This window comes from Ochotona curzoniae, unplaced genomic scaffold, assembly GCF_017591425.1.
Source record: "Ochotona curzoniae isolate NIBS_2020 unplaced genomic scaffold, NIBS_Ocur_1.0 contig_3190, whole genome shotgun sequence".
In the NCBI taxonomy this organism is placed as follows: domain Eukaryota; kingdom Metazoa; phylum Chordata; class Mammalia; order Lagomorpha; family Ochotonidae; genus Ochotona; species Ochotona curzoniae.
The window spans coordinates 7,531,468-7,603,556 of record NW_024465751.1 but is presented as its reverse complement, the minus strand read 5'-3'; positions in this window follow the sequence as shown (position 1 = coordinate 7,603,556).

The following is a 72,089-nucleotide window of genomic DNA, read 5'->3' as shown; positions in this document are numbered from 1 at the left end:
ATGTTTTCTGGTAATAGGATGTTTTTGTGCTATTGCCCTTTCCCAAATCTGTGCTTTCCCTTTAAGAGACAGTACCCGTGTTCCTTCAAAAGTCCTACCACCTGCAGAGTCTGTGGACAATAATTAAACACACCCTGTGCAAATATACCTTAGAGGGGTGCTGCATCTGTGCAAGCTGGCTAGCTATGGGAAATACTACCAAATATTAAGATTGAAACTATAGTCATCAGTTAAAAGTGAAATATTGGTGCTTGAATGAATATGTGTGTGTGTGTGTGTGTGTGTGTGTGTGTGTGTGTGTTTGAGAGATAATGTGAGAGTGAGAGAATTGGGAGAGAGAAAGCATTAGGGGGAGAGAGAGAACTGACAAAAACTGAACAGTAGTAAAAGGCAAAACCCAGCTGGATACCCTGCTTTGGCATTTGGAGATATCTAATACACAAGGTATACAATAATTTGTTAGAAGTTAGAACATGAGACATTGGAAAAACCCCACCGGGTGTTACGTTCATAGTGTGGAATTACTGTGCTCATCACAGAGGACTCTGGTATTTGATGGACCCTGCAACGAATCTGGCCTGGGATCATTGTGGACCCTCTTCAGCTGTGGATAAGCACAGCTGTGTCCTCATTCTTGTCATTATTTGAGGCTGCCGGATCTGTACATTATGACTAGTAGTCAATTCATGCTGTGTGAATGTGGCGTTTCTTTTCTGGAATCCGTGAGCTCCCATACTTGGGTGGCATTTAAATAGAATACTCCTTATCAACAGATGCTATTGATATCATGTAATTGCTGCCTTGTGTGTAGTTGGTGCTATAAAAACATACTTACTGGATGCAGAAGCAAATGGAGTTAGATTGGACAGCTTAAATTTTGTCAAGCCAGTCCTCTGAGTCTAAACTTGGTGAACCTTTTGCATCGTTTTAGATGTGCTGAACACCGCAGAGGTGCTCACCAAGGCTGCTTCCTGCTCCTGGACACTTGGCAGACATTTCTCTGCTTTCCCTGAGTGTGGGGAGATCTCTCTTCTGTTTTCATGACCCCTATAAAGTCAATATTAAAATAAATATTGAAGATGTTGGCACAATGAGATATAAAGGCTTGGATCTCTGAGTTACTTCTTGGAATTCAGCTGCCCATTTGCACTGAGCTGAGGTGTCTGCATCAAATATAACCTTTTGTATTGTTAATGCCATTTGGATTTGAAATTGTTGCTTTAGTTAGTTCTGTCTTGAAGAATTTATCTTAAATGACTTAATAAGATAGTAGTCATTGATTTTAAGGAAATAATTCCTTAAACCGAAAAAAAAAGTTTCTGTAGAGCAATGAAAATGTATGAACTATGGACACATACACATTGTTACAAGCGTAAACATGGGATAAAACTTTTGCAGCAAAGCAAAATGCAATGAAGTGTTGACTTGGGAGAGAGCAGAAAAAGGGATGGTTGCAGGAAAGGTAATAGAGAAACGACTCTTGGCAATGTCTGGTTACTTAAAGCTGGTTGGAGGTGCAATGGAATTGATTTAATATTCTTTTTGAACTACATATTTATATACCACTTTGCATATATGAAAATAGTGTAAGAGGGTCCCATCCAAGGCATACTTAGCTTACCAATTCAATCATACATGGATACTGGATATTGAATTATGTATAACCTCACACCACATACACAATTATAGTTTGCATAAATATACTTGATTATTTGTTGTATATTGCTGCATCATACCACAAATTTACAGATTCATTATTGCAGAAAATTATACACACAAAACCTGAAGGTGGGAAATTTAAAGATTTTCAAAGATCGCTTAATCAAAGGCAGAAGTTTCTTTATTTGCTGACAACAAAAACTCACACTTTCTGTGCAACAAAGTGAATTTTATTAGCAGCATGTTCCTCAACCAGGTCTCCAGATTCCTGTGGGGTCACAAGCTGCTTTTAGAATTTTGAAATAGAGTTACTGTTCATTTTCCTGAAGAAGAGGCATGGTATACCATCAGGCTGTTTTATTTTTGTGGCCTAGGATTAAACAACTCAGGCTGGTTACAGCACTTGAGTATTTCATGCTGATTAGATGTGCTGGTTAGCAATTTATCTGTCTTTGATTAATTAAACATAGGAAAACCCAATTTGTCACCGGTCTCAGCTTGGGAGACAAAATTTATCAAAGCATGAGGCTCATGGGAAGAAATTAATAAAAGAAATCTCTGCTGGCGAAAGGGTTTAGGAGCAGTGTCCTGTGTTAATGCAAGCCCTAATTCATTTTGTATTAATTCATTAACTCATTCATTCAACCAATATTTACTGAGTGTCAACTCTATGCCAGACAGTTCTGCACACTGCATATAGAACCAGTATGGGAATGCCTCTATATAGAAATTGTCAGTACTGATGACCAATAGATGAGGACCAGTTATATCCCAGTTGTCCCACCTCTCTATTGCCACCCTTCAAAATTCCAAGAAAATAACAAATAGCCTTCTCATCTGTGTATCTGCAATGAGAAAGCTAGAGGAGTGGGGACACTTGTCCTTTATGCTGAAAGATCTGACATGGCCTTCTCCATCCGGTCAGTAACTCCCAGGCTTGCTTGATGGAGGGGATGAAGTTACACTTGAGAGGTGGGTAAGTCTGAAAAAGCAACTAATGTCTCCAATTTTATGTTGTGAAGAAACAAAAGATGGAGTTTAAGGAAAAACTTATTTTGATAAAAACATTTTGAAATATATGCATGGATTTCTCATAATACACATCTTCCAGGAAATTTTGAAGACATCTTGTATCATGTCTTTGCATTGGCTGTGTCTACTTCGTAGTTTAACTGGAAATGGCAAATGTGGAAGGAAGAAAGAGGCTTGTAATTACCCAGAGTGGGCATGGATTAAAACAGGATGTGTGGTCTACCACAATAGCCTAATTGCTAAAATCCTTGCTTTGCATGTGCCAGGATCTCATATAAGTGCCAGCTAGTGTTCTGGCTGCTTCACTTCGATCCAGATGCCTGCTTGTGTCCTGAGAAAGCAGTAGAGGATGGTCCAAATCTTGAGACCCTGCACCTGCATGGGAGACCTGGAAGAAGTTTCTGCTTCCTGACTTCACATTGGCTCAGCTCTGGAGGTTGTGGCCGCCTAAGGAGTGAATCAGCAGATGGAAGATCTTTCAGTCTCTTTCCCGTCCCTCTATAAAATCTAACTTCCCACTAAAAATTAAAAACATATAGAACAAATGCATAGATAAATAAGACATAGGATGAGAATCTACTCCTCTGCAGTGTTCTTCAGAACAGGCTTATGCCTCAGATTTCTGCACCTGTTGGACACACCCAGAAGCTGAGAGGAAGATTTTCTGGAACCGAAGTGTGGATTAAAAGTTGTAGCTACTAGCAAAGCTGACAGCATCTGTGTACTTTTAAAAATATCTGCTAGGCTTCCCTCTGCGTGACATTTGGGAGGAATAGCCATCTTTCATATCGTAATTAATCCATGCCCAAGTGAGCATTGGAATGTTACATTGCTCCTAATTATCATAACCAATTAGTTGAATTCAGAGTAAAAAATCTTCAGGGCAAAAACCACCAGTTCCCGCTGTTATAAGGAGTTATTGAATTATAATAACATGTGATGATTGCTTCATAATCCACAGACTAAGAGAAGAGAAAACGCTTCTAGCCATGCAGTGTGTCCCTCATTTCCTGGGGTAAAGCAGAGGACATTGACATTGGTGGTTGTCCTTTGGTTGGAAAGAGAACCGCAGGAATAAAATGCCTTGGGCTGTGGAGAGTCCAGCTCACTGGATCACCAGTCTATCATCTTGCAGGTAGAAGTGGAAGGTGAAAATGTCTACAGGATGATGAGGTCTGTTGTAGATCTTACTTCCAGGCGTGCAGAGATGCCTTTGAGAACTACAGGCCAACATGGAGAATTCAAGCCCTGTACGACTAGAAAGCAACAATGTGTCCATTTTCTAGATGAGCAAACTCAAGACTCAGATGAAGAAAAACACCAAAAGTCATAACAACTATTAAGGCTCAGAGAGTCAAACGCAGACTCTTGCATTTCTAACATAGTAGTCTTCCTTGTTATGTGTTCTTAGTTCACAGGAAAGTCTGGGTTAGCACTCCATAAATCTATAGTTTCCTTCTAAAATAGTCTGTGGATGGGCAGGAACATGACCATACCACATGGTTCAATGATGGGGACCAGTAGCTAAATGTGGGGCTGGGCAAGCTGGGAACAAAGAAGCTCCGAGTTGGACATCACTCTGCCTTCAGGACTGAGGCCAAGGGTGGAAAGAGTGTATGACCTGAAACCAAGGGTCTGTGCCTATTTTTATGACCTGTAGTCTTAGAGAAGAGACTAACCAGGGAAAATTACAGGAGAAGGCAGGAGAAAAGACCGCGGAAAGCAGGACTTTATCCTGACTCCCTTTTCAAACCTTTAAATTTGAATCAGAGCTAATCATTGGGAAAATAAGAGACTCCAGAAAGTGTGGTCTGCAGGAATCAGGGCCAAGGAAGGGCAAGTAAGGAATAAAGCATGTCCTTTTCCAAGTGCCTTTTAATGAGTTAACATTGATGTAGTTGTGCTATTGGCACATTTATGAACATGAGTGGGATAGCTGTAGAATCACAAAATGAAAGAATTATTAGATTGGGGTAACAACAATGATTAGCACATGCCTGAAGTGCCACAGACAGAATGACTCATTCAAACATGCAGACCTTTGCTATCAAATATACCTACATTCCATAAGGCTATGCTACAGATGTATTGAAGGAGAATACTGATAATTAAACATGGAAAGCTTGTTTTCCTCAATCTCTTCAGGAAGACATGTGCAGGAGGGATTAAGAAAAGGAAAGCAAGATTTCTCTAATCCAGGTGGTCTGCAATATATTCAACCTGTGATTTCAAAGAGAGTAATAAGTTTGTCAGGAAGCATTTATCCACTCATTGACTCTTTTTTCAAGATTTTTTTACATTTTTTATTATTATAATTTTAATATACAGTTCCATATTCCCTTATCCCCTCCCCAGTTCACCCCCCCCACCTAGTTTCTCTATATCATTACCAATATATAGTTCTTCATACTCAGTCATATGTCCATCATTGCAGTCATGGACAATGGCAGAGAGTCCAGAATCCTATTGTCAAGATATAGTACAGTTTCATTGTAAGTCCATCTTTGTCTGGAAGCAGAAATGCATGTCACACTGCATTCTCACATCTGGATGTTAGTCTCCATTTCACAGCTACTATACATCCCCTTAAATGAAAAATTCATTATATAAAATCAACAATAGAAAGAAAAATCAAAATTTACAATGCCATGAAGTTAAATGACATGTTACTAGGTATGACAGTCTACATTACACAGCTACTGTACATCCCCTTAAATGAAAAGGCATGATACAAAATCAACAATAGAAAAAACAATAGAAATTTATAATGCCATGAAGTTAAATGACATGTTACTAGATATGACAGTCTCCATTACACAGCTAATATACATTCCCTTAAATGAAGAGCCACAAAACAAAATCAATATCAGGGAGAAAAAAGAAATTAACAACACTAGAAAGTTAAATAACATGCTATTAAATGACTAACATGTAGCTGAAGAAATGAAAATCAAGAACCTTCTTGAAGAAAATGATGCCACTGAATGATCTATGAGTCATTGCATGATTTAATCAGAAGAAAGTGTTTTGAAGAGATGAAACTAACAGAAAACAACAAAACCCATGTGATATAGTTTCCGCTGATCTTTGTTGAAGTGTGTCTCCTCCAGACAATAAACAGATGGGTTTTGATTTTGAAACCTGTCTACTAATCTATGACATTTGATTGAACTTAAGCCATTTACATTCAGTTTAATATGTATGGGTGGTACTTTGATCCTGTCATTTTAGGAATGGGTTGTTCATTGGTTTAGTCTTCTCTTATCATTTTACTGGGATGTTCTTCATATTTGCCTTTGGTTTTGGTAGACGCTGTTCCTCTTCTCTGTCAAGAGAACATCTTGAAGTAATCATTTGTAGGGCAGGTTGGGAAGAGGTAAATTGTTTTAACTTTTCTTTACTGTGGAAGAATTTTACTGCATTTTCAAAGGAAAGCTTTGCTGGATATGTTATCCTAGGCCGACAATTTTTTCTTTTAGAATCAGGAATATGTCACTCCATTCTCTTCTTGCCTGTAGAGTTTCCTGTGAGAGATCTCCTGTGAGTTTAATTGGCATTCCTTTTTATGTCAACTGATTTTTTTTTCAAGTGCACATTTAAGGATCTTTTCCTTATGTTCAATTGAAAAGAGCTTGATGATCATGTGTCTTGGTGAAGATTGCTTTTGATCAAGACTGTTGGGAGTTCTGTGCCCCTCCTCCTGGATCTTGTTTCCCAATTCTTTCTCTAGATCAGGGAAATTTTCCTTGGTTATTTCCTTAAATACATTTGCAAACTCAGCTTCTTTTTCTGCACCTTCTGGGACTCCCATAACTCTTATATTTGGCCTCTTAATAGTGTCTTTCAATTCTTGAATGCTTTTTTTGACCTGATCCAGCTCTGCTTCCAGCTTTTTGTTTGCTTCCCCCTGGTGACAGGAAATATCTTCCAGTTCTGAGATTCTTTCTTCTGCTTTATTCATTCTATTTTGGAGACTCTCCACTGTACTTGTAATTTGCTCTACTGTGTTCTTAATTTCTGATATATCAGCCTTGATTTGCTTTATTTCTTCCTTAAAATCTTTGAGCTATTGCAGGAGCTTCTCATTTTTGATCAGAATATTTAAAATGAGCCTTGTGGATTCTGTGTCCCCCATTTTCTCAATGTCTTCCTCAGTTAACGCTGAGGTTAGCATAGGGTTTTGCTCCTTTGAAGGAGAGTGCTCAGTAATATTCATTGTGCCTTTGTCTCTTCTTTTGCTCTTGGTCATTATACTTCTGGTTAGCAGAGTCTTCTCCTTGGCTTAGGTGTCTAAGCTGTGTCACCCACAGGTCTGCAATGCGATTTTACTTATTGCAGTTGGTACTCAACTTTTTGCTTGCAGCCACTTGTGCCACAACCTCCAGTGAGTTCCAGGTCTGGGTTCTTATTTCAGATTTCTACCGTGGTTCCCACAGCCCCAGCTCTTGGCTCACCACTCTAAACCTGCAGTGATACTGTGCTAAAGCTGCATCATGGTCTCTGCAACCTTTCTCCCTCTTCTGGTTGGAGCAGGTCCCAGGATTAGAGAGACACCAGGTGTCCTATCTAGTTAGGTGGTTGGTGGCTCTGATCTTGTTGGAACCTGTTGGACATTAGGTCTGGGTGTCACACAGACCTATTTTGAGTGGTACGATGCCACAGTCGGTATTATTTTCCTGTGGGACCAGTGCAATCCATGTGACTCTTCAAGTTCTTGCGAGCTCAGCACATGCACAGTTCACTGTTGTCCCCTGCAGTCCCAAAGCTATTGCCACAGTGCACAAAATGGCGCCTGACGTGCTACCACTACAGTTCTTAATCTGCTGGCCATCAATTCTGAGGGCTACCCAGCCCTGCCCGGGATGGAACCCGTAGAATGCCATGGCGTTGCAGTTCACCAAGTCAGAAATGAGCTCACGCCCAGCTCAGCACATGCTTAGTCCTTCCCTTGCCTTTGCCTGCTTACGCAAAATGGTGCTTAATTCAGCTCTAGGTGGCTGACTGGGCTATGAAATCCACCCTGTTCTCACACTGCCCTTCTGATATCTGCTGCTCTGTCTCTGCTCCTGGTCCAATCAAACGGACTAGCAGGATGGACAGTTCTTTGTCTGGGTTTACCTCCCAAGCTCCCAGTGAAAGTCCCTTCCCACCTGGTTGCTGGTGGAGTTCTGGCTGCTGGTGGAGTTCAGATCGCCATTACTGAATGCTGCTGGGATATCGTTCACTGCAACACCACACTGCTGTGCCCGCTGCTTTCCTGTGTCTGTCTGTCTCCAGGTACCCCTCTGCTACTATTCTGTCCTTTCCTATTTCCTGAAATATGTCCTCTCTGCTTCATCCTGATTAAATGTTTCTCCATTTAAATGTGTCCTTACCCTATTCTGCCATCTTGATTCTCACTCATTGACTCTTATTGATTGCATAAGAAGGACAGACAAGTTGTGCACATCACTTAAGTATCTCAGACATGGACTCTTCCCCGTCACTGGCAACTGCACCTGTCCTGTGGAACTGGCTAATCCACAACAATAATCCTAGATTCTGAGTCCTGACGGCCTGCAGAGATTTCTCCTCAGCTACTGCAAGGTTTTTCCGAGAGTACAGTGGAACAGAACTGGTTCAGCATGCTTGCACATTTACTGAACATCAAGGGTTACATCATACATGAGCTGGGCAAACGTGAACATATAATTGCTAGCTGTTTCCTGATGATCAGAGGCCTTTCCACTGTGGCATGACACTTCTGAAGCTTTTACAGTCAAGTTTCTGAATATTCACAGCCACCTTTGGTATTCACCCTGCAATGTGGAATAGCCTGGCTGGTTTCAAGTGCAGTAAACAAGTCAGTGCATACATTCCATTTATTGTTTTCAAGTCTAATTATATACATTTTTATTTTTTTGTTGTTATTGTAAAACATAGGCAAATTTGCTTCTATGTTTATTAAATTGTAGATGGTAGCAGTTCTCACATAATAATCCATAAGACACCTCACAGGCACCCAACTTTTCCTGCTGCTGATAAATATAGTACTTTTCTGTTCTTGTCCCTGGTATTCATAAGGATATTTCAGAGTGCAAATGAAAACCAAAAAATCCTCACAATGCAGCAAAAATATCAGTCAATAACCAAAGCACAGGTGATTGGTGGAAGCATGGAGCAAAACTGACATCAAGTGTCAACTCCATTCTTGTTTTGTCATCAAATGAATTTTGCTGTCCAACTTGCATGCAGCAACAATGCCGTTGACCAGAATTCCAGAGGTTCCTGTGTTTCAAAATTGCAGGTGATAGGTTGCGATCCTATCTCCACTGACAGATGAAGAGAACTGAAAACAGAATTGTTAGGATTGTCAAATTTTAACATTTGCAAGAATTTCTTTCTCCAGTTGAGAAGAAATCTACTTTGGAACTTTATTTTCTTAAACAGTTTGGGCCAGGTGTTCATGTTTTGTGTTTCCATTTATTCAATATTAAATGGAAGTAACACTTGTCATTTTGAGAATTTCAAGAAGATTGAATCACGCAATGTGTTTCATCATATAGTCTAGTTATGAACAGAAGTAGCACCGTCTTTTCCTGGAAAGTAGTGTTTGTTCTTTCCCATCCAACAATTAATGATAGGTTTCTTTTTTTTTTTTTTAAGATTTATTTTTATTATTTTTTATTGGAAAGGCGGATATACAGAGAGGAGAGACAGAGAGGAAGATCTTCCATCCGATGATTCACTCCCCAAGTGAGCCGCAACGGGCCGATACTATGCCGATCCGAAGCCAGGAGCCTCTTCCGGGTCTCCCACGCGGGTGCAGGGTCCCAAAGCTTTGGGCCGTCCTCAACTGCTTTCCCAGGCCACAGGCAGGGAGCTGGAAGGGAAGCGGGACTGCCGGGATTAGAACCGGCGCCCATATGGGATCCCGGGCGTGCAAGGCGAGGACTTAACCACTTGCGCCACCGCGCCGGGCCCAATGATAGGTTTCTAAATAAAGAGGTGGGTAGCTGACTGGACTTTAAAAACCTTACATCAGAAATAAGTATTAAATATGCATATTTGCTAAAGAACCCAATTGTTGGAAGGTCATTTTTTTTTTAAAGCAAAATCCCTAGTTTTGATTCCTAAATGCCAAAAACCCCAATAAACATGTGTGGCATATATTTTTTTCCATTGGTAGTACATGTTAGGATGTAGGATAGTGTAAGAAAGATTTCTCAATTTGTGATGACTACCACAAAGGAATATCTCAAGAGCAACAGAGAATGGAAATGGTGGCTATTCCCAAGGGGACCTTGATAGCGCTAAAGGCTCATGGTTGCATCTGTTGGTTTTGGGAATGGAGAATTAAATTGAGACTCCGGTCAGTTTCAGAGACTTGAGAACAACTAGGCATGTATGAATGTATGAAACCCTGTGACAAATACAGGAGGAACACATATAGGAGAATGTCATGCTAGGAGAAGCATTGTAACTTACACAGAAACAGAGTACCATATGGAAGAGGGTCTTTCGACTTCACTCGATAAACAAGCTGAGGAAATCATTCAGCTGCACTCAAGTACTCCCTTTTCTGAAGGAGTAAGGGCAGCTCAAGGATTAAGGCACAATCCCAGAGGAACAGACCTGAGTTCGTGGGATGCAACTTGTGATCTCAGAAGCAAGGACTGCACTTCCCAGAAAATTATGGACAGGTCTTGGAACCTAACGGAAATTTCCTGGTTGATTTCTAGATCGCTTCACTTTCAATTTTCCCTTCCAATTTGTCAACAATAGTAGTAGTTTGGGAAATAATAACTTCTTTCTCAAGTTTCATGGGTTTAAGCTTTGTATACATTGCATCTCAAGATGTATTATAGTCAGAGATTTATCTTTTCTAATGGAAATAATTTAAATTTTGATATGTTTGGCTTTGGAGCTGACTTGATCTACATGAGGTTTTGAATTGTGAGATGTTGCTGTAGTGCACTCTCTTCTGGAGGACCTTGAGACTGAGGGCATGTATTCCCCTGGGATTGGCATGAATCCCTGAGGGCAAAAGGTAGAGTGTGTGGGCCAAGCAACGGCTGCCAAAGTCTGTTCACATCCCAATTCCCAGAACTTGGTAGATAAATGCTGCAGATGTGACTCAATTAAAAAATTGAGCTAAAGAGATTATCCTGGACTGTCACCGTGGGCCCAATCAATTCAGATGAAGTCTTAAGAGCCAAGACCGTTTTCTGATTTGAATTATAAAGAGGCATGTGGCAATGGGAGTAGGATCAGAGAGGTGTGATGTGGTTGCCTCTGAACACAGACAGAGAGGTCAAAAGCCAAAGGACAAAGACAACTTCTAGAAGCTGTAAAACACAAGAAAACAAAGCCTCCTTTAGGTCCCTCTGAAACGAATGCAGCTCCCCTGATGACTTCTCGTATTTCGTCTTTGGGTTTCTGACTTTCAGAAGTGTGAGATAATAAGTTTGTGCTGTTAAAAGTCACTGAACCTGTAATAATTGCTTGTAACAACTATTTTAAAATACAAAATTAATCAGAACATATTGTGATATTATTTATGGGAAACCTACTCCCTAGAAAGCAGGTGAAAGCTATCACCAAAGAGTCCACTCATAGACATGTTCCAGCATCAGTGATTGATGTAATCAACTAGCCACTGACCTAGACACATGTGTAAAACGTAAATGGGAAGCCAATAGTCAGCAGGATGTTATCTGTTAAAGCCACACCCTTTCTTCACACTAGTTTGAGAAGCTTGTTGTTTCTATGCTTCTGGGACTGGAATCTCAAGACTAGTTGCAGTCAGAGTCCTTAGATGACACTGTCTGTCATCATTGCCTTTGTGGAGCTCAGAGATTTGCATGTATGTGGCACAGCCCCATGTGCACCATTAGATTCTGAAATGTTGTTCTAGGTCTGAGTGAATTAACTTAGTGATCTTGTGCAGGTCATGTACTACTTCCTCATCTCCTGGCTTTCACTTTCTTTAAAACAAAACAAAACAAAAAAAATCCTTGTATCTCGTTCTCTTCCTATTGATACTTCCACCTCTATCCCTTTGCTACTCTTATATCTTCTCCATGTGCCCCCTCCTAGCTCTTGGAAATGTTGAAGGAAGAATTGGAATTAGAAACTGTGAAAGATTGAACTTTCTATTGAAAGGATGTCTATTTAGCGTAGAGCATCTAGAAAGCATTTTGTGAGGAGCACCATGAAATATTGGCATATTTAATTCTGGTATATGCAATTGGAACAGTTTTACTTCCAGATAATATGACAATCTGTGTGCAATTTAAGATCACAAACCTTGGGTACACACATCCATGAAAAGAACAAGCTGTTGGCCTAAACATGGCCAGCTGTTTCAGAGTTTTTCTGGTAATATTTGTCTGCTGCTTGTTCACTTATTTTTTTCATTTGCCAGCTTTTTAGGTAGCAGATGTCCAAAATTTAAGATAGATGTGTCTGAGAACAAAAACTTGAAATGGAAAACATGTGATTTTAAGCCATTCAAATCCTCATCTGGGAAATAATTAGAAAAAAATCATTATTTGCTGTTATGGCAAAATATCTCAGTCAAGCTCTCAAAGTTCTAATATTTGGTAGTTCTGTTGGTGAACATTCATTAAGTGAATGTGTAATGAGATTCTGAGGCGGGAGAGGCCAGTTTCTTTTCTCCTTATATTGCTGGACGTACTTAAACTGCTATATTGTCTCTTCACTATTTAATATTAGCTAACGCTTAGAGAAGCCCTGTTTCAGATCCGAGTAAGTTCTGAGTAGCTTCTGTGATACTGTTGTTATTATTGTCTGTGTCTTAAAGTCACAAAGGCTAGAATTCAAACCTGGGCCCTAATTCTACAGCCTGATCTTGGAGCTTTAAAGCAATGCTCTACTTCCTAACCATAAAGCCAGCTTCCACTTTTTCTAATTCCCAATGTCAAGAGTGGAATCCAGTCTCCTATCCCTCACCCTTAACACGAGGTGTCCTTGCCTATCTTTTATCAAAAGGAATTCACTAAATTAAGGGAGGGGCACAACTGTCCCTGAAGGATCTAATCACAGTCACCTGTCCCTCTGCACACAGGAATGTTGATGGTCAGCGTTATTCAGAAGACTTCATCTTGGGAAATTCTGAGAGATAATGTCACTGTTACATTCATGTGACTTGTGGATCAACTGGACCCCACTTGACCACCATAAATTCCTTAAAGAGCAGGATGTCACTGTCCAATCAGAGGGAGGTCACAAGCTTCATCAACCAACCAGGAGCTTGCAAACCAACTGATCACACATCTCTCAGCCCAAATTCCAGTGTATAAGAAACCTCAGGCATGGTTTAACATATGCAAACAAGAAAATGTAATACACCACATGAACAAATTGAAAAACAAAACCATATGATTATCTCAATAGATGCAGAGAAGCCATTTCATAAAATCTAAAGCCACTTCACGATAAAAACCCTGAACAAAATAGTCATAGAAGGAGCATTCTACAACACAACCAAAGAAATTTATGAAAAATCCAATGCTAACATCGCAGGAGATGGGGAAAAACTGGATGGTTTTCCACTAACATCTGGAACTAGACAAGGAAGTCCACTCTCACCACTGCTATTCAATATGTTATTGGAAAGCCTTGCTAGAGCTATTAGGCAAGAAAAAAATTAGGCAATTCAAATTGGATATGAACCACTAAAATCATCCCTGTTGGCAGATGATATGATTCTCTACATAGGAGAACCAAAAGACTCAACCAAGAGACTATTAGAATTCATAAGAGAATTTGGTACAGTAGTAGGACACAAAATTAATGAACATAAACTGATGACGCTAGCATACATAAATAACTCCATGTTTGAGAAAGAAAGTGTAAGTACAGTTTCCTTCAAAATAGTGGAGAGGAATCTTAAATACTTCGGAATTAACGAACGATGTGGAAGACTTCTATGATGAAAATTATAAAACATTAAAAAAGAATTGAAGATATTAGAAGATGGAGGAAGTTACTATGTTCCTGCATCAGCAGGATCAACATCATCAAAATGTCCCTATTGCCAAAAGAAATATACAGCTCCAATGCAATCCAAATCAAAATCCCAACATCCATCTCAGAAAAAGAAAACAAGATACAAAGGTTCGGGCCCGGCGCGGTGGCGCAAGTGGTTAAAGGTCCTCGCCTTGCACCCCCGGGATCCCATATGGGCGCCGGTTCTAATCCCGGCAGCCCCGCTTCCCTTCCAGCTCCCTGCCTGTGGCCTGGGAAAGCAGTCGAGGACGGCCCAAAGCTTTGGGAACCTGCACCCGCGTGGGAGACCCAGAAGAGGCTCCTGGCTTCGGATCGGCATAGTATCGGCCCGTTGCGCTCACTTGGGGAGTGAATCATCGGACAGAAGATCTTCCTCTCTGTCTCTCCTCTCTGTATATCCGCCTTTCCAATAAAAAAATAATAAAAAATAAATCTTTAAAAAAAAAAAGATACAAAGGTTCATCTGGAAGCAAAACACCAGGAATAGCCAAGGCTATCCTGATGAATAAAAATCAAGCTGGAGGAGTCACAATTCCAGACCTCAAGACATACTCCAGGGCAGTGGTTACCAAAACAGCTGGGTATTGAGTACAGAAACAGAGAAGATCAATGTAACAGAATAGAAAGCTCAGAAATGAGCCCACATATCAACAACCAATTAATCTCTTGACAGGAGAACTGGAAATAATCCAAAGAAAAAGCCTGGTCCCTTTAATAATGATGTTAGGACAATTGGAAAACAGCCTGCAGAGGTATGAAACAAGATCCCCGCCTCTCACCTTATACAAAAATCAGATCTAAATGGAACAAGGACCTAAATCAGCACCCAGAAACCAAAACTATTAGAGGAAAACAAAGGGAGCACTCTCCAAGATACAAGAATGGGGAAAGACTTCTTATAAAAGTCACCAAAAGTACAGGTAGTCAAAGCAAAAATAAACAAATGGGATTACAACAAACTAAGAAGTTTCTGTAAGGCAAAGGAAATGATCAACAAAGCTTAGGAGCAATCAACTGAATGGGAGAAAATCTTTGCACACTACACAACTGGTAGGTGACTAATATCCAAGATTTACAAACAGCTTTGGAAACTCAGTGACAGTAAAACAAACAATACTGTGAAAAAATAGGCAAAGGAAATGAACAAGTTCCTTTTTTCTTTTTCTTCCTTTCTTTCTTTCTTTCTCTCTTTCTTTTTTTGAAAAGACATTTTCAATTAGTGAATTCAAATGGCTAATAGGAATATGAAAAAGTGTTCAGGCTCACTAGCCTTCAGGGAAATAAAATAAAAAAACCACACTGAGGATCCACCTAGCTCCAGTGAGATTGGCCTACATTCAGAACCCTAAATTTTTTTTCCTTTTGTTATTTTTATTATTTTGATGATCTTTACCTAGTTAATTAGGGCACAAAGGGTCAAAGGTTACAGGAAACTGGGTAAGATCATTGTTTCCACATTCTTTTTCTCTTTATATATCTGGGGAGAGGGAGAAGATAAAGAGAGAAGACCCACCCAGCCTCAAAACCATCCCAGGTCTCCACATTGGGGACCTGCTTAGAAGGCACTGCACAAGTGGCTTTCATAATTCAACAGTTCTGAATTGCTGCCAATCTCGCCATTCCAAGCACGATAAAATCTCTTCAGTTTTCACTGGCTGACATAGACCACCCTAGAGTCTTTGTTTAACGGCATCTGTTGCTGTGGATGTGGGGAGTGGCATCTGTTGCTGTGGCTGTGGGGAGAATGGTACTCTCCTTCGCCGTTGGTGGGAGTGTAGGTTGTTAGTACAACCACTATGGAAGTCAGTATGGAGAGTGTGGAGCGAACTGAAAATTGATCTGTTGTATGACCCAGCTGTCCCACTTCTGGGAATGTATCCAAAGGAAATGAAATCTGCATTATGAAAACATGATCTGCCTATATTTATAGTAACATAGTCTAAAATAGCAAAGGTGTGGAAACAACCCAGATGTCAATCAAAAGAGGAGTGGGTAAAGAAACTGTGTTATATTTTAATCTACAGAATACTGCTCAGCCATTGAAAAAGAAGGAAATTTTACCATTTGCAACCAAATGGTTTCAACTAGGGACCATTATGTTCAGTGAAATAAGCCAATCCCATAAGGACAAATATCATATTCTCTCTGATATAAAGCAAACTTCTTGCAAAGTACAAGATGAATAGGTGTATAGATAAATAGGCAAGTGTCAGCAATACAGTATTGAGTACTATCAAACCAAATTTTATAGGGAATTTTAACTCTGTATGTTAAGAAAGCACAGTCTGATTATTTGGTCAAAATCAAGGTGGCTACATATCTCGGCTTATCTTGGACTGTGTTTGTCCTGATGTAAATAGAAACAGTGATCTTTCACTTTAAAAAGAGTCACTGATTATATGATAAATTGAATAATCATCCTTAACATACACAAAAGATGTGAATCCTTGTCATGACTTGGTTTTCATGGTGGTGGTAAAACTGTTGGCCAAACAACTCAGACTGGCCAAAGTGAAAAAATGAAAATGGATGGGATGGTTTACAGAGTTGGAATATCTGCCTGAGCTGTTAGAGCCAGATCCAAAATTCCACGGTTCCCCTCCTCATTCCTGAGTAGCTTCAGCCTTATCTTTTGTAGTAAAAATGGCAGCAATGGTCCTTCTTTTGTGTTAAAGATATCCTCTAAGTTCAAGTTGTGGAAAGTACAGTACATAGACTATGGTGTGAATTGTATGGTATGATAGTTCTGTGTCGTAATTATAAAACTCTCAGTAAGTGGAAAACATGGGCTCAGAGAAGCAAATTGATTTTCTCAAGGTCATCATCAAACACAGTATCCTTAAATTATTTAGTGAACCTGACCAACTCAAAGTAGGAGCAGCAACAAGTACTTACAATTCTACCTGGAAAAGAAGCAATTATTTTGCATGAAATACTGTCCGTGCCTTGAAGAACTGGAAATTTTGTTAATGCCTCCTCATTTTCATCACATACTAGTTAGGTTAGCAAGAATAGGTTTAAAAAAAAAATCAGTGAATCCACTCTAGTGTCCATACCCTTAAGTGTGAAAGAAACCCAGACATCACTGAGTCTATAAAGAGGCTTGTAAGGCTTCAGAATTTTTGTATTTTATTTGGTTCTCTTCTTTTCCAGTTGTAGACATTTCACTGTGTCCACAATCCAACATGGAAAGAAATTGGAAAATTTACAGTTATGGTTCTTAGTTTTAGTATTCTTAATAAACAGTACAGGAAACTCGTTAAAAAATGCTAAGTTTCAGCTCTCACTCCAAGAGGTTCTGATTCAGTGCCTGGAATCTGCCTTTTTCGAAGAACCCCTGGTGACTGTGATGCTTGCTTGCATGCACATTCTGTAAGAAACAGAGCTTCTGAAAAACATATTTCTAATACAAATGAGAAAAGGCAGTCTCCTTTCCTGTGTGCACTTAATATTCATTGAATATTGTATGCTAATAATGATTACAGCTTTAGGAGTGCATGCCTTTCTGATTCCAAAACAGTCTGCAATTTTCAGTGTTCACACTGGCAACGGTTGGGAAGAAGTTAGTCTTTTTAAAACAGACAAGTGTGCAGAGGGTAGAAATGTGAAAAGTCATGGGTTCCAGGGAAGGGTTTCTGGGTGTAATGAATGTGCCTTTCACTCGATATCTCCAACCGGGCAGAAGAGGCATTTTGGAGCTCGGCGGCAGGTCTTTCGTCTTTATAAAGAAGTGACAACACATTTAGGTCTACATCAGCAAGGAAGGGCAGGAGACGTTCTGGTGCATTAATAATGCATCCCTCTGCTTTCTTATTTCCCTGTCAAACCAAAAGGCAGCAATTCTTCCTCTAAAGATATTGCCCAAGAATAGAAAAACAAACATAAAATTCATGTCTTAGCCTCAATAAGACTGATATTTATTTTCTGTCTCTTCTGTGAAAACTGAAGTTCACAAATACCAGGTGTCTTGCCCCAAATCATGTAACTTGCATTTAGAGTTGTTCTTGCTTGTAAACCACTCTAGAATTTAGGGCCTTGAAAAAGCAATTTATTATCACATGCTACAGTTCTGCAGGTATTTTGGACCCAGCTGGGTGGTTCATACCTGGTGTTTTGTGCATTTGTTGTAGTCATATGATGTCTGGCTGGTGGTACTCACTCAGCGTGTCTCATATCGTTTGTAGTCAGATCATGTCTGGCAGGAATTGTCCCATGGTTCAACAGAGCTGATGTCCAGGGTGTTAATTTCACTTGCATATCTGGTGCCTTTGTGTTTGCCATCCTTTTCCTGTTTTAAATCTTGTCTTTCAAGGTCTTGATTCAGGGTTTACTGAAAATAATGAACTCAGGGTAGTCATACTTCTTAAGTGATTCCCAAATTTGAAAGATAGCTGAAAGAACAAACTCTCAGACAAGTTAGGGCTAGACTTAGGATTGCCATAGCATTATTCCTACTTTATTCCATTAGTTAAAGTTGTCACGGGTTTGCTCCAAGTCCAAGGAAGTAGAGGAATACATCCTTCCTGTTGACAGGGGAAATGACAAGCTCACATTTCAGAAGAACAGATGGGGCTTGAGAATTTTTCGTAAGGCTCTTACAGTAAGTTTATTTTGCCCATGGGAAGGGTGCAATAGATAACTGGACATCCACTAATAATGATAAATCTCAGACACCATTCTAAGTGCATTAAATGTCTACACAATTTACACAATTCTACGAGTACGTGTATATTCTCTAGTGTTCATATCATAAAATACACTTATATTAGTTATTATTATTACTTGGTAAGTGAAAACATTACTGATACGCAAATGATAAGTCACTTTGCCTACAGAATGGAACTAGAATACAAGTTAGGCAGGCTGACTCTAGCAGCTGTAATCATTCAGGTTTCAGTCCAAAGCTCAGACTCTTTCCTTAACTCATACTGCTTTAGATTCATTGCACCAATTAAGACATTTATTTATAAATAAAACACAATTACAGCAGCAAAGTGGGAAAGATCATTGTGTGAAGAAAAGTATCTAGAATATTTGGGATATGAGATGGGAGGCGAGGAGGGTTGGGATTTCAATAACCTTTTCTTTTTATGTTTCAAGTTCTCCAGATTATTTCCTGAGCTTGAACTGGGAGCATGTACCATGTGAAAATCAGAGGACAGAAATAGTTCATTTGAGCTGCAATGTAATTTGAATGCATCATTTTGGCAAGACTGTAAGAACAATGAAAGAAGAGAAGCAGTTCTGTATTTTCTGTCACCAGAGATTCTAAGAGATGCTGAAAAGAATTTTTAGAAGCCTTGAGTGATTGGCTGGACAGGACAGACTGGCTCATGCACAGGAATTTTTGCAGCTGCAAGCAAATGCCTTGAATTGATTTTGATTTTCATTTTAGAAGAGCAAAATATCATGGCCAGGATGACCAGGAATATCTGTCAATGAACAGTGAGGTTGGTTTGTCCTTGCAAACTGGCCGGTCAACTGTGCAAACTTCATAAACAGAAGAGGATTTGCATGATTAGCATGAATATGTTTGGAAGGCAACCATGATTCCTCCCTTGCTAAGTTTCTTTCTTCTGCTGACTATCTTTGCCAGAATAAGTCAGCGCATAAAACAGTTGCTAACACATAGCTGCTTCTCAATAAACATTTGCTAAATGAATTAACTGCTCTACATTATGTTATGCGGCAGTCTGTTTTATCAAAAAGCCATGCGAGATTTCCTCTCTAAGCTCCTAGAACTGCCAGCTGTCTGGCAGTCCCTGCCACAGCAGTACTGGATGTGAACAGGCAGCGTTCTGTCTGTGATAACACCACAGCCTCTCATAAATTCATTACCTCTGTGGCACAGTGTATTGGAAATTTAAAAATTTAATCTGAGAGGGCACCAATTTGTAATCCCATTATCAAGTTAAATATATTTAATGTTTTTTTTTAAAGGATTGGTTGGTTGCGTTTGCATCATCAACTCGCTGATTTTGGATGCAAAAGGCATAAATTCAAGTTACTATTGGCTTTGAGTGCCTGAAAAAAATACTTTACAATGATTCATTTCACATTTACCCAGTGCACACAGTAGGGCAAGCATTGGCATGAACACATGCATAAGAAGAGATATTAACAGCATGACAAAATATAGATTTGGCATTATTCAAGCCCAAGCTACAAATCAGCTCTGTGATAAGGACACAAAGAATTTAAGTGAGCCTTGGGTTATACATTTATCAAATGAGATAAATGATATTAGTTCTCATTGTAATTATTTCTTTATTAAAGCATGGCAGGCAGATTCAGGAGTAAATTTATGTTTATATTTATATAGTTTATGTCTATCTCCAACTCTATTTTTACCTCCTTCTCTGTTTAACTCAACAAAGAATGTGTTATTTCAAAGAAGAAATTGTGTCATGTGAAGCAGCGAGTATACCCAACAAAGTTCAGAAGAATATCTTCTTGTAAGTCTTCTATTTTACTGATCCTCACATACTCAACACTTGCACGTCTTCTTTGCTTCTGCTGATTATCATTTGAGGCCTATGGACGCCATTCTATTTGAAATGTCTCCATTACATCTTCCTGAATGAAATCCTGATCGCCATGGGATTAGACAAATGCCTGTATATATAGTTGAGTGTGTCAGAAGTAAAGAATCCTAAGTTTAGGGAATCTGAAGTCTTTAATAATGAACAACACTCTGTCTTCTGAGAACTTTCACTATAAAGTATTCGTGAAAAGATAATTCAGGACCCAGAGCAGTTAGAGCTCTTCCCAGATGGTGTACAAAAATACGTGAAAGCAACAGAGGATTGTGTACCAATAGATCTTTTTCTCGAGTCCTTTTGTGGTTTCCTGCCTACTTTTCTGGCTAGTCTTTCTTGGTCTGCCTACCAGGCTTATCTTTGAGTAGGTCCAATATTCACCGCTTATTAGGGCATGAACAATGATCTGATAAAGTGGTATTTGTTTTCAACGTTGTCTGATTTCTTCTTAGAATTAATTGGCAATTGGTAACGATTTCTTTGAGGTGTTGTCCCACAAACATTTCACACAGCATCAACAATTTTATCATTTTCCATCCAGGAGTCATCATAAATTTTGATGTTTATGCTTGCTTCAATTTTAATAGAATCCACATTATTTGGCTAGGGACTATATTCTAATAAATGTTTTATTCTTTTGAGTATCCCAAACTGCATGCTGTTTGGATATGTTAAGGTTAGAGTAATTCAGAACAAGTTTATTTTGGTACTATCTTTTATTTTAAGCATGTTTTTATTATTGAGTAATTTTCCCTTGTATAGCTATTTGACAATTTATTTACTATTGCTTACATGATAAACATTTGGATTGTTTCAAATTTTTAGGTATTACAGATAAAGTATCTCTGATAGACACATATATTTTTCATTTTCTTAACAAGCCTTGAAATAAATGTGCTGCCTACTGTATCTCTTCTAGCCATAGTCTGTATCCTTTCTTCGGGTGGTGGTATTTAGCCAAAGTTCTCCAGAGAAAGGTAACCAAAACAAGCTTTATGGTACATATACGAGTGGTTTAAAATTTTGTGGAAAATGTGTATTAGGAAAAATGGTGTATGGATTTTGAAATGCAGGTTTAAACTGCAAACTTTGCCACTGAGCTCCATTTATTTTCTGTGCAGGGCTGGAAATCAGAGATTTTTTAAATTGTTTTTTTTTTTTTTAAGATTTATTTTATTTTTATTGGAAAGGCAGATATACAGAGAGGAGAGACAGAGAGGAAGATCTTCCGTCCCATGATTCACTCCCGAGGTGGCCACAACGGCTGGAGCTGAGCCAATCCGAGGCCAGGAGCCTCTTCCGGGTCTCCCACGTGGGTGCAGGTTCCCAAAGCTTTGGGCTGTCCTCGACTGCTTTCCCGGGTCACAAGCAGGGAGCAGGAAGGGAAGCAGGGCAGCTGGGATTAGAACCGGCGCCGAGGTGCAAGGTGAGGACCTTAACCACTGCGCCATCGCGCCAGGCCTTTTTATTGTTTCGGTTTCCAAATTCCTAAGTGAAAGAAGCTGTATCCACATTGTATGAATATTTAAGGATTAACTAGATTAATTCAGAGAGGGCTGAGAGTGGTGCCTGGTGCAAAGGAGTGTTTGGCCACTGTTGGGTGAAAGCACCTCTTCACTCGCAGCACTCCCTCCTGGCCTGTCCGCAGTTCTTCACAGGTGTCCTGACCTATCCTTTCCTGGGTCCATCCTGACTCACTGCTCCCTGACCTCCCTCTCAGGACTCACTGTATCTACAGAATTCCTGCTTCCCTCTGATCCCAGCTCCAGTGCTCCTTCCCTGTGGGTGGTGCTCCTTCCCTGTGGGTGGTGCTCCTTCCCTGTGGGTGGTGCTACTTCCCTTTGTAAAGATTTCACAAGACATTTTCTTCTCTCACATGGTGTCAACTGGTGCTGTAATTATACAGCCATTTTTTTTTCCAAATTAATAATAGTCTTTTTAGGAAGCATATCCCACAGTAAAAAACTGCTCACCTGGATGTAACAATCTGACTACATTTAATTAAATTCAGCTTCCTTGCTTCCTGGGTAAACATAAAATTCCATGGTTTAGAAGAACAATGGCAGGATGCAAAGGTCAATACAGAGTGGCTATTCAATTATGCACATAGGATGCATTTTCATGTAAACATGTTGGATTTGCATGCAATCACCTCTATTTGCAGCTGAGGAAGCTAAAGTCTCCAACGTAGTAAATGTGGAGCAGAAACTATTGCTGCCTTTTACATAGAAACTAAATGTGTTTACATGATGTGTGTATGTGTATAAGCATAAATATATGTGTATATGTATTTGGTCAATTCAATCATGTGTACACAGAGTTGTTTCTTTGGGAATTTATAAATTTGATTAAGAAAATTGTCATGTTCCATGTGCTAAAAGAAGCATAATTACACTGGGAAAGGTGAAGAAAAGAACAAAAGCAAATTCATCTGAAGATACAAAAATCCCTAAAAAGCCCTTTCACATTTTTTTCATAAATGAAAGGAAGATGTAAATGCATGTAGATGGAGTCATGAGCTGAGAGCAAATATGGAAGTCTGAGAAAGGTGACCAAGCTACACAGGGGTTCTACTTCTCACACTCAGTCACCAAACCAGCGTGACGACTGAGAGACATGTCTGAAAGTCTTCATGGTTCCTGTGGGAAAGATGCTGCCGAAAAACATCTGGCAGAATGTGACACTGGGAAGGGATAATCAAAATCAGTGTACTGGCTGCTTCTTCGTCTCTGAGCAACCGCAATAGATACCTTTCCCACTTTGGTGTTAAAAATCACAACCAGGCTGCTTTCCTACAGAGTTCATAATTTCAAAGGAGCAAAAATCAATAAGGAATTTTCTTTTTCTTTAAGATGATTAAATTGTGTTGACACAAAGTACAGTGAATGGCTGTACAATTATGTGAATTTACACTTTATGGATTAGTGGTTTAAGAAATTTATTTTTTAAAAAAAGTGGAATAACTCTTTATTCAGAGGATAACTTTCTTGGTAAAATCTAACAGAAAATTTAAGTGTAGAAAACAGATAATAGAAGATCTGTACTGATTAATCAGGGGTTAGTTTCCTGGGTCTTAACTACCTTTCCTCCAGGTGGTTATTTTTTATCAGCATCTCCGAGATGTGTGAAACCCTTTTTGGAAACCAACACTTAATATATATATATTCTTCATCTATAGTGTGTACCATCTGATAATGCATCTCTCTTGTCCTTAAGGTTAAGTGACTTTCAGTATAATATCTGCTTTGTAATCTGTAGGTTGTGAAGGAAAAGTGTAAGTTATGGACATGTGTATCTATCTGTAATTTTCCCTTGGTATTGTCCTTCCCTTAATGCCTATTACTGCGTTTCAAAAAACTAGAGAAAATTCCTCCTGGCCTGACCCAGCAGCCTTTTCTATGTATCCCTTTCTTCACCCATAAGAAGAAATAAATCAGTCCTGGCATCACTGAAGCTGGCTACACTAGCTTCTCATTCAAATCCACAACACTCCATACTCCCAACTCGTTCGAATGCGGGCATGGCATTCTAATTCTCAGCTTGGAGATTCTGAACTGCTAAATGACATGCAAATACTTAAAATTTTCAAATATCTGAGATCTGGAATATCTCGTTTTGAACATTCCAGATAAACATTTCTACAAATGTTTCAACGTAACAATTCTATTGCATGGTGATTACTCATTTATTCAACAATTATTAATTAAGCTCTTATTAAATGCTAGATGTTGTTCCAGCTGTTGGAGAACTAACAACAACCAGGTCGTACTCACCTCATGACTTCAAAATCCACATCTGATTCAATGTGCCAAGATGAAATACTCTAAAATCTAGTGTACTTCAAAGAACATACAAGGATAATAATTCTTTATTTGCCAAATATTTTGAAAATCTTAGGATTCATCATCTATTGGGTTTACTTTATTTTGTTTTATCAATATTACATGAAAAGTTTTTGTCAAATATAAGGTCCTGCTTTTTCCTCTCTGTGTTTTAGTCCATTATTCTGGTGCTGAAAAGTCTCAATGGTGTGGTTAGGATCCCCTGACTGGGTCACAACATGCGGTGAAGCATAAAGCGAACCAAATGTGTGCAGAGGGAGAATACATGCGAGCAACGGGGAACGAGACTGGGGAGTAGGCAGCCTGGCTCTCTTACAATAGCCTGTTCTGGAGGACTAATGCACTTTTCTCTGACACATACTCCTGAGAGAGTTTGTTCTATGTAGGAGGGTGGAGACCCCTAATTGAATCACAAAGCTCCAACTGTTGAAAGGATCCGCCACTTCAACGTTGCCACATGGTGGATCTAGTCTCCATGCAGGACATGAATCTCTGGAAGACAAACCATATCCAATTCACAGCAGCCTTCAATTGCAGATTATCCTTTGACGATGACTTTGGAAGAAAGTGTTACTGTGTTTTGTGGAAGAGAGAGCCACTCAAACTGCTTCAAGAAAAAGGATGGTTATTATCAAATTGCACAAACTTGGGATCAAGGATGAGAAAGACATCAAAATGCAAGGAAGTGCGAGGTGCTGACTACACCATTTGTCTCTATTTGATGGCTTCTCTGTTTCTACCTGCACATCTGCTCCATTCTGCTCTCTACTGGCTAGCCTTCTCTACTTCTGTCTTGGTGCCCTCATAACTCTAGCTTGTTTATTGTCCATCAGAGCCCATCAGACTATTTGGCTTCGTTTAGTTTTCCCTTTTGCTGTGTCTCTGGTGTGATCATACAGGAGTATTCACACCCTTAGATTACTTATTGAAGAACAGCATACAAACAGAAAAAAGCACACATTTTCGGTATCGAGTTTAATGAATGTTTCCAAAGTGAACATTCTTGAATGATCAACATTCAGATCCAGAAAAGGTCTGTCTGAATTGACCACGAGCAGAGACAGAGCAGCAGGCCTCAGATGGGTGGTGCAGGAACAGGGTAGATTGTTACAGCTTGGTCTGCCCCCTAGAGCAGAATCAGGTGCCATTTTGTATATGGAGGTAAAGGCTATGGGACAAGACCGAGCATGCACTGAGCTGGGAATGAACAAGTTTCTGCCTCAGTGAACTGCAACAATGCGGCATCCCACAGGTTCCACCCAAGATAGGTCCATGTAGCCCTCCGACCTGATGGCAAAGAGTTGTGTACCAACAACAGTAAGTAAAATCGGATTGTAGACTACGGGTGACAAAGCTTAGAAACCTGTCCCAAGGAGAAGAATCTGATAACCAGAAGTACAATGACCAAGAACAAAGTAAAAAGGTACAATGAATATTACCGAATCGCCTGCAAAGAAGCAAAACCCTTTGTCAAGCTCAAAGTTCACTGAGGGAGATGTTGAGAAAACGGGGGATACAGAATTCAAAACACTTGTTATAAAGCATGTTATCAACAAGAAGCATGCAACACAGAGGTTCAAGGAATTTAAGGAATATGTCACACTGGAAATGAATAAAATGAAAGTTAATATATCAGAAACGAAGAATACAGAGGAGCAAATTAATAGTACAGTGGAAAGTCTCTAAAATAAAATGAAGCAAGCAGAAGAAAGAATCTCAGTATTGCAAGATATTTCCTGTCACCCAGGGAAACCAAAAAGCTGGAAGCAGAGCTGGGTCAAGCTAAAGAAGTATTCAGGAATTGAAACACACTATTACAAGGCCAAATATGGGAGTTACGGGACTCCCAGAAGGTGCAGAAAGAGAAGCTGGGTTTAAAAATGTATTTAATAGAAATAATAAGGGAAATTTTCCCAAATCTATAGAATAAATTGGGAAACAAGATCCAGGAGGGGCACAGAACTCCCAACAAGCTTGACCAAAAGACGTCTTTGCCAAGACACATGATCATCAAGCTCTCTTCAATTGAACATAAGGAAAAGATCATTAAGTGTGCACTTGAAAAGAAAAATCAACTGACATATAAAGCAATGCCAATTAACCTCACAGGAGATCTCTTACAGGAAACTCTATAGGTAAGAAGATAATGGTACAACATATTCCAGATTCTAAAAGCAAAAAATTGTCTGTCCAGGATATTGTACCTAGCAACGCTTTCCTTTGTCCTTGAAATGAAGTAAAATTCTTCCATAGTAAAGGAAAGTTAAGAAAATATGCCTCTTCCAAACCTGCCCTACCGATGTTACTTCGAGATGTTCTTTGAAACAGAAGAGGAATAGCACCCAACAACACTAAAAGCAAGTGTGAAGAATATCCCAATAAAATAACAGCAGAAAACCAAATCAATGAACAATCCATTGCTAAATAACAGGACCAAATTACCATCTATTTATATTAACCCTGAATGTAAATGGTTTAAACGCATCAATCAAATGTCAAAGATTAGTGGACTGGATTAAAAAAGCAAAAGCCCTCTATTTGTTGCCTAAAAGTGACACATTTGACCAACAAATATCAGTGGAAATAATATCTCATGGATTTTGATGTTTTTGTTTTTAGTTTCATCATTTCAGAAGATGTTTTTTTTTCTCAGTAAATTCTTCAGTGACTCATAGATCAGACAGTAGCATCATTTTCTTCAAGAAGGTTTTTGATTTTCTTTTGCATTTTTTCAGCAACACATTAGTTTTTCAGTAGCATTTATTTAACTTCATGGTGTTGTTAATTTCTATTTTTCTTCCTATTGTTGATTTTGTTTTGTGGCTTTTCATTTAAGGGGATATATAGTAACTGTGTAATGGAGATTATCACCTCTAGTAGCATGTCATTTAACTTCATGTCATTGTAAATTTCTATTTTTCTTCCTATTGTTGATTTTGTATTGTGGTTTTTCATTTGAGGAGATGTATAGTAACTGTGTAATGGAGACTCTCATATCCAGATGTGAGGATCCAATGCAGTCTGCATCTCTTCCTCCAGACAAAGATGGACTCCCAATGAAACTGTTAACTTTTTTTGACGATAGGATGCTGGACTCTCTGCCCTTGTGCATGTCCACAATGATGGCCATATGAATGTGTATACTCTAGTAATAATCTAGGGGTGCTAAGTGGGGGAGGAGATAGCTTGGGGAAGGGTGAGGGAAATCCCAGGGCCTATGGAGCTATATCATAAAATGATAATAATAATAATAATAATAATAATAGAAGTAAGAAAACCCAAATACAAATAAATTAGATCTGTTCTTAAATATACTGTGTAGGGCCTGGCACGGTAGCCTAGTGGGTGATTCCTAGCCTTGCATGCACAGGGACCCCATTAAAAACAAAACCCTATGCTAAAAAGACTACAGAGTACATCACGTTGCACTCTGTATGCAGATGCAATCATCATTTGCCAGTTAAAAATAAAATAAGAAATAAAGGCACGTGTGTAAAAATGTAGACAGAAAAATAAACAAAACTAAGCTTTTAGTAATTATAAGAGGGAGGCCAAATTCTCTTTTAATGGCAATTCAATGTCATATAGACATTAAAATACTTCAGCGTTACGCTCTGCAGGCAAGTGGTTACAGCTAAAGTAATTTTCCTATTTAGAGGCTCCACAATTTTAGAAAATTTTACATATGTATTTTTATATGAGAGGCAGAGAGATACAAAGAGAAAAGGAACTACTACTCACTGTTTCTCTTTCTACAAGATCTGCAAGGCAAAGCTGAAAGCCTGAATTTAATTCAGCTCTCCCACATGGACACGTGGCTGCCTGAGCCATTACCTGCTACCTCCCAAGGCTTGCAATGACAGAAAGCTGGAGTCAGGCACGGCCCGCAAGCACCAAGCATCTCAACTGCTATACTAAATGTGCACTTCTCATTTAGATTTTTAACCTAGTTATGTTGTTTGTAAAAGCAGAACTTCCTGGGGCTGCCATGGTGGCAGAGCATGCTAATCCTCTGCCTGCAGTGCCAGCATCCCACATGGGCACCAGTTTGAGTTCTGGCTGATCCACTTTCAATTCAGCTCTCTGCTCATGGTCTGAGAAAGTAGCAGAGGGCAAGTGCTTGAGACCTGGTACCCACATGAGGATCCAGAGGAAGCTCCTGGAGCCAAGCTTTGGATCAGCCCAGGTCTGGCTGTTGTGTCTGTCTGGGGGGTGAACCAGCAGATGGAGGATTTGTCTGTCTCTTCTCTTTCTCTTCCTATAACTGTGACTTTCAAGTAAAACAATAAATTAAAATAAATCTTAAAAAAGCAGAAGTTACCAAAAAACAAAACTTAAAAGCTATAAATTTCAGTTTCCAATACACAATAACTCTGAAAACTTACATACTTGCCACTGGGAAAAATTAGTTATTATAAAAGTTTGTATAATTGAAAATGTATCATGAATGGTAAAGCCATTTTGGAAAATAACATGACAGTTCCTTGAAAAATAATAAAAAATACATAAAAATATAGACATATTATATATATATATAGTATACATGTATATTATATATTTAAAGCATTCCAGCGTTCCCGCCTCTGCCTTCCCAGTCACTAACTCAAGGCAGTGGTAACCTGGCACCAGACACTGTAGATGAGGTTAGTCTGTTTGTTATTTTCAAAGGCGCAACCACACAGGAGTGCTCATTTGTGTCTAGCTGGATATCACTCAACCCTCCATTTGCTCTGTGTCATTTTAGTTTCAGTGTCGTCATCCATTGCGCCAGTGTGCTATAACGCATCTACTCATTCTAGTATTCAAAGCCTCTTGGGCTGCTATCAGCTCCTGTGAATAATTCTACCACTTGCACTTTTGATGTGTGCCTTTGTGCACTAAATTAGCTTTTTGTTGCATTCATACCTATTTTGGTAGATATTCCAAAAGAGGTTTTTTTCCCCCAAGTGATTCCCCCAGTTTATATCACCCCACTGTTGTATGAGATTCCCAGTGCTCCATAGCCTCATCCACCTTCCCCACTTTGGGATTTTAGTCATTTCAATCAATGTGTGGAAGTATCCCATTTCCATTTCACTTTGCATTTCCTGAAAGACCAAAGAAGACACTTTCCATGTAAGCTCTCTTCATTATCCAGTGTAGTCCCCCAGTCTGAATGATGTATTTTATTGGCACTCAACCTAGATTATACTCCTTGGCAAAAAAAATGTCCAAACTTTTTGGTGATTTTTTGGTATGATCTGCTTTTTTCCTGTTGATATTTGAGGATTATTCATAGATTCTAGATATAAATTCTTTGTTGGCTATACCTATTGTAACTATATCTCACTCTGTGACTTGACAGTGGAAGTTGTTTTAACTTCTTATTTTTGGTTTTATTTGTTACACCTAAATCACTCAATCCCTCAGTTGCAATATCGATAATACTCTGTGTGGATTAAGCTTGTTATGCAGGACCTGCCCTTGCGTTGTGCTCTGAAGTCCTGTTCTAGTACTTGTTCCCACTGCCACTCATGGATAATTGATGTCACCGTGTGCGTATTTTTGATCTTTCTTTTTTCCTCTTTCTCTGACATTTCTTTGCCTTTTACTTTTTCTCTTTTAACCTCCATTTTTTTCTCATTATTTTTGATGGCATAAAGGAAACAGAAGGTCTGATCTCTTTGGCCTGGACCTACAATATCACTAGAAAGTCATGATTTAGAACACAGGAAACAATGTACAGCAGCAGCATAAACATAATTCTAATGTTGGAGTAGGGAGCACAGACTATAAATCTTAGGAAAGTTCAAAGAGAAGATTGAGCATATTCCATAAAAAGTAGCAAGGATGATTTCTTTTAAGTGTCTTTGCAAAAGAGAAAATATTAATCAAATCTCTAATACAGCTGCTTGATGGGAGACGTTTAGTTACGCTTGAAGTAAGTGCTTTGAAATTTCAGTTGTTCATCCATTAGAAACAGACATGTGCAATTTAGAGAGTAAAAACAAGTGGCACATTATTACCCTCCAAGTCTTTTTTTCTGTCTCTTTGTTATGCACTGTTAAAACCAGGCCAGTCAATAGCATGTCACCCTAATTGATTTTAATTAGTTTTCCATGAAAGAAACCAGATAAAAGATCACTCTGAGAGCATGTACTCAGGTGGAATCTGTGAACATTGTTGAATTTGGGTTTTCTAGGGTTACAGAACAAACAGAAGTGGAGTACAACTGCTTTGATGAAGCATTGTCATGCTTTCTATTATATTCACTAATTGCTCTTTTAGGGCTTTGGCGAACTGGGTGATTGTTATGTTATCTTATATATGAAGAAGCGAAAGATAAGTAGCTTATTTTATTTTTCATCATAATTTCATAGCAGAACTATAAATGGGCCTTCTTTCACCATAGGGATGCTTTTTTATTTGGAAAGACGTTCAGTGATTTCTCAAATGTTCAGGAGCAATCTGATACTTTCCTGACTCTGATTTACAATCTTAAAAAAAGTCAAAGTGTTCAGACTTCTACATTTTAATCCTTTAATAAGTATTATAGATTTTCTCTCTCTGTCAGAGGTGACAATATATAGTAGTAAAAACTGCAGTCATGAGTGCTGACTGAGGGTGTGGAGTTGATTCAGTTATAATAATTATGTGCCTTTGCAGCTATTTGTAGGTATTTGGTATGGAAACCTGTATGCACAATAGATGATAGGTATTTATCTCCTCTCTATATTTATTACCCAGCATGGCTCTCAATGAATCATGATTCATCTGGAATCGAAGCTGAATATCCTTGTAACCAACTCTGTGTGTGTGTGTGTGTGTGTGTGTGTGTGTGTGTGTGTGTGTGTGTGTGCTGTTCATTAAAGTTTTCTTTTCACTTTTGTTCTTTCAGTGTATCATTCATACAACTGGAGTTTGTGTTTTGGTTCCAGTTGAGGGTTTGTAGGAAACAAAACGAACAAAATTCACATATTTAGAGCCATATGTGCCATCTTTGATGGTTAGATAGCAGTTATCCATGGCTAAGAGGGAAGGAATCCTGGATCTTCTTTGATACACAATGAAAAGATGGCTGTTATTGACTAGTGTCATTTGTTAGTTATAGATGGAGAGAGGACAAAGGGAGTATGCTTGCTGTGTTTGCTATCTACGCGTCATGCATTAAGACTCAAACTTAAGGGGGCAATGAGAGGAATACGCTAAGACAGCAAGGGTTTACAGCTAGTGTAGACCAGAATAAACACGGATTAACCACCTCATCGCACACCTGCCGTAAACTGGAGATATTGTTGGAGATATTTGAGTCAGAAAATAGGTCTTTGTTTATGTTATTTATCATTTTTATAGACAGCAACTGGTGCAGAAGTTGGTCATGAGAGTTGGCTAATGAATTTCTATCTAGTCATCACATGGGCATCATGAGGATGCTGGCAAAAGCAGAAGAGAAATGACAACGATCCTATTTCTTTACCTACTCCTGCCATACTTCCCCCACAATTGAAGTAAGAATGACGTCAGAACTGCAAGCGCTTGGGAGAACACAATTTTCAGCCTGATGGATACAGAGGTGAGACTACTGATGTGATGGATTCTTGATGACCTCCTAATAGGACATCAGGTTCCAGATCTCCCTCTGTGCATAGAGTGGGGCTCTACAACACATTGGGGTTGTAATGCCTCCCCTTCTTCTATGTCTGTGACAGACGGTCCTCAGTTTTGGATGACAAATCTCAGGTCTGTCTATTATAGTCAGATTTAATTGGTGTGAGTTGAGGTCTGGGGATACATATTTCACAAAATTCCTTCAGTTAATTTTGACATCTAGTCTGGCTTAGGATTCAGTGATCTACCAACTCAGGGCAGCATATCTCAATATAGCCCAGGAGGGCAGAAAAATCTTCGCTTAGACTCCCTTTCCATATTCAAATATTACCTCCCTAATCCTTCTGAACCATGCATCTTTCTTTCTTTCTCTTTTTCTATTTCTTTATTTTGTTCTTCCTTTCTTCCTTTGTTCTTACTTATTTTTACTGTAAAGCCAGATTTACGCAAAGAAGGAGATACAGAGAGAAAGATCTTGTGCCCACTGGTTCACTCCCCTCGTGGCTGCAGTGGCTAGAGCTAGGTTGGTCCAATGCTAGGAACCAGGAACTTCTTCTGGATCCCCCAGATGGGGGCAGGGTCCCAAGACTTTGGGCTGTGCTCGACTGTTTTACCAGGCCACAAGCAGGGAAATGCAAGGGAAGTGGAGCAGCCAGGATATGAATCGGTGCCTGTATGGTATCCTGGTGCATGCAAGGTGAGGATTTAGTCATTAGGCTATCATGTTGGGTCCTATCATACCTACTTTCATTCCCTAGCTTCCCAAACATGACAGGAACTTGCTCTTGTTGTGCCTGGGGTGACAGAATCTCTGACGAACTTAGTCTCATTCAGTGGCCAGTTTCACCTATACCTTCTACCTCTGAGTTTCCTGGTAGCAATCTATCTGTCTTCAGAATTAATTGATTCCTCTTTGTGTTCCTTCAATACAGTGAACATTTTGTTTCTAGTATAGCTACAGTGACATATTTCCTACCCCAAGAATTTGGCACTAGCAATTGAATAGTGGGATAATTTTAAAAAATAGAACAGAATATTTTAAATTATTTTATACTTGATTTTTGAAGTTTTTAGTCAAGATAAAAATAACATTTGTTCAATTAAGTAATTTAGAAGTGAGCTGATGACTTCAAAGGAAAACCATCCTCACAAGAAATCTCCCATTACCGTCTTCCAGATTTTATCCCAGTTTGTTAAGGCAATCGTTTTAAAATTAGCTGTCTGACCAGGTAATAATATTTTTAAAAAACTTAGTGGTACGAAAGAGAGGCAATGATGTAATCATTTTAGGAATTGCTTTCTGACTAGATAATACAAAATTTAATAGACTGAAGGGATAATTTCTATTCCTATTCCCAGCAACACATTTCCCCTCTTCGCTATTACTACTTCTTGTGTTCTGATGACAATCTCTGAGTTTTTAATGCATATTTAGACACACACATGAAGCTGTTTTACTGTATACATAATGCTCCTTGTCTTCATTGATTAATGTCTTGGAGATTTATCCCGAGTTTGTACATAGTCTCTCATTTTGGTGCTATAATGTTTCAATGCTTCATCTGTGTTGTAATTTACTCATCTGATGGTATTCTACTCATGACATTTATTTTTCTACTTAGGACACAGCTTCGATCTTGTCACTAAAAATAATCTTTCAATCAACACATCATTTTGAATGATTAAGAATACTGTAATAAGTTCCCAGAATGAGATTGCTCATGTGTGGATTTTTATACCAATAGTTATTTCCAAGTTACTTATCATGGAATGTATATGCACTTGCACTTTGGCCACAGTCAGACACAGAAAATCCTCATGATAACAAACTTCTGTTTGCCTTTACCAAATTGACACTTAACTAGTGGTAGTTACTGATAATTGTAATTTGTATATCCGTTATGATGGGACCCAACATCTTTTTATATGATTAAGAGCCAGGAGTATATTTCTTTCTTTACACTTCTTCCTTTTTATAATGTATTGAAACTATCAAAACTTTTCCTTTATGGTCTTTGGAATTTATGACATGTTTAGAAAGATAAGGGTGTAGGTGCTGTGTTATGGCAGGTTAAGCCATCACCTTTCACGTTGGCATCCTGTATGGGTATTGATTGGAGTCTCAGCTGTTGCACAGTTGATGTTTCTGGAAAGCCCATGGAGGATGGCCTAAGTACTTGGGCCTCTGTCCCAAGTCTTCGAATTCTGGACCCTTGGCTTTGAACTGGCCCAACCCTGGCTGATTTGGGCATTTGCCAAATAAACATATGAACAGGGGATCTTTATCTATCTTCCTCTCATTCTGTCTTTCAGATAAACATGATTTAAAAAAGCATATTGGTGGTTTGATCTCTATGTTCTTCAAATGTTTTTAGAATTTGTGTGACAATAAAATGCTATTTTGGTTTTTATAGCTTTTATAAATTATTTTATACCTGAGTAGACTATTTGCTGCCTCATTACTCTTCATTTTCAGGGTGTCCCAAGAACATGTTTTTGAATGTAGACTTTCTTATTCTAACAAGAGTATTTAGGGTCTTACACTGTGGCTCAGCAAGTTAATCTTCCTGATAGTGCTGACATCCCATATGAGTTCTGGTTTGTGTTCCAAGCTACTCCACTTCTCATCCTGCTCCTTGCTTATGGCCTGGCAAAGCCGTGGAAGATGCTCCGAGTCCTTGGGTACCTGTATGCAAGTGAGAGGCTTGGATGAAGCTCCTGACTTCAGATCAGCTCTACTCTCGCTGTTGTGACCATGTGGGGAGATAAGTGGTGGATGAAAGATCTCTGTCTCCATCTTTCTTTCTCTCTATAAATCTGTCTTTCAAAAAAATTAAACCTAAAAAAAGAAAAAAAGAATGTCTATTTGACATTTATTATCATATTAAATTTGTAGATTGTTTTAGCTGGAGTGGATATCAATGAATAATCATTTTAGGAGTGCTTTAAAGAAACTTTCAAAGATTTGAGTGACTGAGCAAGATTACACCCGAGTGATTACACCTGCCACATTCTTCACAGCACTGTCCTGTGGTGAACCAACCAGTGTGGTCTAAAGAATGGTAAACTTACCAAGACAACTGAGATGTGGGTGCTTGGGATGCCTCCGCTCCATAACTGAGTGCCTGTGGTTGAGTTGGACACTGCTTGTGACTCCAGTTTCCTGATACATGCACGTTGGGGAGCAGCAGGAGATGGCTCAAGCACTTTGGTCCTTTGCCACCCGTGTGGGAGACATGGATTGATTTTCTGGCTCCTGGCTTTGGCCTGGCCCATCTCTGACTGTTGTGGGCATTTGGGGGAGTGGATCAGTAGATGGAAGGTACGTCTTTCAAAGTTTCAAGCAGAATGAAAATAAGTAAGTAAACAAATGTTTTACAAGCTGTCTCTTGCTGTGATGGAGATTCCGTTTCTTGTGCTATACCACTTCATCACTGGTTCAAGAATTTGTTAGGTTTGATTTACTTTGTTCTCAAATTGATGTTGGTGACTCTCAGATGTCCATGAGTTTATTAACTCTTCAAATTTAAATATCATGCTTTCAGTTTCTGTATTTATAAGAGCACCATGTTCTTGGAAAATACTTGTTTCACTTCTTTTTCATACAGTTAGCTAGAGGAAGGGAATATAGTTGACAATGCCATTTAAACCCAAGAGAAAACTGTGGAATGAGTAAGCCTTATGAGCTCTCATTTGTTTTGTTTTAGGGCCATTCCTTTTCTGTCTGAAAGCAACCCCTATAATGTGCTCCTATTTCTGGATTTCAGTGTTTCATATACTTTCTATCATTTTGTGATTAAGGGTTGACTGTTCCTAGGAGATCTTACACTTAAGTCATGATGGGACAGGGCATTCAATAAGACTAATTGCTTTCTCTTTGGAATTCTAGTTGCACCACTTAAGAGCTGAAAATGCACCAACTGAAAGACAATGAGCTGTTTAGTAGGATGAGTTCTTGGGAGTGTATTTGAATTATTACAGGGACAAGTTGTTTCTAGGTTCGGGACAGGAACATTAGTAGAAAGGATGTGAATCCTTTCCTGAAGGTGTTCTTTGCTGCTCTAAGAGGCACAGATAAGAGAAGAAGAATAAAGGTACTAAAAGAATACATCCTTGGCACAAAGATATTAAAATGACATGAAAGCTTACAGATCTGATTCTGGATTTGTATTTGTACCTTCCCATCTGTAGCTTGGGCTCTGAAAAAAGACTTACAAATCCAAAAAGGAGCAATTTTCTCTGAGTCATTTGGGTTTATGGTTAAATTTATTGAGGAAGTTAATGCTTATTTACCACAGAGCAATTTAGAGTCTCTTGGTTTGGAACCATTTGCAAGAGAACAACAGCAACAACAACAAAATCAAAACTTGTAATACCTAAAATAAAAACTAGCACTATATAAAATGTATGGAAAATGTTAAAAAAATGCATCATAGACCCAGTTAACACATGAATCCCCTTGCCAGGGTTTTTTTTCTGGGCCTTGTTCTATTACAGACCTATCTTAAACATGTACGTACAAACTGGCATCCCTTTTATGTCATCTTTATTTGCCTTGTAGTTTATAAAAGTTGTTTTCCATGATAAGTTGCTTCTTCATAGTGTTTGTCTTTAGTGGCTGCATAAAATTTCACTGAGTTATAGTATAGTAACTTTCTTTACTATCTTTCTATGACCAGATTTTAAGGGCTTGTGTGTGTGTGTGTGTGTGTGTGTGTGTGTGTGTGTGTGTGTTTGTGTGTGTGTGTGTGTGCAGTTAATGCCGCAATAAATCACTTCAAAGGTTTATATTTTTTGTTTGATTAAAGATTTATTTAAGAGAGCTTATTTAGAAGGGTTAGTGAGCTAAGAAGTCTGGACCATTCCAACAGTCTTAATGCACATTGTGAAACTGGCTTAAGAGGAATTCTCTGACTAACCCCACTTCTCACAGTTTTTGCTACAACTCATGGGATTTGATATTTTTGTTCTTATTTTCATTTCTTTAAAAGTTCATTTTCTCCTATTAAATTGTTCATTGAGTCATAGATCATAGCATTATTCTGTGCAATGACCATGGCACATTGGTTATTCAGTAGCATGTTATTTAACTCCACGGTGCTATAAAAATTTTTAACTTTATTCCTGTTGTTGATTTTATTTTATGATTTTTCATTTAAGGGGATGTATAATAACTGTGTAATAGAGACCATAATATCCAGATATAAAGATACAATATAGTATGCATCTCTACCTTCAGATCAAAGATGAACTCCTAATGAAACTATTAAATTCATCTTGACATTAGGATGCTGTGCTATCTGCCATTGTCCACACTCACAATATCAAGATACCATGTATATAAAAGAATGATGAACTTACGATTGCTTATGAAGGACTATGCTACTGTAGTAATATAGGGGAAATCAGTTGGGGTGGGGAGGTGAAGAAATTTGGGGAAGGGAGTAAGAGAAATCCCAGAGTCTATGAAATTGTATCGTAACACAAAAAATAAAATAAAATAAAATAAAATAAAATAAAATAAAATAAAATAAAATAAAATACATAAGGAATGGGGTCTTTGTCCATGCATGGTTAGCAGCCATAATTAGCAGGCATTCCAGTGCAGACCCCTGACTACTCCTATTACTGATACTCTAACATAATTGCCTGTCTGGGCTCTGCCAACACCTTCTCAGCTAGTGTCTCATCACTTTCACTCTTGTCTTTTCTGAAATATTTTATTTACACATCTGGTAGAGCACGGACCTCATAACACACACCTATTTGAACTTTTCCCACACCATTTTAGAATCGAATCTAGCACTCTTTCTGTGATCTGCTTCAGCCTACCTCCAGGCTCCGACTCCATTCCCGAACTGTCTTACTCACTGCTTCCCGACCACACCTGCTTTCTTTTTTTAAAAAATAATTTTAAGTTGATAAGTAGTTGTGTATAAGACACATCACATCATTTTGATTTATGTTCATAATGCAGAGTCAGATTAATTAATGTACACATCACTCCATGAATTCATATTTTTCATGTTGAGAATGTTAAAGTTCATGTTAGTAATTCTTAAATATATAACACATTATTGTTAACTGGGTTCATCATTCAGTGTAATTGATCTTTCCTTATCACTGCATTTCCCCTTCAGTTTCTAGAATACATCCAATGGCCAATGAAAAATACTCAAAGGCTCTTCTCATGAGGGAAATGCAAGTTAAAACCATGGAGGTATCACTTTATGCCTCCTGGAATGGCGATTATTAGAAAGACACATGACAACAAGTGTTGATTAGGATGTGGAGAAAAGGGAATCCACCCAGTGGGAATGTAAATTAGTAGTCGTTTTGGAAAATACAAAGATTCTACAAAAAACTAAAAGTAGAATTATTATATGATCCAGCCATTTTATTTTAAATCAAAGAAGCTAAAATCAGTATGTAGGAGGGAAATCTGCATCCTGTGTTCATTGCAGCGTTGTTTGTAACAGCCAGGATGCATATATATCCTAAGGGTCTATTCATAGGTTAATAAATACAGAAACTTAAGAAGGAAATGCTGTCATTAGTGAGAACACAGAACCTGGAATACTTTACAACAAATCAAATAAGTCACAAAGGCTGCATACTATCACCTACAGGTGGCATCTGAGAAAGTTGATTTTGCCTACTTTCAAATTGCACTAAGCTCACTCTCACCTCAGCGCTTCTGCATTTGTCCTTTGTTTTGCCTATATATACTCTGGCACGTGGTCGTATTTCTTCAGTTTCTAGTCATCCTTTAACTCATACTGTTTTACCTTTCTGTATAGCAACCTCCTCCTCCTAGCACGTGTGCACACACACACACACACACACACACACACACACCTCCGTGTGTCTCTGTATGCCTTCCTTTAATGCTAGGAGGTAGGAACCATCAGGATAAAGACTGTAACTCTGTACTATGTATGGATAAACCTAATTAATTCCATTTGAAGGAATGAATGAATTCCTTCTGTGAGAATCAAGGAGGTGGAGTTCTGTGTTTTATGGTGAACATACACTAACTCTAAAATGATCTATATTTCTGCTTTCTGCATCTTATCAGAATGTACCATGTTCTCAAATTCTGAGTGGGATATCCAGAATTAAGAGCCAAATTGTAAGTATTGGGTTTAAATTGAAAACATGACACCTCTAAAATTGTGTCACCTTGTTGCTTTGAGATCTTCCTCTGAATAAGCATTTTGTGAGTTCTTTGGGGGCCTATTGATGGATTAGACACTGGTAAAATATGAGAATGTAAGGAGTAGTTTTGGCTCCTAGGAAAAAATAATTCAAATTGGGAAGATAATGAAATGTGCAGAAATGCATTCTTTTCTCAACACACAAACACACGCTTGCTGAGAGTGGCATCCTATGAACAGTTACAATAATCATAACAACAACCCAATATTGCTTCAAAGAGAATGTTGAGCACTTTGCTGAACACCTTATACACAACACATTGAATCCTATGACAGTCACGTTTGCATAAGTAATATCTTTTTCTTCACTTTGAGAGAAGGAATTACAGACATACAGTGATTTGCTAGCAACTCAGAAGTCAGTTAAAGGAAAGCTCTATTCCAAGTTGTGTTTAAAGTCATTATGCTATTAGGTAACAGATTACCTAATGCATGTTGCCTCCATTGCTTACATTTTGTACAAAGGTCAACTCTAAATGGATCAAGGATCTAGATCTAAGACATGATATCATCAAATGACTAGAATAAAATATCCCTGATACTGCGCATGAGATAGGCATGGACAAAGACCCCCAAAAGTACAGACAATTAAAACAAAAATAAACAAGTGGGATTACATTGCACTAAGAAGATATTGTGCTTTGATGGAAATGATCAACAAAATGATAAGGCAACCAGCACAAAGGGAGAACATATCTGCAGTCTATGCAAATTCGATAGATTAATATCAAGGATCCATAAAGAGCTTAAGAAACTCATCAACAACAAAATAATACATTTAAGAAGTGTGAAAAGATATGGACAGACTTTCTTTCAAAGGAGGAAATTTAAATTTCCCACAGACATATGAAATAACGCTCAGGTTTTGGGCCTGGCACGATGGCTCACTGGCTAAATCCTAGCCTTGCACACACCAGGAAGGCGTATGGGTACCAGTTTGTGTCCCAGATGCTCTGCTTCCCATCCAGCTTCCTGCTTGTGGCCTGGGAAAGCTGTCAAGGATGCCAAAGCCTTGGGACTCTGTACCTGTGTGGGAGACTAGGAAGAAGCTCCTTGGCTCCTGGCTTTGGATTGGCTCAGCTCCGGCCGTTGCAGATACTTGGGGAGTGAACCAGCAGATGGAAGATTTTTCTCTCTGCATATCTCCTTTTCTCTGTAAACCTAACTTTCCAACAACAACAACAACAACAAAAATGCTGAGGCTCACTATCTACTGGGGTAATGGAAATAAAAATCACAAAGGAATTTCACTTCACTCCTGATGGAATGGTCATTATACAGAAGTCAGGAAACAATGTGTGCTGGCAAGCATGTGGGGAAAAGGTGTTCTATGTCACTGTTGGTGGGAATGTAAACTAACGCAGCCATTATGGGAGACAGTATGGAGATTCCTCAGTGATCTGAAAATAGATCTACTGTATGATCTAGTCAAAGGAAATTTATTCCTGGAAATTTATTCAAAGGAAATGAAATCCGTGTATCAATACTATCTGTACCCCCATGTTTATAGCAGCATAATTCATACCAGATGCCCATCAAAATATAGAATACAAAGGCCATGGGATACTAGTCAGTTGTAAAATAGGATGAACTCTTGTCTTTTGAAACTAAATGAAATATGAAGTCCCCAAAAGACAAACATCATGTGCTTTCTCTCACGTGTGATAACCCAGACTACAAAAAAGCAATCCAATGGAGCAACAGTGAAATTCTGTACTTTTATTATTGTGTATAGCCATTGTTTATACATCTAAGTAATGATAGGTTTTTTGCTTGTTCTGTTTTTTAGGTCTTTTTATTTTTATTATTTTCTACTTGGAATGTGTTGCTATCTTCACCTAATGGAGTGTTAAACCTGTGATTGTTAAGTGAAATGAAAGTATGCTATTGCAATGAATAAATAAAGACATAGGGAAGCAGAGGAGTGGATGGTCTTTCAGGTAGCAGTGGGGGTAGGCTGGGAAGTATCAATACTCCTTAATATGAATTATAATATAGATAAGATTTGCCCACTTTATATAAATAGATACACACATAAAGAATGGGGAAAAAAGAGAAATTCTTAGGGCACACTTGAGAAAGTATACAACCTTGATTAAAATGAACACATTTGTGTAGATTTGAGGTCTATTCCTACTTGTTGCTTATTTGTCTGTTAGCTTCCCAGGGAGAAACAATGCAAACGTCCTAACCCCAGAACCTGTACTGGTGCTTGTCCTTGTTATGACAACATGGACCTCCAATGTCCACAACTTTGCTAAAGGAAGACCGATACCAGGAAACTGTTATAATTTCACAACCTGGCAGGAGGCAAGATGATCTGGAGGGTGTTATTTTAGATTTTTCTGAGATTTTACCCATTTGCAATAGCTTAAGTTGATTAATTGGCTGTTCCTAGTCTGGGCGTGCATCACACAAAGGATATTATTTTGGGATGGATATTATTATTAGCATCAGCCATATTTGAGAGGTAGAGACACTGACACTTAAAGAAGTTAGGTGAATTGGGCCTACCACAGTAGCCTCATGGCTAAAGTCTTTGCCTTGCAGGGGCAGAAATCCCATATGGGTGCTGGTTCATGTCCCAGCAGCACCACTTCCCATCCAGCTCCCTGCTTGTGGCCTGGAAAAGCAGCTGAAATGGCCCAAAGCCTTGAAACCCTGCACCTGTGTGGGAGACCTGGAGGAGGCTTTTGCACTGGCTCGGTTCTGGCTGTTGTGACCACTTAGGGAGTGAAGCAGCAGATGGAAGATCTTCCTCTCTGCCTTTCCTCCTCCTCTGTGTATAACTGAATTTTAAATAAAAGTATGAATCTTAAAAAAAATTAGCTCAATGGATAGCATCACACAGGTAATGATACATATGTATAATAAAGTTTATGCAATGTGAGGATGACATTTTCATGAGCTTTTGGATATGTATGAGAAGTTTACAGTGTTTATTGGCAGAATAGCACAGCAGAAATGGCTTTGGTAGAATGATAATGAAATTTCAAGAATCCACAGGAAGAGTTGAAATCTCCTGATAAACTGGTGATAAGGGCTTCATGCTGACGGAGATTAAGGGTTCCGTGGGCCTATAGTTAGATCATTGCCACTTAAAGTTCACCTGGAACATACCTAACAATACCTGAGCTCCAGACAGGTTAGCATGAATGTGCATATGTTTAATAGATAATGCTACCTACACGAATATTATGTATTATTAGTAAGATTTGCTTTTGACACTTGTCAACAGTATTTACAATTATTACACAGAAGTATCAGTGTGATGTGACTGGGACATCAGTCCACTGTAGCTTACTGCCATTTGGCATGCCCTCCTTGTGAGCAGGCAGACTATTGCTGTCACCATCATGGTTCCCATAAGAAAACTGCAGAAAAAGTGGCCACCAGATTCTTTAAATATCTGAGTCCTGATGTTCTCTCATACCCTTCTCTGGAAAAATTCCTTTGTTGAGCTTGGTGTAGAAAAATGCAACTTGTGTAAGATTTATGTGATGTCACAAAACCCCAAGTTCTGTAGAGAGACACAGTAATTCCTCATTATCCATCGTTCCAAGTACACCGCATGGGTTCCAGTATCTACAGATGTCCAAGTGCTTCACACAAAATGGCTTTCTATTTGCCTGTGACCTACGCACGATCTCCAGGACACTCAGCCACCACTACTATCTAATGGGAATTATGTGCATATAGTTGCTACACTGCATTGTTTATGGAAGAGTTATAAGGAAAAATTCTGCACACCTCCAGTGCGAATATATTTTTTCTGAAAATCTTAAATCTGCTGTTGGTTGAATACATGGAAGCCAAATCCAAAGACACAGAGTCAATTGTTTATGTGTCTGCTGAGTTCTAGATGAGATAAAATCCTTCATTAAATCCTTCCAGTTTTACAGTGTCATCTATTGTTTACCTAGAACCTGGAATATAACCTGGCACATAGATTGCCCTACAATGAAAATTTATTAGGTGTGATGGTAGTGATGGTTATATTAGTCATGAATTACAAAACATATCAGAACCTACCTTAGATAGCTTAAGGAAATGATGAAATTCTTTTTAACATAATATATTTTATAAGCATCTATAGAGAAACAGGGGCAGGGAATACTTTCATCTGGTTGTTAACTTCCCAAATGTTGGCCAACAGCCAGGAGTAGAAGTCAGGAATTAGAAACATAACTTCTAAGCCATTTGCTGTTGCTGCCAGGTGGACATTAACAGGGAACTGCAGTTCAGAGCTAGAGCCCGGAGTCAAATTCAGATGCTCTACTCTGAGACATCGGCATCCTCGTCGGTGTTTTAGCCATCAAGGCCAAATATCACCCACTTCTCTCCCCAAAATCCTTACTGGATAAGATTCACCTTAGAAAACCTCTGGGAAGGGCACAATGGTCGTTATTCTTTTAAAATCGTGTATTTAAAATAAGTTATATGTGTTATACTATATAAGTTATACTATATAAAAGTAAACAATTTCAAAAAAATAAAGCATTCAAGATTGGAATTTGTATCACATAGAAAATAGACTCTCAAATTACATTACTTGATTGTTTCTATGGAGAAGCCGCTGCTGCTTCTGGTTTACAAAGACACCATAGTTTGCTTGAACAATGTTGGTTTTGAAATTGTTCCACCAGGACGTCTGCTTCTCGTCCACCCCGCAGTGCTGCACATCACTCCACATCCCTCTGTTTCACGCGACGTTTTCTTCCCTCACCTGTCAGCAAGTCACGGAATCACGCACATATGTGTAACTGCTGAAGCCTAACTCACACTTTGCTCTCATCAAAAGGCTGAGAATGTGTGTTTAAGGTCTTGGCTTGTTAGGGATGGAGGCATTCAAAGGCTGAGGATATGCAGGATTTGATGAGGCCTTTTCATTTGGAACGTGGATTGTTGCGATGTCAGAGGGTCGGGCTATAATGCAAAGGGGATCAAGAGGAGAGTGAAGCGGCAAGCGCCTAGGACATTTGGTAAAAATTCAATTTGAGGGGCATCATGTGCCTTTTAAACTTCCTCAGGTTCACTATTAGCATCTGACTTTAGCAGAGGATTCTGCTGTTATGTGGGAAGCGGTTTGAGTCACACAAAACTGTGACTTCCTACAATTATTGGAACTGAGACTTGTAACATTTATCAAGGTGTTAACACAAACAATTGGGTACAATTTGTAAAGAAACAGGCAGCAAAGGTCTTGATGCAAGAGAAAATTTTCTTGGTGTCCTCTGGCAAAAGTGACATAGTTTCCAGTGTTTGGATTGCCAAAATGGGTGAAATTAGTTAAAATTAATTGGATCATTTTGATGGAATCTTTTGGCGTTTAATTTGATTCAGGTGGTTTTGAACTGATGGCTTTCACAATGAAATTGAACCACAAAGTATTGTTGTTAATAGGTGCAGAACCGCATGAGGCTGATGAAAATAGATGGTCAGAAAATCACTTCAGAAACCTACTGGCGGCTTCCCTGGGGCTTGCTTTGATAGCTTCATCATAAACACACATTGTGCAACAAATAGTAAAATGAGAAATGCCTCCATTCAATGTTTATAAATCATCAACCTGTTAAATCACGGTCAATTCTTCTCTGAGTTACGAATGAGTTTTCTGAGAAACAGAGAGGTCACGGGGCAGATTTGTAAGCTGGAACTTAGGCATCATGCCTGCAGAGCAGAGGGGTGGCAGGGATTAAAGGAGAGATCTGACAGGGAGGGGAGTAGAGACCCGCCCCTGCAATGACAGGCCACAGTGGTACGGATGCCAGTCTTTATTCAGGGAAGAAAGAAGCAATCATACACAGACTTTACATTTTCTACCTGACAGTTCCTAAGTCTTTTTCTTTCATGTTCTTGATCATTTTGAAGAGTCGTGCTGCATTCTTCTTTTTTTTTTTTTTTTGTTTAAAGGACGTTCTTCGTTCTTCATGCTATCTTCTTATAATTAAATTTAGTTTACATGCTTTGGGTGAGAATAGTACACAAGTGGTGATCATTCTTACTGCACTGTATCAGGAGGCAGTTGGTATCAATATGGCCCCCAAAAAGATAACTTAGTCATTTTGTTAAAGTGGTGGTGACTTGCAAGTTCTTTCCAGTATAGTAAATACTTTATCATTATAATTAATAAATAACTTGCTATAATACTTATTTTGAGAACATATGACTGTTCCGATCCTTATCATGTTTTTCTCCACTTATTTTATTCATAGATGAATTTGGCCTAAAATAATTATTTCTGTGATGATTGTCACTTGGTGATTTTCTATTTTGACTTTCCAATTACCGCATATTATTATTTACTTAACTTCTGATTTATTTAGTCATTTAATCATTTAAATATTTATTCATTTAATCATTTACATTTATTTAACTTCTGTTTTTTTTTTTCAATTTTCCTAGTTATTTCTTAGCGTTTTCTTGCTTTCACAGATAGCAGACTGGGAAAAGATCCTGCAGCTCAGCTTGTGTTTTTCTGCCTGAGCTTTTGAATCAACCATTTTTCTGATACTTGGAGAATGGTACTAGGTAATCACCATCTTTGCACTAGTATTGTGGTGTCACCACCGCTAATCCTCTGACCAAACAGAGGTGTGTCTATTTCCATATCCAACGACTGATATTCTAATTCTGGTCCCAAACCGCAGGATCCTCGCTATTCCTTTCCATATTTATAACTCCTATATCTAAAACTATGAAACCTGGCTCTTCTTATCTCTGATTTATTTGTTTTATTTGCTGGATTCCAAAATATGTAGTTTACAAATTACCACTCGTGTCCCCATGAAAAATGAAACTCTGAACAAGAATGTAACATTTGTGTATGTTTCGTGTTACTTTTCACCTTGGAGGGTAGTCAATAATTATTTTTTAAATTATATTGAAGTCAATTAATATTCATTTAAAAAACATACCTGCTTGGGGGGAATCCCAGTGCCTATAAAACTGTGTCACATAATGCAATGTAATAAGAATCCCTTGCAATGACAATACTCTAGTAGAAAAAAATTAATTAGTCATCATGCGTAAACAAAACAAAACAAAACAAAACAAAACAAAACCAAAACCAACCAAACAAAAAAATAGAAGATTGCTAGTCAAAAATTTGGGGAGGGGGAAGCATGTTTAGAAGATACTCAAGATTTAAAGGGAGCTATTTGTTCTATTGTCAAGCCATTCCCAAAAGTGAGGTATCTCAGTTATCCCATTCGGGTATAGCCTACAATTTAGACCAATCTAGCATTATAGTTTCCATTGTGCCATTTAACCTTCAAGAACTGCATTTGTTTTTTTTATAAGTGATATTCCATGGAGTAGATGAACCAAAGCTTTCTTATCCAATCTTCTGCTGATGGGCATTTCGGTTGCTTCCATGTTTTCGCAATTACTGATTGTGCTGCAATGAACATCACTTGAAATTGAACAGCATTGTCTTGGATAGTCACTCTGTACTCCGTAAGTAACACCCAAGGAATTCCTTCTAACTAAAATATCTAATCTTCTTTATGTGTCATCAAATGGAACCCAAGAATAATGTGGATCGATTATTGCTCCTGATCAAGAATAAAGTGGGTTCTTATAGCCCCCCAAAATACCTGCTAATATATATAAAATATTTCTATACAATTTATTTTTAGCCTTAGAATACAGTCAGTAACGTATTTTCCTGAAATAATATTAAATTAAATTTAAGCCTTTTCCTGGATTGATTGCCACCAGTTCAGCCAGTTGTTATTGGAACTTTCTCCCCATGATTTCAGAGCTGCAGAGAAGTTCTCACCATATTAACAAGACAGGACACTTCTGATAAAAACCTTCTCAGTGTTTGGACCGCACAGTGTGCACACAGGACACTTTTCTGAATCTGGGAGTCCTGAGTCCATGACTTGCTATTTTATAAATACTGACTCTCTGCCTCCAGAGATTAGTCTTATTTGGAGAACTATTCAAAGACCATGTTTTTCTCAGTTTTGGGAAGCGATTTGACCTTCTTGTGCTGCCTGGGAGTGAGGAAGATAAGGCTCTGAATGCAGAGTGTGAGGGGTGTCACTGACTCTCCCACAGGGGAACAGCTGCTCCCCTGTCAGCTCGGGGTCGCAGGTCCACCTTGCTCCCCTGTCAGCCCGGGGTCACGGGTCCACCTTGCTCCCCTGTCAGCCCGGGGTCGCAGGTCCACCTTGGGCTTGCAGCATCCCTTGCCAAGTCTGGAGTTTCATAGTGTCAAGTGGGGACACTGCTCCCAGTTTGGGGGCAGTATTCCACATGCAAATTCCAGGCTGAAGCTCTCCTTTCCTTTTCAGCCACCATTATTTTGTCAGCTATCCAGCTTCCAGAATATTCTAGGCTACCTTTTACCCTATAATGGACCAATAATGACTATTTTCTTGTGCTATGATGAATCCATTTCTATTCTCTTGATTTATATTATTTTGTTTTGTTCTTTCATTGACATTTTATTGAGTGCTGTCAGTTCAGTGTGTTCCATCTGTTATATTGCATCAAAGTTGCAGCATATATATTTATAAAACCCAGAGCAGTTTTATGAAATTTTATCTGTAGTTGTCCTTTGTGTTCTGTAAGAGGCAAACAAAAAAAAAAATCAGCTACTTTAAACTTTAGCTGGACATTTATAAGGCAAACTATTACTACTGATATCAACTAGTATTGTTATTTGCTAAAGAATCATTATTTCTTCTTAGAAAGTCTGTCATCCACGTAGATAAAGAGAAAGCAAATACAGAGATAGTTAATTTTCCTCCAAATTTTTATTGGAACAAGTGCTTGGCTTCACATGGTGAATATGTTATGGGCAAAAATAACCATCTGGCTTGTTGTGATCCAGCATGTTTGCTAAAGAATTATTTCCAATTATTTCTCACTGCAGGTATCTCTCCCTAGTAAGGAAAATGATCTCTCTTTTTAGTGTGGAATCCCAATTTCATGTCTTGCCATCACCTATAAGTCATATCTAATTTGTTCTTTCCAAGGAATGTTACTTCTGAGTTCTACTGAGTGTAAAAGTAACATTTGCCCATTTGCATGAGTTAAGATGATAATCTGTCTTCTTAACTATAGTATAAACATACTTTTAAGTAATCTTCATTTTGTTGATCTCACTTTCCTCTGCTTATTCATAGGACTTGCTGACACCAAGTCCCTATCTGATAGAACCCTATCAGAGTTCTATAGGTCGGGTTCTTATTTTACCTGATAGTTGGTGAAGGATTAAGCTTTTTCTTGTTTTAGTTGAGCATAAATGTCACCACTTATTCTTCTTTTTAGCTTCCGAATGTCAGTATAAATTGTGCAGTTTTTTGGTTGTATCTCGTCCATTTACAGTTCTAAATAGGCCTCCTGAAAGGGACAGGAGATTTTAAAGAGACATTGTAGATATGTGCTGGACAATAAGACATGTAATGGAACATACTTCTCACAGCAAAGAGGAAAGAAGAGCTATCCTCTAAGCTGAATTATTCAATGTGTTAGCAAAATGTGTAATATTGCCTATCTTTGGAGGCAGCAAATAACGAGTCAAGTATTTGGATCCCTACCACCCACACGGGAGTCTCTCTCTCTCTCTCTCTCTCTCATCAGAAAAGAGGCAAGCAACAGTAGAGATATTCCTAAATAGCCGATGCATTCCGGAGGTTCCTCTAGAGATTCTAAGTAACTTGAACAAGAACTGTCAACTGTCACACCAAGAAACTCTACCTGAAGCTCTCATGTTACTTGCGTTAGCCCACAGGAGACTGGATCTGAGGGCTGGTAAAAACTGGGCACTCTAACTCAGAAACAGCAGCTACATTTTCTGTGATGAACTCATGGCCTGCCATGGAACATCAGACTGTGAGGTGTTGGAAGACTGCTCCATTTCACCTAGTTTGTTCAGTGATGAGATACTTGAATGCTATTGGTGGCTTCCTGTCTACTAGGACATGGGGATGTGAGATCATGGGAAGCATGAAAATGGGCATCCTGCACTTCTTATACTGAAGCAACCATGATATATCTTTACGTGATTACACGTTATAACCATTATATCACTATTTAAACATTCATAGGACAAGGGAAACATGGGCATTGCTGGGGGTGGGCCATGGCATGTGTTAACGTGGCTGGACCATGATACTCCAGATATCTGGTCAAATATTACTATGGGTATTTATGTGAAGCATTAGAAGGGCTCTGTGCTTGGTGTAAAACTCTGTGTTGCTTTATTTGAAATTAGTGATCCTTTAGAAAGGAGAATGTGTTTACATATTGTGCTGTATCGTATGAATTATGCAACTGGTCTGGAGTTCACAGCCATGTAAGCAACAGACACTATCTAAAATTTTTGGAAATAGATATGGAGGTTGACATCTATTTTAAAGCAATAAATTTAGGCGACTAAGAATCCCGTGTTTATATAATTGTTATAAGTGGCTATTTTACTGAGATGTGAGAAAGATTTCACATGTAATTTATTGTGATAAATTCCTTAACTGTGAAAGTGAAGTATCAATACATACTAAATAACTATTAAAAATTAAGAGCAGGAAAAGAAACCATTAGAGTTATGGTGTGTATTTCCAGAAAGACGTATTTAGTTATTTCTGGAAAAGAAAATTGATTGAAAGATTAAGGTTTCATGATAGAAAACTCCATCTCTTTTACTTTAATACCATTTTTTGTTGAGTTTAGTCCCCCTCTTTTATTATTTTGTGCTATATTTTATGAATTATGTATCTGGCCTAGACTTCACTGCCGTGGATGTAATATTTGCTGTCTAAAAAAATTTGGAAATAGGCACTGAAGTTTAGATTTATTTTAAAGCAATAAACGCATACACATCATTTTAAAGTAATATTCTACACATAGCTTGAACTTTACAATATAACAGTTAGGCTAAACGAAGAAGTGATAGTGTGGGTTTAACTTTAGCTCCTGATACCTCGTTAAATGGACAAAGGCATCTAAGTTCTTAAAAATGAAGAGAACAAAAGGAAGCCAATAGAAGACCAAGATTTTAAGGCATTTCTTCTTCTTTTTTTCAAAAGATTTGTTTATTTATTTATTTTTATTGGAAAGTCAGATATACAAGAGAGGAGGAGAGACAGAGAAGAAGATCTTCCTTCCAATGATTCACTCCCCAAATGGCCACAATGGCCGGAGTTATGCTGATCTGAAGCCAGGAGCCCGGAACCTCCTCCAGGTCTCCCACACAGGTGCAGGGCCCCAAGGCTTTGGGTCGTCCTCGATTGCTTTCTCAGGCCACAAGCAGAGAGCTGGATGGGAAGTGGAGCTGCCAGGATTAGAACCGATGACCATATGGGATTCTGGGCATGCAAAGTGAGGACTTTAACCACTAAGCTATTGCACCAGGCCCAAGATATTTCTTGAAGACAGAAATTCATACAACAATGGTAAGGCACACATCAGGGCAAATGATCTTTTTCTGGAATTGCAAACAAGGTGAAGGCTGTATCTAAAAGCAGAAAACCTAAAAGAAGAGTTGATTTTATGCCTTCGAAGGAACTCTGAATAGAAATGGTGTGAAGGGAAGAAGGGGAGAATGAGTGGGATGGTGGATCTGTAAGATGTCTGACCAGAGAAGATAATATGGTGGCAACCATCAGATAGAAATGAGTAAGGCAGAAGGATGAGTCATTTTGTGGTGACAACAACAAGCAAGAACTAAGTAAAAGTGAAACGTTGCGATAGAAAAAAAAATAATATCTTGACTTGGGATTTTTGGATCTAACAACAGTGAAGTAATTATCTGCTGCTTTGGACTGTTTAATCATTTCTGAAACTAACAGAACTCGTGCATGAAGGGGAGAATGTGACGTGAGGGTGAAGGTTCAAGACGCTGACCACAGAAGCTTCCCGAGTGCTCTGGCAGGCCGTATGTCAGATCTGGGCCAAACAGGCTTCTGTTGCTCACATAGCAACTGGGAATTGCTTGCACCATTTGATAAACTGCTGTCTGATGAAAACTTCAATCCTGAACAAAGTTGTGTGAATGAAACCGTTCTGTTCTGGGACTGTGTTCTAGAAAAACCTTAGCAGTGTGTGAGGAAAGAACGCCTTCAGACTCTAAGGACTCAGAACCTGGGCAACTGTTCTTGGTTTGCCAATTACAATGATGGGGTGTATTAACATCTAAGATATTTAAGTGATATGTACAACATATCTGTCACTTCTATGGAAGTGAGAATGTGGTCAGGTAGTTGAATGCTTTCTGATGGAGTTAATGTTCATTTTATACCCATGACTCAAGTTGGTTTCAGACCATCTACATTGCAGAAACTTCCCCTTCTGAATTTCTTGTGGCTAAGAGTACATTCACTTAATTCTCCTTTAGTATATTCACAGCACTCTCCTTAGTTAATGCACTTGGCAGCTCCTACACTATGCAATCACTTTAAGAGTTGAAAAACCGGACCCAGTGAGGTAGCCTAGTGGCTAAAATCTTCACCTTATATGCACCTGGATCCCATATGGGCACCAGTTCTAGTGCCGGCAGCCTCACTTCCCTTCTAAATCTCTGCTTGTGACCTGGGAAAGTAATTAAAGACAGCCCAAAGCCTTGGGATCCTGCACCCACTTGGTTGACCCGGAAGAGGCTCCTGGCTCCTGGCATCGGATTGGCTCTGCTCTGGTTGTGCTGCAGCTAGGGGAACGGATCAAGAGAGCAAGATGGAAGATCTTGTTCTCTGTCTTTGTTCCTCTCTGTATATCTGACTTTCCAATAAAAAGAATAATAATAAAAAAAAAACTTTAAAAAGAGTTGATAAAACAAGCACAGAAAAGGTGAATAATTTGTCCAGTTTCCAAAAAAGTGAAAGTGGTGAAGTTATAGTCAGAAACTAAAACCATGTCCTCTACTTGTATACTAGTTTCTGGGACGTGAAGACACTTTTAACTGACCTGGAGATTCTCCCTAGGCTTATTCCTGAGAGTCTGCCTTGGTGCCTGAGTCCTTGCACCATGTGGGCTTAAGGACAAGAAGGTCAGAAGAGAAAGTTCATTGCTGTCTTGAAGCTTAATCAGGCCTGCTCAACTTTCAGTCTTCTGTGTCTTGAAAGTGTCCAGGATGAAGAGATGAAGGTTAATACTTTCCCAAGTATTAACTGTCATTTTAGGTCTGTGTTTTAGAGATGACTTTTTGAAAGTGTGAAGGTCTCTGTGACAGTCACATGTACATTTCTGGGTCCTGATGTCTTTTGGAATCTGTGTTTTGATGAAAGTTCTCAAAAGGACATGTCAGTTTCTGAAGGCTTGTGATGCTGACATTTCAGTTTTCTTTCATGTAACTTTGCAATTGGACTCTGATTGACAATTTGTTCACTAAAGTTAAGGACAGATTTGGAAATCCCTGGTTCTTGTCCACTGAAATCCTGCTTTAAATACTTTTTACCTTTAAAACCACATTGACTTTCTCCTACTTTTGATATTTTTAATTGGAAACTTCCACCTCTATTATTTCTCAAGAACATGATACTTGCTCCCTTCATTGGCTGCAGGCTGATCAAAAATTTAGCCTAGTGGCTATAAGTCCTCACCTTGCATGTGGTGTGCTGGGATCCCATATAGGCATTTTTCTAATCCCAGTGGCCCTGCTTTCCATCCAACTCCCTGCCTGTGGCCTGGGAAAGCAGTCAAGGATGGCCCAAAGCCTTGGGACCTAGCACCCATGTGGGAGACCCAGAAGAGGCTCCGGGCTCCTGGCTTCAGATCAGCATAGTTTTGGCCATTGTGGCCATTTGGGGAGTGAATCATCGGAAGGAAGATCTTCTTCTCTGTCTCTCCTCTTCTCTGTATATTGGACTTTCCAATAATTTTTTAAAAATAATAAATAATCTCCAAATATCTAATGAGTGGACATGTTTTCTTTTTAGGAAAAATAGGAGTATAGATGGCTGATGGATTCCTCATTAATTTTCAGACAAAATTATTGTATAATTTTCAGAATGGTATTTTGTAGAAAGTACCATTCTAAAGCTGATAAAGAGTATCAAGTATTCAAAAGGGAAGAGTTTGAGCAGCGCTCTGCTGCTGATGGTCTTTGCCATGTCAAGCAAATTACTTTATGATTCATGTCTCCTTCCACCCATAGTTAATCAATTCGCATCTCATTCCCAGCATTAGCATGCTCAAGAACACCATGACTACCCTGACCCTGAGAGTTCACGTTTGTTGGGCTTACCTGTGCTGAATCAATCTCTGCTAATCTTAATAAGAGAAGACCGTATTAATTTACTGCACAACTGCCTCTCTTAGGACCTGGCTAACTGCTGTGCACTTTGTTCCGTTCATCCTCCAATTTCTAATATAAGCTTTGTGTAATCTCAGCTACACATTTTTCTGTTTCCTTTCTCTCACGTCTGTTCTAGGCAGACAATGATTTCTTATAGTGTTTAATCCCCCTTAATCCTTTGCTGTCTGACATATTTGCCTGTATACTAAGGCAAAGATTGGTTGATTCCTCCTTAACATTTCTGGTTGACAGGCTGCATGAATCCCACTGCCAACTCTACCATATGCAACTAGTCAACTCATTTTATTGCATGTACCATCCTTAGTTGTGTGGAATCTATAGAAATGTAAGATATAAGCAAAGTTTTGCCAGAATTATGAATCTGGCAACAGAGCACCTGCATGTTAGATAGTACTTGAACGTTGTAGTGAATACACATGCATTATAATATACATCATAAGTTTTACAATAATTTGAAATTATGGAACAGCATGTGCTGAAAGAAGAAAAGAAGAGAAAAAGCCCTCACTTGAGTTGTGGTCCTCTGAAACAATACTTGAGTTTGATGATTCTGTAGAAGCATTAGCAGAACTCAAACACAGTCACAGTTCTAGTCGATTATAGTGGAAGGAGAAAGATAGAGTCAGCACAGGAAAAGGGCCCATAGATTGAGTCCAGGTGCAAGATTTTAGCTGTTCTCTCTCAGTGGGTTCTTAAGGACAGACCCTGATTCCCCTAGCAAAAATGTATGGCTCATAATTAACCAGGGACTCTCACTCAAAGGTAGAGCTTCAGGACCTGTGTTGGGGTAAGTCATGTATGCGTAACTTCAGATTCAAGTCTTCCAGAGGTGAATGGACATAATATGGCCCAAAGCTCCACGTCTATAAAATAGAAATTCAGCATAAATCACCTTGTTAGTAAAAAAGAAATTACTATGCCTCAAGATTTTGGATGCTCCAAAATTCTTGTATCAGTAGGGGTATTCCAAGGGTTCACTGTCTCTGAACAGAACTGAAAGCTAGTCCTGAAGACCTCTGAAGTGGGAATTTGAGTTCTCTAGGCCTGAGGAGCTAACCTTTACTGTACATCTCCATTCCTTCCACTCTAAACCACATCAGAAATCAGGAGAATCTAGAATTATACAGCAGGAAACATTCTTTACCACTGAACAACTAGGAGCGCAGTTTAAATCCCATTGTTTCCTGGGTATGGAAAGGAAGGCACAGAACCAAGTCGTCTCTAAAGGGGAATCTGCCCTGAAGTTCTGCATATAGCTGTGTTGCTTTCCTCCCAGGAATCTAACAAAGTTCAAGGGATTGCCATTTGCAGGGAGCTTTCTAGCACTAAGCACCAGGCCATGTGATTTTCACACACTATCTCATCGCAGCTCCTTGTGTAGCTATTTACCAATCAGCTCTTGTCTTCTGTAGTGGACAGTGAATTCCTTTAAAGTCGATTCTGTGATATACTCATCTTGAAACCCTTAGTGCCTAGTACATTCCTGACACACAGGATGTGTGGGGAAAGTATTGACAGAACACATGAATAAACAACGAATAAACCTTTCCCTGCAACAAGTGGTCATTGATGCGAGTAGACAGATTTGGAATTCAGGTTTCCTCTTATGCAGTTCCTCTGAACAATACTGGGAAAGTCAGACTGAGAAAAAGAGACACTTATCTCAAAGCCAGCATCATCTAGTGAATAGGGGAATTTATGAATAACATTCTAATGTCTCATCCACATACATACAGTGAATCAAATGAAACGGTTGAAAAGACAGCAGTGTAAGAAATGCTATAACAAAATTCCAGTTATTAATTGTGAAAACTGCTTGAAGCTTTGCAAGGCAACATGCTGTTTCTTCCCTGTCTCATGCTGCTTCCAGTCCCCGGGAGAGGTCTCTTACTGTGTCTCATGTCATCAGACTCATTTTCCTAGGTAATAGGTAATTTCAGAATCATCTTGATCACCGTGCATCAGACAGTGGGTCTTTTTTTTTCTTTGAAAATTTATTTATATTTATCAGAAATCAGATTTACAATTACAAGGAGAGAGAAAAAAAGATCTCTGATCCACTGCTTCACTCCCCAAGTGGACGCAACGGCTGGAACTGAGCTGATCCAGAGCCAGGAGGCAGGAGTCTCTCCCAGGTCTCTTACATGGGTGCAGAATTCCAAGGCTTTGGGCCATCCTTCACTACTTTCCTAGGTCACAAGCAGCGCGCTGGAAGGAAAGTGGAGCAGCCGGGACATGAACCAGTGCCCTTATGGGATCCCAGCTCATGCAAGGCGAGGACTTTAGCCAGTAGGACCGCCCCGGGCCCTAGACAGCGATTCTTAACACAGATTCACCATCACCCAAAGAGGCACAGACTTCAGAATGTCAGAATTTGAGGAAAATCAAACCAAAATCAAAAAAACAAAAAACAAAAAAAACCCGTTTTCACCAACTTGTCACTGAAATTGATTTCCTGAAATTGTGAATAACAATGTCAATTAGTGTCAGCAGATCAGTGATTTTCTCATCAATGGAATCAACTACTTTCACGTCCTACTCTAATGTCACAGGTATCTGACTATTTTCTAACTATAGGTTTATGCAAATTAACTAAAAAGCATGTCATTATAGTGTCATATTTAAAAATAATAATTAGACATAAATAAAGTTTCCCCTTCATTCTGTGTTTCATATCTTGTGCTGTTAATAGCGTTATTCTGGAGTGAGTGTTTAGCTGAGAGGTGTAGCTGGCATTCTGTGTTATGTAGGTTTAGTTCTTGGCTCTGATTCCTGACTCCTGCTTCCTGCAGATTTTGTGAGGCACGATAAATCAACAGTTGGGTCCTGACACCCAGATGGGAAACCTGAGTGGAGGGCTCAGCCCCTGGCTCTGCCTCAGACCGATCTTGGCCTTTGTAAGTATTTGGGGGTGAGCCAGTGAGTGGAATATGTCTGTCTGTCTATCTTCTCCCTCTCTCTCTACGTCACTTTGCATCTCAGACAAATAGAAAATTTAAACTATGATCCATTTAAGAGGTTCATATGTTTCACAAGACTGCCAAAGTGCAACTGATTCAAAAAAGTTGAGCAAGCATGACTCTTTTAGAGTCCTGTGTCGTCCATGGTATGATGCTCTGAGGTCTGCTCATGCTTCTAACAGAGGACTTTCCCTGTTTCTAGAAACACTCTATTAAACAAAAACATTTTCCTTAAAAATATGTATTTATTTATTTATTTATTTATTTCAATGCCAGAGTTACAAAGACACACACACATACACACACACACATGGATCTTTTATCCACAACTTCACTCCCCAGAGTGAAGTCAGTCACTCCCCAGGACTGAGTCAGGCCAAGAGCAGAGCCATGAAGTTCATCCAAGTTTCCCACATAGGCGGTAGGAGTTCAAACACTTGGGCCATCTTCTACTGTGTTTCCCTGGCCGCCAACCTATCAGCAGGTTGCTGGACTGAAAGTGGGGCAGTCAGGACACAAAATCACATCCTTATAGGATGTTGGCATCACGGGCGGCAGCTTTCCCTGCCACACCTTGGTGCTGGCTCTTTACGTATCCATCTTCATAGCAGGATCCTGTACACTGTAAAGAAACGACAATGTCCTGCTTTTTTTTGGAATTTCCCCAGCACCTAGCATTGTGCTGGGGGAGGGGGGGAGCAGTTGGTAGGTGATCATTACTGATACTTACTGAGCAGTTGCTGAATGAACCAGAGGACATTCAAATAAGCATTCGTGGATTCATGAGTGCAGTTTTCCCATCTTCTAAGGAAATTCTCCAGGTGGTTCCAATGTTTATTTCTGTAGATTCTCCCTTGCTTTGACTGTTTCTATGAACTCCTCAGTCTGTTGCCTTCCAGAGATGTTCTGAAATCCTATTGTGCAATTTAGTTCATAAAATGATATTAGATTAGTTTTTCTAAGGAAATATTTGTTGCCCAGTTGTAGGCAACTGTCTACATTGCCTTTACTTGGGCAAGTGATACATTACTGGGAGAAGAGCAATCAATAGCTAGTGGCCATTCTAGGCCTGGTTAATGCTAAAATTTTGTTAACTATACTATGCAAGGCATAGGTGCTTATTTCTTCTTCTTCTTGTGGGCTTATCTCTGTGGGACTGCAGCAGCTATCAGTTTGTGTGAGAGCAGGCAGAGTATGGCTGGACCACAGAACTCACTTCACAGGAATTCACATGACACTCATGGAAACAGGGACTAGATCTGGGGCTGGTAGTGGGCCTGGTGGGGGGTGGGGAGCTGGGCTGGACTGTAGCTCCTCCTGGTGAGTATGAGAGCTGGGGCTTGATCTGGGCCAGGTTGGTCAAGGTGGCAACGTCTGTCTGCATATGTGTAAACTGGGGCTAGGGGTGGATTGGGGTATGCTAAGCAGTAGGAAAGCTAGTTAGGATACAGGATGGAGTGTGCTACATAAAAGCAAATATCGGCACATGCAAAAATCGAAAATGGAAGCAAGCCTGGTGACAGGGGCTTATTGGAGCTTGCCCCGACTAAGCCACAGGTGACTTCCCAGGTGCATTAAGTAGAAGTTGGAATGGCAATGTAGGAGGCAGTTAAGCAATGGCATAAACCACAATGTCTCAGTCATCCAGATTTTTGTTCAAACTTAACTCTGAGTGATTTTTGACAGTTTTGAATGGATAAATGAATATTAAAAATTAACTCATGTTCTTGAGCATAAAAATGCAGTTACTTCCACAGAAGCTATTCAAAATGACTTGCTTCATGCTCTGATAAGAATTCCAGAAAAAAAACACCCAAATGTCCTCAGCAATGACAGCATTATAGTAATGTTTGTGATTTCTCAAAAGAAAGAGCCACTTTAAGTTGGACAAGAGCTCATGTAAATTTTAATGTGCCGATCATAAAATATCGGGGGTCTCCGTATCCATCTTGTAGCAATCTTGGAGAGGTTTTTGCAATTCCATCCATTTTAAAAGATGATACCTACGGTTTAGTTAGGACTGGTGGCACCAAAAATTCGTCAAATATGTTGTGAGGTTGTTTTTCCCCCCTTGCAATTTTTTCTTTTTGAAATACGAAGTGTTGAGGGTCTAATGTATGGGAAGAAACAGTCTGTCCGGTGTTTCAGTGTTGTGCTGAGCCTGTTCAAAGCCCTCAGCACAGAATCAGAGATTTACATAATCACGGACTCTCCAAGGGTGGATGCTGCACGAGCTCATATTAAAGCTTCTCTTCACTAATCAGTATTCTTCTATCACAGCAGACTGGATTAGATGCATCTATGGAGAATTACCAGAACCTGCAATGATGCTCTTCCATTAACATGGTGCCTTTGACATTCCTCCAGTGTTCCAAGCACAAAAGCCACAGACAAATCTTTCTAGCAATGCTGCTTTTCATCTCAGCCACAGAGGACATAAACAACACCAGCGTCAACATGACATAAGGACCCCTTGAAGGTTAAGCATAAGCAGAGCTTCAGTCTTTTTTCTCTGACCCTTGGCAGATCAATTATAAAAGATGTGTTCATTGGAGGTTATTAGAGATAAATAAATTCTGTGAGCACTGTTCCTGGTGAGCTCTCTAGGTTTAAAGAAAACAACATTGATTTATTTGGTTACCGATTCAAAGAGCTGTGTGTTAATCATCTTTCACAGCGGATACTTCAAAGCAGAAATAAGACATTATGCACAAGAAAGTCTTTAGAGCAACTTGAGAAGTTTCAATGTATCATCATAGATACAAAATCCCAGGCTGTGTGTGCATCAATTCAGATATTATTATTTATCCAAAGAGTTGACAAGCTCCTGGGGGCCACCAGAAATGAGTCTGTTAATTATCTAACATAATTACAGCAAAAACATCTGTGCTTTCTCTGCTGCCCCACACCAGCAGAGATGCAGTTACACTGTACATAGGGAATAGTATCAATTTTTAAGGATGCATAATATTTACACATCCTTATTTTGGTTGAATAGAAAGTGATGTTCATGGGGCTTAAGTTTTTCCATTTTTTACTGTTCTATCCCATGGCTTAACCAATAATTTCCATGCTAACTGTGTGCTGCTTACAATTCTTTATGCGGAGGAGAAAATCCAGTAATTAGTTGGGCCCTTGCTTTAGCATAGATCAAAATACAGTGGGGGAGACGAAGCACGTGACAAATAAATCTGGTTTACATTCCTAATTATATTCTCTTTCTTTCCTGTCTCATCATTTCTCTCTCAGTTTGGATTCTACAGTACAGTAGGAAAAGGAAGCAAGGCAGCAGCACTGAAGGCAAGCAAAAGAAAACCAAACCAAAAGAAAGTCAACAAAAAGCTGAAACCCTGCCTGTGCTTGCCTCTTTCCTTCTCTGCCCAGTCAAGTTTGCATGCATGTCGTTCAGTGTGAGAGATTCACTAATTCTCAGAATCCTTACAAAGTGGGCATTGTGCCTCCTATCTTTGCAATTTGGAAATTGGGGCTTAAAAAGAGATTAACCCTGTCAGTGGAGTGACTAAACAGTTCCAGTCAATGGCAATTGGAAGAGTGGTGGACAGTCTGGTAAAAACATTTCCTCTTTCTTTCCTAACAATCAGTCACCTTAACTAGTACACTCTATTTTTTTTTTAATTGACATTGTCTTCTCCCTGTTTTTTTTTTTAAAGCCTGGGGGTAAACGCCTACAGTTTAGCAGGTGTCCTGCACCCATGAGGCTGTAAGCATCAAGATGTAAGCCGAATATATACAAGAAGGGACAGTGATTTGACAGAAGGAGCTTGATGATATCTCTGAACTGCTGCATCAGTCCTCAGTTGCTTTCTTGGACTCAGTTTATGAAGAAAACAAATTCCTATGTTCAGGGTGGCTTTTAAAAAATTCGTATTGCTACTATTGGTACTGATTGGTACAGTTGAGAGCCAACGCTCAGTATTATTTATCCTAACTCTTATGTTATTTTCTATACTTTTCGAATCATATTGTTCTTGATTCAAGTTGATCCCATGTGAAGGAAAAGAAAAATAATAAATGGCATGGCTTATCATATTCTAGGCTTAAGCGTCCTGTCAGCTCCAGTGTGTCCATGGTGGATGAAGTTGGTTGTGGTGAGACGATCTGCGAGGGCCTCATGGACAAAGAGGACTGTTTGTTAATTCTCCATTTTGGGTGGAATCTGTGTGATCTGAGGAGGTTTGTCACATGTTGGTGCCACCTGCACAGGGAAGAGAGGGGTCATGGGAAAATTTGTTCTCTCATCCTTTAACTTTACGCTTATAAGGTTCAGCTGCGAAAGACCTTAAATTCTTTCTCTTACTTTTCAGTGAAGATTTTGAGAATTTGTTATGTCATAATTGGCAAGGGTTAAAATTAGGGACAGGTGGAAGAGGGAAGTGAGGTGCCCTCTGGCAACACCAGGCACTGATACTGCAAGACAAGCAGTGGAGCCACCTGGAGGTAAGTTACCAGAAGCTTGCTTTTTGTGCTTTCATTGATTTGTCAAAAGCAGTTGGTGGATGCTCTCCCATCCTTCCACAAAGATGTTGTGCTTTGATCACATCTAATCACGGAAGATCAAATAATCAGGCAAACGTTTTTACAGGCACTTAGAGTGAGTGCCAAGATGTTGGGCCACATAGAGGACTTTTAAAATAATTGCTTTAAATTTAACTGATGTGGGAAGAAATTTGGTGTCCAACAGCATCTTGACTGGCTTCACTACTTTCCCTTAAAAACATTAATTTCTTCTGATGGGGCACTTGAGAAGCAAAGAATAGTTTTCAGTTTCTTCGCCAAATCAATTTTTCTCTGCACAAGGTATCACATTTAAATTCTTTCCTCAAAACTTTTCATATATATAATACACACCCCACACATACACACACATGCAGTATCACAAAAATTGTGAATTTATGGGTTACCATGTAACGTTTTAACACATGCATGTTCTCTATAATGTTCCAATTAGGGTAAACACTTTTGCATCCTCAAATATTTAGTTTATTCATGGTTCAAACATTCAGAATTCTTGCTTCTGATTTCCTTGTTAGCAAAATAGACACAGAGTGCATTATCATTATTAGATTTTGTGATAATATAAATGGTGCTCTATGTTTTCCATAATTTGCTTTGATTTGATAATCTCACGCGCTACCAGAAACAGCAAAGTGTGAGTTTTATTTTTAGGTTAATCTGTTCTGACTCTCAAAAGTATTGAGCTAAAAAAAACCAGCAAAAACAAAGGAAACTAAAAGGATAGGCTTGCATTAAAAAAAACATTGGGATTGTCTGGTAGAAAATAGCCTGTGGGAAGAACCAAATACATAACCTTGGTTGATTGACAAATTTTTGGACATGAGAGGAGAAGAATCTTAGACATAGCATGATAGCCACTATTTGTTCCCAAGTTCAGTTTCCAACTCTAGTTTGAATTCTGTGTAGGCAAAGGCACTTATGCTATTTCTAGTGGGAAAAATTGTTTTCCCTAGGATTTGTGTTTCTATTCCACTATAACATTTCATCATGAATATTTTGTTCTTTCATGTGTGAGTCATTAGAGCCACAGTGGCAATTAAATGTTTGTGTGTCAATGCAGAAATAGCTGCAATGCTTGCTTGAGATGCTAGCACCAAACACATCAGGAAATTCCCTGGGGTATCAGAGAAGCCCAGTAGTAGACACTGGAAGAACATGGAGGCCATCTTTTGTTAATAGAATGACTCCATAAGCGTTGTGAGGACTTTGGCAGATAGAATGACACAAACCTCTTAAGTTTGTTACAATCCGGCATTAATGGGCAGATGAAATTTTCTAAAATGCTGGAGATGAATTCAGTCTCATTTGTACGTGTAAGAAGTGCCAGTTAAAAAAAAAAGGAATGCCAGTTTTGAAACATATAAACCGCTAAAGCAAAATGTTTCTCAAGATTCAATGCCCTGAGTGGTATATGCATTGCCTCTGATTTTCCATCCCTCTGATCTCTGCAGAACTCCACTAGCTACGGAGCACATTGTTACTGATTATTCTGGTCTTTGGCTCTATGTTTTCTCAGGTCATTTTCTCTTCCTCACACTTGTTACTGCTGTGATCACATGACTTGTATTTCCACCTACCTCCAAGAAGCACAGTCCTCTCCTCAGAGCCATGAGTAACCTGGAAGATAGAGTGGAGAGGGGTTTGCCAAAGCCACCAGATACTTACACTCTGTCTGATTGTTCTTTAATCATCTTTATATCCTATGTGAGGAATGGATAAATCAGACTCAATTAGGTAAGATAGTGATATTTTATCAATTAGTATACTTAATGTCATAAGACAAAAACGTTTAGCCCTTGGCACAGTCACACTGAAAAATGCCAAAGTCAATGTCCCTAGACAATAATTTAAAGGGGAACAGGGAATAAACTAAGTGGAATGCTTTACATTTTATCAGTTTCTACCCCTTTTTGTTCCTACACAGCCACCAGACTCAAAAGAAGCATGTCTTGTACTGTCCACCTAATGGGTGACTCGAATTCTCTTCAGAGATCACACTTTGTTGGTGCATGGATTCTCATCTCCACAATTGTGTCTCAAAAATAGATGCTTTCTTCCAAACTAACTTATAATCTTTATGTATCAGAGTCTGATTTTAAGCAAAACTAACTTCTTCTAATTCACCATAAAGCTTATTCGGTCTAGATCTTTTTCATCAATCTTACAAATCTGGATCCCCTCATCTTTAATTATAATTTATTTTAGCAAGCAAAGAAAGCACAAGAGACAGAAAGAGCTCCCTCCTAACCACTGGCTTGTTCAACAAATAGTCCCAAAAGCCTGTTTGGGACCAGAAAAAACCAACAGGCAGTAACTCAACCCAGCCCTCTAGAATCACTGGCAATGAGCTGCGGCGTCCCAAGGTCTGCCCTAGTATAAAGCTGCAGCCTGCCAGAGCCAGGAATTGATCACAGACACCTTATGTGGGACACTGGTTTTTTAGCTGCTGCTTATGGTTTTTTTTTATATTCCCTGAGGACTTCCCACTTCCATTTCACTTGGTCAGTGTAGAATATCTGCTGAGAATCGGCCCTTTCCAATCATGTCTGCTGCTTCTATCACTGAAGATCATCAGTTCAGTGGAAAAGGAATTTTGGAAGAGAAGTGTCTGCCATTGGGTCACTTTAATGCACCCCTCTTCTTCCTAAGGCACGTTTCCTATTTTTTTTTTTTTTTGTTAAAAATCATTTTCCTCTCATGCTCATTTTCTTTTCCTAGTTTCTTCATGGAACAGTAACTTCTTGGAACGCGGAGTGGCTAACATCTCCAATATCAGGTGATCTATGCTCAAATATTCACTGATTTCTGGCTTATAGGAACTTGAAATGCAGCTTTCAATGTGCAAATTAAAGACCAATATACAGCAAATAAGCACATAAAAAGATACTCAAATGTCATTTTTTACTGGAGAAATGCAAATCAAACCACAGAGATATTACATACCTATCACAATGTTAAAATATTTAGTAAAAGGGAGTAACACCCATACTGAGAAGAATATGGGAAACCAGAGCACACATGTGTGGGGGTTTAAAATGATACATTCAACGAAAATGAGTGTAATTTCTTAGAAAACTAAACACACATGCTGTATCCTATCATTTATTCCACAGAAATTAAAATGCCTGTTAACATATGCAAAAAATCTGGTTTTAAATGTTTATAGTAGCTTTATTTCTGATAGCCAAACACAACAGAAATGGCTCTAATTTCCTTGAATAGGTGTATCATTAATTGTGTTATATGTGTACTTTGAAATAATACTCAGTAATAAAGAGGTATGAATTGTATAAGAGATGAATGAATCTCAAGAGAATTATGCTGGGTTTGAAATCTCAAAAGGTTATAAAATTCTACTCATATAACACTTTTCAAAGGACAAAAGTATAGATGGAGACTGGGTTAGTGTATGTAAGGAAAGAAAGAAATGGTGACTAGAGGAGCAGCCACATTTGGGACCTGTCGCAGTGCCACAGTAGGCTTACCCTCCAGCTTGTGGTGCTAGCATCCCAGACAGACACCAGCTAGTGTCCCAGCTGCTCCATTTCCAGTCCAGCTCTGTGCTAACAGCATGGGAAAGCAGGAGAGGATGGCCCATGTCCTTGGGACCCTGCACCCACATGGGAGACCTGAAGAAGCTCTTGCCTCGCAGTTTCAGATCAGCTCAGCTCTGGTCATTGCAGCTATCTGGACAGAGAACTACTAGATGGAACATCTTCTCTGTCTCTCCTTCTCTCTGCAAAGTCTGACTTTCACACAACAAATAAATGTTAAATTAAAACTAGACAAATTGATCTTTATGAAACAATTTATACTTTGTGGTGATGGTAAAATAAACATAATCACACCACATAGAACACACTGCATATAAAACTGCATATACGGGCCTGGCACAGTGGTCTAGCAGCTAAAGACCTCACCTTGAATGCATCAGGATCCCTTATGGGCACCGATCTAACCCTGGCAGCCCCGCTTCCTGTCCAGCTCCATACTTGTGGCCTGGGAAGGCAGTTGAGGATGGTCCAAAGCCTTGGCACTCTGCAACCACATGGGAGACCCGGAAGAACTCCAGTCTCCTGGCTTCGGATTGGCACAGCTCCAGCCGTTGTGGCCACTTGGGGAGTGAATCAGCAGATGGAAGATCTTCCTTTCTGTCTCTCCTCATTCTGCCAGGCTTATCCAGCTGATTCACAGCCTAGAATGAGACCAAGATATCAGCATGGCCCTCCCATCTGGGCACATACCACATGTGGGACATTAACCTGCTTCATAGTGTGTCCCTTGACCTTCTGTAAGATCCACCCCTACTGTGCAGGGGATTCTGAGTCTCATCAGTCATACTGAGGTGTGCACAGAAGTCCAGTTTAACATAATGATCTAAGTGAAATCCCTTTTGTTGGAAATGTTGTGTTTTCACCCTTTTATGGATAAGCAAAATTCCATTGTGTGGATATATATGTATGTGTGTGTATACATACATACACATATATGTACACATATTATATATATCACATTCTTTAGTTATCAGATTATGAATATCTAGGTTGACTCTTAGCTACCATGAATTAAGCAGCTATAAACATAGGTAAATTTTATATGTTAGTTTCATTTGCTTTGAATAGATTCAGAAGAATGGCTAGGTCATGTGGTAGATCTATTCATAATTTTCTGAAAATTATCTATAATGTTATTCATAATAGTTGTGTCAAATTACATTCCCAATAGCATTCCCTCAGAGTAACATTTTATCCCCACCTTTGATGTTATTTGTTAATTTTGATTTTTGCATGATAGGTGTTCTGACTGATGTGAGGTGAAATTATATTGTTGTTTTAATTTGCATTTGCACAATGGCTACTAATGTGGAGTACTTTTTTTTGTACATGTTGGGCATTTGTATTTAATCCCTTGAAAAATGCATGATTACATCTCTGCATGTTTTGTTTCTGTTGTTTTTCCTGAACTCCTTATATATTCAGGATATTACTCTTCTATCAGCTATACAATTTGTAATTTTTTCCCATTCTATTGGTTGTCACTTCAGTCTGCTGGTGTTTTGCTATGTAGATCTTCTTAACTTGAAATAATTCCACTTTTTTTTTTTTTTTTGCTTTTTTCGCCTAGGCTTCTGTGGTCATATGCAAGAAGTCTTTGTTTAGGACAATGCCTTTTAGTGTTTGCCTGACTGGCACTCATTTTCATGCTCTTTGGTCCCAAAGTCCATGGTCTTAACTACCGAATCATTGTGAATGGTTTAACATATGAGAACAAACCTTTTGGGACATACCATTTTTAAGAAATACTATGGAGAAAAGCTGGATATTGCTAATTTTGAGTATGTAATCCCCAAGCACACATATGAGAGGCATTAGAACATGGGCTGTGTAAGAGGCGATTATTAAATGAGTTGATGCAGTTGGGGTCCAGTGATGGCATTAACATCTTTCTATGAAGCAGAAATAAGAACTGAGTTAGGTGTTTGCTGTCTTACCCTGTATAGTAGGTGCTGATGCCACACTCTTCAACTTTACAACCTCCAGAACTGTGAGCCAAATAAACCTTTCTTTATAAATTAGTCTGTTTTGGATATTTTACTGTATTGATAGAAACCTCATATGGACAAAACTGGGAGACATAGCAATGGACTGATTTCATTTGCAAGCCTCATGAAAAACTGTATATCTCATTAATGAATTATAGGGAACATTTGGGTCCTGGCATGATGGCTCAGGTGCTAAATCCTTGCCTTGCATCCATCGGGATCCCATGCATGGTTCATGTCTTGGGTGCTCCAGTTCCTACCCAGCTCCCTACTTGTGGTTTGGGAGAGCAGCAGAATAGGGCCCAAAGCCTTAGGACCCTACACCTGCATGAGAGACCCGGAAGAATCTCCTGAGTCCTCACTTTAGATTGGCTCAACTCTGGTTGTTGTGGCCACCTGGGAAGTGGGTCAGTGGATAAAAGATCCTTCTCTTTGTCTCTCCTTCTTTCTGTACATCTACTTTTCCAATAAAAATAAAATAGAATATATATTCTCTTGAATGTGATCTTTCTGAGTAGTTTCAGTAGACGAATAACATGAATTATCTTTCCTTCTTTGAAAGTTATTTCTGGCATTGGGAGGAGGGGGTAAAATCAGGTCTTCTCAATAATTCAAAAAATAATTACTTGAAACAAGGCCCAGTATGGGAGCCTAGAGGTTGAACTTGCCTTGCATATACTTATACTGGGATTCCATACGGGTGCCGATTCCTATCCTGGCTGTTCCACTTCCCATCCAGCTCCCTGCTTGTGGCCTGGGAAAGCAGTGGAGGAAGGCACAGGGCCTTGGGACTCAGCACCCATATGGGAGACCTGGAAGAAGCTCCTGGATCCTGGCTTTGGATCGCCTCAGCTCTGGCCATTGTGGCAGTCATTTGGGGAATGAACCAGCAGAAGGAAGATCTTTCCATCTCCCCTTCTCTCTCAGAGTCTGACTTTTCAATAAAAAATACATTGTTTTAAAAAAAGGAATTACCTGAAGCATAGTTTCTGTAGCAGTTTAGCTTCTCCATCTTCCCTGGTTTATACCTCTGTCTCAAAGCCACACTTTATTAGGAATACACTAGCAAGAAGTTTCTGTCATCCCATCTGTTGACCAAGGAAAGAGAAAGTTAGTGTATTCTTAAATCTTCATTATTGTTGTGACATGTATTATACTGAAGGCTATGTCTCCATTAAGTTATCTGCTTTGACATTTCACTCTCTAGTTTTTGAGACATTTTAACTACCCAAGGAAATTTATTATAATTCATGAACAGAATAATAAACTCTTCAAAGTCCAGAATGTTTGTGTCACATACACAGCTCTTGAAATGAGTGCCCGGATGTGCTCACTGCTCTATTCTGCATCATCCGTGTGTTTGTGGTTAATGCATTCTTGTTTCTAGATTTTGTGATTTACCTAAGTAGTTTGGAGATTGGCAGTTCAGTTCTTTTGGCTTTCGGGATCTCCTTTTCAATCATCTACCAATATAATGAAGATGGATAACTCCCTTCTCAATGTTAGTGAGAATGATCTCTTAAATTTAAATTTACATCAGAAATTTTTCTTTTCTGTGACTTTCTAAATATTGAAAAGTTCTCACTCAGAAGTCCTCTACATTAGAAAGTACAAACAATCGCATAAACACAGGATTTTAAGCACATTATCCATGTACCTGGTCCTCTGGGATTTTTTTTAAAGGCTTGCTTATTTTAATTAGAAACACAGATTTATAAAAAAAAAAGAGAGAAAGAGAGAAACATCTTTCATCCATTGACTCACTCCCCAGGTGACCACAATGGCCAATGCCAGGAACTTCTTAAGGGTCTCTCAAGCAGGTATATCCCAAAGCTTTGGGCCATCCCTACCGCTTTCCCAGGCCACAGGCAGGGTGCTGGATGGGAACTGGAGCAACCAGGGCAGGAACTGGCACCCATATGGGATCTCGGCACAGGCAAGGCAAGATTTAGCTACTGAACTATTGCACCAAGCCCAATCTTAAGGTATTTTCAAGATCAATACGGAACAGGACCCAGCAATGATAATAAATGATAATGTCTACTAAACCAGTAATTGACACATACAGAGTCATTTGTGCAGAGGCAGTTTGGTTGACATTTTGAGTATGTTAGCGTACTTAACTCTCCATGAAGAGAATAATTTTTTTTAAGATTTATTTATTTATTGGAAAGTCAGATATACAGAGAGGAGAAGAGACAGAGAGGAAGATCTTCCGTCTGATGATTCACTCCCCAAGTGAGTGCAACGGCTGATGCTGTGCCGATCCTAAGCCAGGATCCAGGAACTTCTTCCGGGTCTCCCACACGGGTGCAGGGTCCCAAAGCTTTGGGCCATCCTCGACTGCTTTCTCAGGCCACAAGCAGGGAGCTGGATGGGAAGTGGAGCTCCTGGGATTAGAACCGGCGCCCATGTGGGATCCTGGCGAATTCAAGGAGAGGACGCCACTGGGCCCAAAGAGAATAATCTTAATCCCACAAACAAGGCAGGAATGCTGAGATCAGAAACTACAAAGCTGCTAGGGTGTCCCGACTTTGGAGACAGCTCACAACCTACAGCTGGCAAGAGGAACACACTCTCCAGACTCCAGTGCTGGCACTGTAGGCCATTGAGCAATGTCAATGAGCAAACTGTGCAGAAGTACTTGCATTTAATTTTATGTGCTGAAAATTGTTGTAAAATCCAGGTTGTGTTTGTTTTAGCCCCTTTAACTCTTGTTTCAAGAGAACGGAAACAGTTTGGATGCGTTGGCCAGGTGTTTTCACTGAAGAACAGTGCTTTATAGTTCTAGAAACCATGTAGTTCCATGTAGTCTTGAGGATGGCCACCAAAGAGATATTTGTTATCATGGCTCAAAGCAAGGTTTTCCATTTGCCTGGTTACTATATTCTCTGAAGCCTCACCTTATTAGAGCAAAGGCAGCCATTGTTTGGACCTGGTGTACCCCTGGAGGAGACCTGCAGGAGAGAGAATGACAGGATTCTGTTAGTACCTGTTTTGCTCCAGGCATAGGAATGGATTGTCACATACATTCATTCACTAGTAGAGATTGCTTTTTTTTTTTCTAATAAATGGAGACTTTTACAAGTGATTTGCCAGTGATTACACAGTTCCAGTCTAAGTTTTCCGCAGTATTTCGCTTATTTTGCTTTTTGCTTATTTTCTTTCCTTCTGCCCCTCTTTTTGCTCAGCTTTCTGCCTCCCCTCTCTCCCTCTCTTCCTATTTCTTTGTTTCTTTTGTGGGTTAGAGCTATGAATCTGAGCACTTTTGATAAAGTTTTTGGATCCTTTCACTTCATTATATTTCCAGACACCCTTTTAGAACGAATATATGTTAAAATAGCAAATTGCACAAGATGGCAGCTGGTGTCATCTTTCTGCTTGCCATAACTTTTCCAAGGAAAATTTAACTTGATGAGCTTTCTCTGCTCTGTTTTGGCTTGGATTGTATGGAGGACATTTAAGAGCATTTGCACAGTCTTCAAAATGGGCCAGAGACCCCGGCAGTCAGAAATATTTCTGGTGATTGGAATGGGGACTACCAGAATTGTGGGGATTTTTTAGAAATCACTTTAAGAAAATGAGACTCAGTTGGAAGGACTGCTTCTTTAACTTTGAAAGAAAAGTCATTAATAACTGCTCCCTTATAGCCTGAGTAGCATGAGTATCTGGTGAATGAATATTTACTTACTTATAAAACATCTTATTTATTTTTATTGGAAAGTCAGACAAACAGAGAGGAGGAGAGACAGAGAGGAAATCTGCCAGCTGATTCACTCCCCAAGTGTCTGCAATGGCCACAGCTGTGCTGATCCAAAACCAGGAGCCAGGAGATTTTCTGGGTCTCCCAGGCGGTTGCAGGGTCCCAAGGGTGCAGGTTCCCAAGGCTTTGTTTGACTGCTTTCCCAGGCCACAAGCAGGGAGCTGAATGGGAAGTGGGACTACCAGAATATGAACCGGCACCCTTATGGGATCCTGGCTCAAGCAAGGTGGGGACTGTAGCCTCTAGACTATTGCATCGAACCCTGAGTAAATGACTATTTTTTTTTTAAAGCATTTAGAACTCTGTTGAGTATCAGAAAATAACATAAAGTATTATTTGCCTAAGTCACATTTTTGGAGGGCAGTGTGTTTTTTTTTCAAATAACCACAATTGGGTTCCTATTTTGGTTACCTGAATAATTTTGCCTAGTTCTTTAACTTACTAATAGTACAAGCTGCTCAGCCTTGAAAACGTATGTGAATATTTGGACATCATAGTGTTATTGTGAGATTGAATGAGCCTCAGGAGCAAGGGTATGGTTGTTCATAGGCTCTGCTTGTGAGAACTATCATTAGACCCAAAGTCAGAAACAGTGAAGCTTAGCACCTGCAACAAACATTTTTTTTTCCAAATTTTGAAATGTTTACATGGTCGCAAAGAAAATAGATTTCTTTCTTACGTGTAATACAATTTTCTCCTATAGGGTTTGGAATGGAACCCTTAATCTTATTCAAATAAGAAAGCCTATGTATACTTGAAATAGGGACACATTCCAGACAGTTCTTCCTGTTGGCTTGCATCAGTTAACACATTGTCATTGTACATATTGAAGCTTCATTAGTATTCTCTAGAATTCCTACAAGTGGGTAAATAGAGTTCTATGTTTATATCTGGAAAGAAGATATTCTAGGTGTGGCATTCTACCATCTCTTGCTGTTTTGATTCTATGCTTTATTCTGTTAGAACAGAAGTCGCTCCGAAGGCCTGGACGTTAACTCTCAAATATACAATGTTATATTTGAGTTGGAAGGCCTGGCTTGGAAAAAATTATCTGTATCACCTCAAGCAAGTCATCCAACAATTTTGACTCTTAGACTACTCCACTGAAAAAAACCAAGGGGAATATCTTTTTCTTGATCCACAGATTGAGTCATTATGTCAATAGGACCAAATATAAGCAATGAAGTATGTAAGTCAAGGTTTTGAGAATATTAATTATGAAATTAGTCATTAACCATAGTGAATAAATTATATCCCCAGTTACATAAAAACTTATCTAAGCTTATATGGCTAATAAACAATACAGCCATTAGTTGAAACCCAGATACATCTAGCTCCAATATCCATTCCTTTTCATAGAATGCAATGTCCTGTGTAAATCTACACTAGCGAGAAAATGCTGAAGGAATGAAGACGTACATTCTTCTTGCTTCTGAGTTATTTTCTTTGAGTAACTTAGTTATTTTGGTCCTTGTAATCTGAACTGCTTCTCATTAAAGTTTAAACTATTACTTAGTTTTCATAAACTTGCCTTGTTTTCCTCACCCTCTTCTACAGGAAAGGTTGTGGGATGATGGTATCACTTCTTGGAGTTTTGTCATAAGGCATTGGTTCTCTTGAATTAAAAATTATGTCAAAAAAAGACTGCAGGAAACCTGTGGAAAAAATTCATAAAATGCTCAATAATCCATACTTCATCAACATGGAAACATTTTCTTTTAAACATTTTCTTTTAAATATGAGTAATATTGAGTAATAATATTGAGTAATAATATTGAGTAATAATGAGTAATTATGAAACTACCCAGAATTTCTAGCTAAGATGCCTTTCTTGGTTTTTTTTTTTTTTTTTTAATCATTTCCATTACCACTATAAGAATCTCAACATTGTTTTTTTTTTGGTTTGGGCCTAAGGAACTATAATCATTCTGGAGATAAAGGACATGAAAGCTTCCCAGAATGCAACACACCTTCTCTTCTTTATCTATTCTTTCCCTTGCTGATCTGTATCATTTATCCTAATTCAAAGTTCCATGCCTGCAGTAGTGACTGAAACAAAGCTACATCTTTGGCTTGAACAGAAAGTGCTCTGGTCCAGGGAGGAAACCATTTTCTCTTAATATTACTTGCCAT